General features: G+C 44.2%; 1 protein-coding gene across 1 annotated transcript; it reads right to left on the bottom strand.

Annotated features, from left to right (window-relative positions):
* Positions 1–19879: 19879 nt before the first annotated feature.
* LOC131816153 (conserved oligomeric Golgi complex subunit 2-like) lies at positions 19880–51101 on the bottom strand. Its single transcript, XM_059148590.1, has 7 exons — positions 50915–51101; positions 30863–31024; positions 29652–29714; positions 27350–27430; positions 22255–22434; positions 20477–20604; positions 19880–19922 (listed from the first exon to the last, which is right to left on the bottom strand). Exons 1-7 carry the CDS (start codon positions 50984–50986, stop codon positions 19880–19882), a joined length of 729 nt encoding a protein of 242 aa, XP_059004573.1. The 5' UTR covers positions 50987–51101.
* Between the last annotated feature and the right edge of the window lie 20988 nt (positions 51102–72089).

The following is a 72089-nucleotide window of genomic DNA, read 5'->3' as shown; positions in this document are numbered from 1 at the left end:
GGGTTAGGGTTAGACAGCGTAAGGTCAGGGTTAGGGTTTGGTTTAGGGTCGGGGTTAGTGTTAGGTTCAGGGTCAGCATGAGGTGTAGGTTCAGGGTCCTTATTAGGGTCATGGTTAGAGTTACCATTAGGTTTAGGGTTAGGGTCAAGCACACTGTCACGGTCAGGGGTGGGGTTAGGGTCCGGGTTAGGTTTGAGTCATGGTTACGGTAATGTCAGAGTTAGGTTTAGGTTCAGGGTCCACATCAGGGTCAGTGTCAGGCTTAGGTTTAGGTTTAGGGTTCAGGTCAGGATCACAGTCAGGGTCAGGTTCAGGGTCAGGGTCAGGGCTTGGGTCAGGTTTTGGGGCAGGCTCACAGTCAGTGTCAGGGTCAGGGTCAGGGTTAATGGTTTCTGTTAGGGTTAGCCCCGCTCCTGGGTCATAGACCCATCCGTTCAGGGTCTCAGGATAAACCCTGGGCAGAAGGGTGTAGACCCTACACCCGATCCCACTTAAGCAGCCTTAAACTGGGGTGTGAACATGACTTGCCCACCAGATATCTAAACCCTCATCAGCCTGATCCTGCTTGGGGCATCTCCACCCAAGATGGCATGGCAAGGTCCTCTTTACACACAGTCACACAGACACCCAGAGGCACTCGCACACACACACACACACACACAGAGAGACAGGGAGGAGACCTAGGGCTACACAATTGGAAAAGATGTGTGGGACTCTCTGACTCTGAGCCCCCTGGCGTCACCTTTTAATTTTATTAGCCAAAGGGCCTGCGGCGTTGGGGAAACCTGATATGACCTGCCAGGGAGGGGACGTGTCTGGCGGGCGAGCTCTCTTTTCCCTGCATCCTCTCGGCTTTAGTACAGCAGAGAACATGTCGCTTCCTTTAGGATGTGCCTAGAAATGAGCTGGGCACGGCGGTTTTCTCTGTAATGGGGTGCATGGATACGTGGGTTCCCATTCAGTTGGGCTCTGTCGTCAAGGAAGTGAGGTCACCACTGCGTGGGGGCTCCTTACCAAACTTCCTGCTCCACCGGAGCTCCCTGAGCCGCCGGTCCCCAAGCTGCTCAAGGCTCACACTCCACTCAATGCAGAGCCCATCCAGTGACCCCCATACAGCCTCCCCCCAGGCCCTGTTGTTCCCGCTGGAGGGAACAGAGCTGGGTTTAGACCAGGTTAGTGTTAGGGTTAGGGTTAAGAATGACTTATTGTCAGGGATGCCTGGGTGGCTCAGTTGGTTAAGAATGACTTAGGGTCAGGGTTTGGGTAAGACGTCTTTGGGGTCAGGGTTAGCGTAAGGTTTAGGGTGGGGTCAGGGTTAGGGATAGGTTCATGGTTAGGTTTAGGGTCAGGATCACTGTAGGTTCAGGGTTAGCATTACGGTCAGAGTCAGGCTCAGGGTCAGTGTTAGGCTGATGCTTAGGTTTAGGGTCAGGTTCAGGGTCATGGTCAGTTTTAGGGTCAGGTTCAAGTTTTGGTTTGGGGGCAAGGTCATATCAGGGTCAGGGTTAGGTTTGGGACAGGTTTAGTGTCAGGGTTAGGGTCACGGTCAGTGTTAGGTTCATGGTCATGGTAAGGTCAGCTTTATGTTTAGGTTCTGTTTCATGAGTAGGTTCAGGATCGGGGTTAGCTTTAGGTTTACTAATCTGTTCAGGACCACGGATTGGTTCAGAGTTAGGTTTACAGTCAGGGTTAGGGTCAGTATTAAGGTCAAGGCCAGGGTCAGGTTTAAGGTTAAGTTCTGACATAGGCAAAGTTCAGAGTTAGGGTTATGATCAGGGACAGGGAGTGGGTCAGGATTATTGTTAAAGTGTGGTTAGGTTTAGGGTTAGATTTAGGTTGCGGGTTAGGGTTCGACCGGGGTAGGTTCAGTGTCAGGGATAATGTTAGGGGTTAGTTTTAGGGTTAGGTTCAGCATTAGGTTTCGGGTCAGGGCCCGTGTTAGTGTCAGGGTCAGGGTTACGTTTAGGGTTAGAGATAGGTTCAGGCTCCCATTCAGTGTCAGGGTTAATGTTAGGTTCAGGGTCAGGGTCATTGTTAGGGTCAGGGTTAGGTTTCTGGTCTTTGCCTGGGTCTGGGTCAGGGTGAAGTCTAGGGCCAGTGTCAGGTTTACGGTCAGGATCAGGTATTGGTTTAAAGTCCACATTCGGGTCAGGGACAAGGTTATGTAGTGGTCATTGTTAGGGTCATGGTTAGGTTTAGGGTCAGGGCCAGGGTCAGGTTTAGGGTCCGGTTCTGGTATAGGCAAAGTTCAGGGTTAGGGTTATGATCATAGTCAGGTATAGGGTCAGGGTTATTGTTAATGTTTAGGGTTAGTTCTACGTTTAGTGTTAGGTTGACGGTTAGGGTGAGAACTTGTTAGGGTCAGGGTCCGTGGTAGGGTTAGGGCTTAGCGTTAGGGTTAGGTTCAGAGATAGGATTCGGGGGAGGGCCCATGTTAGTGTCAGGGTCAGGGTTACATTTAGGGTCAGAGTTAGGTTCAGTCTCACAGTCAGGGTCAGGTTTAGTGTTCAGTTGATTGTCGGGGTCACTGTAAGGGTCAGGGTTAGGTTATCGTCATGGTCTGGGTCAGGGTCAGGGTGAAGTTTAGCACCAGTGTCCTTTTTAGGGTCAGGTTCAGGTATTGGTTTAAAGTCCACATTCGGGTCAGGGACAGGGCTCTGTACTGGTCAGAGTTCGTGTCAAGGTTAGGATTAGGTTCAGAGTCAGGGTCAGGTAAAGGTCAGGGCCAGGGTCAGGTTCAGGGTCAGGCTTTGGTATAGGGTCAATGTTCGGTTCAGTGTCACAGTTATGTTTTGGCGGTAGGGTTTGGGATTGGGGTTTGTGTTAGAGTTAGAAGTAGGGTTATGGTGAGGATTAGGGTTAGGGTTAGACAGCGTAAGGTCAGGGTTAGGGTTTGGTTTAGGGTCGGGGTTAGTGTTAGGTTCAGGGTCAGCATGAGGTGTAGGTTCAGGGTCCTTATTAGGGTCATGGTTAGAGTTACCATTAGGTTTAGGGTTAGGGTCAAGCACACTGTCACGGTCAGGGGTGGGGTTAGGGTCCGGGTTAGGTTTGAGTCATGGTTACGGTAATGTCAGAGTTAGGTTTAGGTTCAGGGTCCACATCATTGTCAGTGTCAGGCTTAGGTTTAGGTTTAGGGTTCAGGTCAGGATCACAGTCAGGGTCAGGTTCAGGGTCAGGGTCAGGGCTTGGGTCAGGTTTTGGGGCAGGCTCACAGTCAGTGTCAGGGTCAGGGTCAGGGTTAATGTTTTCTCTTAGGGTTAGCTCCGCTCCTGGGTCATAGACCCATCCGTTCAGGGTCTCAGGATAAACCCTGGGCAGAAGGGTGTAGACCCTACACCCGATCCCACTTAAGCAGCCTTAAACTGGGGTGTGAACATGACTTGCCCACCAGATATCTAAACCCTCATCAGCCTGATCCTGCTTGGGGCATCTCCACCCAAGATGGCATGGCAAGGTCCTCTTTACACACAGTCACACAGACACCCAGAGGCACTCGCACACACACACACACACACACACAGAGACAGGGAGGAGACCTAGGGCTACACAATTGGAAAAGATGTGTGGGACTCTCTGACTCTGAGCCCCCTGGCGTCACCTTTTAATTTTATTAGCCAAAGGGCCTGCGGCGTTGGGGAAACCTGATATGACCTGCCAGGGAGGGGACGTGTCTGGCGGGCGAGCTCTCTTTTCCCTGCATCCTCTCGGCTTTAGTACAGCAGAGAACATGTCGCTTCCTTTAGGATGTGCCTAGAAATGAGCTGGGCACGGCGGTTTTCTCTGTAATGGGGTGCATGGATACGTGGGTTCCCATTCAGTTGGGCTCTGTCGTCAAGGAAGTGAGGTCACCACTGCCTGGGGGCTCCTTACCGAACTTCCTGCTCCACCAGAGCTCCCTGAGCCGCCGGTCCCCAAGCTGCTCAAGGCTCACACTCCACTCAATGCAGAGCCCATCCAGTGACCCCCATACAGCCTCACCCCAGGACCTGGGAGGCCTGGGTGCAGCTGTGTCCCCGCTGGAGGGAACGGAGCTGGGTTTAGACCAGGCTAGTGTTAGGGTTAGGGTTAAGAATGACTTAGGGTCAGGGTTAGGGTTAGACGTCTTTGGGGTAAGGTTAGCGTAAGGTTTAGGGTGGGGTCAGGGTTAGGGTTAGGTTCATGGTTAGGTTTAGGGTCAGGATCACAGTAGGTTCAGGATTAGCGTTACGGTCAGAGTCAGGCTCAGGGTCAGTGTTAGGCTGATGGTTAGGTTTAGGGTCAGGTTCAGGTTCATGGTCATATTTAGGGTCAGGTTCAAGTTTTGGTTTGGGGGCAAGGTCATGTCAGGGTCAGGGTTAGGTTTGGGACAGGTTTAGTGTCAGGGTTAGGGTCAGGGTCATGGTTAGGTTCATGGTTATGTTTAGCTTCTGTTTTATGAGTAGGTTCATGATCAGGGTTAGCTTTGGGTTTACTACTCTGTTCAGGATCACGGATTGGGTCAGAATAAGGTTTACAGTCAGGTTTAGGGTCAGTATTAAGGTCAAGGCCAGGGTCAGGTTTAAGGTTAAGTTCTGACATAGGCAAAGTTCAGAGTTAGGGTTATGATCAGGGTCAGGGAGTGGGTCAGGATTATTGTTAAAGTGGGGTTAGGTTTAGGGTTAGAGGTAGGTTGCGGGTTAGGGTTCGACCGGGGTAGGGTCAGTGTCAGGGATAATGTTAGGGGTTAGTTTTAGGGTTAGGTTCAGCGTTAGGTTTCGGATCAGGGCCCGTGTTAGTGTCAGGGTCAGGGTTACGTTTAGGGTTAGAGTTAGGTTCAGGCTCACATTCAGTGTCAGGGTTAGTTTTAGTGTCAGGGTTAGACCAGCATCAGGGTTAGGATTAGGGCCAGGTTCTGGATCATTGTTAGGTATTAGTCATATTTATGGTAATGTCAGAGTTAGGATTAGGTTCAGGGTCCATATCAGGGTCCTTGTCAGGCTTAGGTTTTGTTTTGGGTTCAGGTAAGGATCACAGTCAGGGTCAGGGTCAGAGTCAGGGTCAGGGCTTGGTTTAGGGTTTGGGGCGCCAATCCTAACAAAGGTGATAGGCTAGGTCAAATATCTACTAAAAGGTAAGTTGTAATTCAGTTGGTCCACTAGCGTCACTGTGCAGCTTTCTCTGTGTGTTTCAATTTCATTGGCCACCTGTGCATGACCACGCCCAACCACATGGCCTATGTCCTTAAAAGCTAGTCCGTAAAGGAGAGAGGGGTTGACTTCTCTGTAAGAAAAGCAGCCCTGGCTGGTCAGTTTGATTCTTGATGCTTGGTGCGAAATAAAGCTTTGTTTGACCTTCGCTTTGTATCAGTCTCGCTCTTTTAATCATCGTCCCATTATTGGGGCATAACAGGTGGGACAGTGGAGCACGTACATAGCGGAGGGGACAGCCCACTGTGGGTATCCACCATTCCTTGCCTCCTCATTTGCATGTACTGCTCGCCCTGCCCAGTGAGCACAGCATGGAAATGGACACCTCATGAGTGGTGGTCAACGAGACTCGCTGACCACGTGACCAAGTCAACCGGAGCTCGCCTTCCCTACAGACCAGAGCTTGCTCTGAGCACCGGCAGGAGGCGGTGGCCTCTTGTGAGCAGCCCAGAACCCTGTCTTGTCCTTTCTCACTCATGTCAACTCCCTGTGTTAGCCAAGCCTTGGAAGTGGTGACTTAGGAGGGAAGGGAAAGAAAGGCAGCCCCCGGCTCCTGATCCTGTCAAGTTCCTTACTCATCAGGAAGCCGAGGGAGGCAGGGTCGGTGGAACATGTGTGAGTCCCCAGGTGAGGTAAAGATGGCAGAGCTGGTCTTGTTCAGGATTTCCACGGTTCTGATGAGAAGAGGGCACGTGGGTGTGCCCCAGCTGTGGAATCCCTGCGTGTATTATTTAACACTGACATTGCACCCTGCGAAGATGAATGGCAAGAATCATGCCCATAATCACATTTTAAAATTTTTATTTGCTTGGAATGACATTAAATGCAAATAGAAAACAGCAGCCATGCCCCTTCAGAAGACAGACCATGGAGGAAATGAGCTTTCTATTTTAGTACCTTTAACAAACACTTCCTCCCTGTTTTTGCCCAAAGGGCCCTATATCTTCATTTTGCATGGGGCTTGTAAATTATGTAGCCAACCCTGGGGACAGCTGTGCAGTGTCTCAATGACCCAGTGCAGGGAATGGCAGGAGCCTCCCTCCTTGATACAGTAGTATTACACAAGCCCCTGAAGCTGAAACAGAACTTCAGGATAAAGTCTGGGGGGGGGAGGTCCTCAAATTTCTGAGTCATGGGCTGTCGTAAACAAAATATCAACAGTCAGGTGGCTTAGGCAACATGCAATTTATTTTCTCATGGTTCTGGGCGCTGGAAGTCCAAGATCAAGGTGGCAGTAGGGTTTGATTCCTCAAACGTCTCTCCTTGGCTTGCAGATAGCTGTGTTCTCCACTCTGTTTTCAAACGATTGTCCTTCAGTCTGTACTGTCTGTGTCCTAATCTCTTCTTCCTGTAAGCACAACAGTCCTGTTGGCTTGATGCCCACCCCCAGTGTGCTCGTTTTCCCTTTATCACCTCTTTAAAAATCCTGTCTCTGAATACTGCCACATTCTGAGATGCTGGGTGTTAGGACGTCAATGTAGGAATCTGGGGGCATCCAACTAAGCCCATAACAATAGTCAAAACTGGATCCGAAACTGAAATTTTGACACATTTTAAAATGCTAAAAGTGTATATATATATATATATATAATTTTTGTGGTAGGCCTGAGATGGTTGGTAGGCTGAGATGTATTTGTAACCTTTGAGGGAAACATCCTTTGGAATGATCAAAGAGAGCTTCTGTGTAATTCCATACACCCACAATTAAACCCCAGAGCTTTCTAATTTGGAATTTGGCTGTTTTGTGCTTGGTGGCAACCAAAACCAGCCTAGGGCTTTTCTTTTGTTCTGACAGAAAAGTAGGAGGCAGAGGACTTGAGCATTTAGACATCTTGCTGCTCTTTGGTTTAATCATACTCTACTGAGTTGCCTGAAACTAATTAAGCTCTTGGCTCTGTAGAGGAGAGATGATGTTCATTACATGTCATTGGCCACATTGTTCCTTTTTTTAATTGTTGTTAACATTTGTGTTATTTTTCAGTATAAGAGGCAAGCTTTATCTTAGTTTGGGCTGATGTAACAAGAGCACCATAAACTAGGTGCTTTAAAGACATAATTTCTCTCAGTTCTGGAAGCTGGGAAGTCTACGATCAAGACCCTGGAAGATTCCGTGTCTGTTCAAGTGCCCACTTCCTGGGTCACAGATGACCATCTTCTCCCTATAACCTCCAAGGTGGAGGAGGCGAGGGATCTCTGTGGGGTCTCTCTTATGGAGACACTAATCTCGCCCATGAGGACTCCACCCTCATGACCTAAACATCTCCCAAGGACCCCATCTCCTAGTTATGTCCCTTTGGACATTGAGTTTTCAACTTATGAATCCTGGAGGGATACACTGTCTACAGTGAGCTTCGTCAAACATCTTTTATGTTCAAGGCACTGTTTTTTGGCAAAATTAATCATTTCCTACACATCCTTTGAAGCAAGAGTATTCCTGCACTTTGCCTTCCTTTAGAACCTTTCTCTAGAGAGGATCCTAAAAAGTTCAGAAAAGACGCAGAAGAAACCTGCTGGTTAGCTAGTTTTTCACAGTAGAGCAGAATTCATTTTGAAGTAGGTTAATCTTAGAAATCCAGGCAAAGACACTTCGCTTGAAAATCATCTCAAATGATCAGTTTTGTTACTATGAGTAATAGTAACTATAAGATCAATAGAACAACTTTTTGTTCTACTATGGGCCTACTGTGTGCTGGGTACCTCGGAGCATCTGAGTCGAACCATCTCGTGATCCTTTCAACAGCCCACTGAGGGTCACACTGTCTTCTCCTCCATGTTATGGATGAGCCTTAAGTCTGGGCCAGAAATGACACAACTTTCCCAAAGCCATATTGCTACTGAGGGGCCAGCTGGGATCTACGCCCACTCTGTTGCCAGAGCCTGTGATTGCAAACGTGGGCTGCACTAGCTGTTCAGAACAAAGGACTGTTCGTGGAGGTGACACAGCTAACCCATGAGACGCACCACCCTTTTCCCTAGGGTCATCCCGGTACAGCCTGCAGTGATGGCCCGCGTTAAGCATTCAAACTTGGTGCTGCAGAGGGCGTGTTTTAGGGACAAGATTGGTGTTAAGGGGGTCCAATGAAGCCCAGAGGGAATGGGAGGAAACAGGACTTGGGGAAATATCTGGGTCCCTGGAGCAGTGATCTCCTTTTATTACTGTGCACCTCTCTTTCACAAAAATAAATACGTAAATACATACATACATACATACAAAAATATTTGTGTACATACCACCAATTTAAGCAAATTTTTGATAAATTATAGACTCTACTAAATTATTATGCACATTATAAATGACATGCAAAAGCTAAACAGTTAAATGGATGACATGAAATATGAATAAAACTTATAATATTTTCTTCCAGCCCCTTACTGGACTATTTCTCAAACTCCCTTTGGAGAAGACTTTTTAAAGATTTGTTTGTTTATTTATTTATTGAGAGAGAGAGAGAGAAGCACGTGTGTGCACATGTGAGTAGGGAGGTGGGGCAAAGGGAAAAGGAGAGAAGCAGACTCCCCATTGAGCACAGAGGCCTCACTAGGGCTCAATCCCATGACCCTGAGATCATGACTTGAGCCAAAATTTTGAGTCAGACATTTAATCAACTGAGACACCCAGGTGCGCTGAAGTAGACTTTTTAAGAAAGGGATAGGACACTTGGAATTATAGCAATAATTCCTAGAATTAATCTTTAAAAGTGGGAAGATAGAAATGGTTTTTTTTAATTTTTTAAAAGATTTTCTTTTTTTATTCATAAGAGATGGGAGGCAGAGGCAGAAGCAGGCTTCCCGCAGAGCAGGAAGTCCAGAGTGGGACTTGATCCCAGGACCTGGGATCATGACCCTAGCTGGAGATAGACGCTGGAGATACTGATAAACCAAACTTTAGGGAAAAATACTGAACTTTACTGGGAAGATGAAGCAGAACAACAGCATATGGCAGCAACATGAGTTTTAGATAGCTGTTGGTCACCCAGAAGGCTTAAGGTGGAGAGAAAAACAAAAGGCTGTAGTGACCCAAAATTGTCCGAGTTGTGTAATTTGACCCAGGAACTTCCGGGTGACATAAAGATTTGTTTATTTATTTCGCGGACAGCGCCATGTGGGGACAGAGCGAGGGGGAATGAGGATTCCATACAAACGTGTGAGTGGCTCTTCTCCCATCTCCAGGGGGGAAGGAAGAGATTGGGTTTACTCCAGTAAGCATGGTGATGAGTTGGTGAGGTAGGTTGACTAGATGTCTGGACACCTGAAAAAGCCAGCTAAGGCTGGCTTCCTGGCCATCTTGTCAGTGTCTTATTGAAAGGTTGTCATGTGCAAGACTTTCTTTTAACAGGTTGCCAGGTGAATCAGACTAGCGGCTGCCATGTGTCATTGCTCAGGTGGTCCATGACACAATGTCCTGCAACTAAGGGGATGCACTTAGCATTACAGACATCGTTCTGTCTTTGATATTTTGAAATTTAGAAAATATCTTATTAATTTGTTCACTCCAAAGAGGCAATTTATTGCTTACTATGACAGTCTTTTGGTAGAAGACACAAAACTGCTTTCTTTGTTATGAAAATCAATGTGTTACACCAATTTTCTGAAAGATGGAAATGAAGTGCCTCCTTCCAGCTGGGTCAGGACATAACTGTACCCTATGTATTGGTTTTTCAATAGAGTCCATTTACAGAATGTACATGTCTCTCAATACAGAAGACATTTGCTCACATTTATGTGTAGAACATTCCCGAACCTGGTCCAGGTTGCGGATGAAACCGTCACTCTGACTGGCAAGGCATAACGAAGTAGAGTTTTCCTGTAAACAATATGTGGTCATGGAAGGAATCAGCACTGCAATTCGTGGCTGATTCCAAAAGCTCTAAGAGGTGGTAGATGCACAGGCAAAGTGGTGACTTTTGCAGAGGAAGCAGGCTGGGGAGAGATAGCAAAACAGAAGTTTGAGAGGGCCCTAAAATCTCCTCCTGTAGGATTATTGGCCATTGAGCTTGAGAAAGGCTATGGGGAAAACTTGAAAGAGCATCAGATCAAACCCTTGGCCACTGGAGGTTGAAACTGACATGAGCAGCACTATCTCTATTCTTGACCCAAGGCCACAGGATGACAAGCTTTGCTTTTTCAATGTGGTCTCATGTCTCTATACTGCCCTATAAAGAAATTAATACAAATAAATGCTGAGAGTGTAAAGTGTAAGCAGAGCTCCCCTTGGCCATTTCCTAAGTTTTGTCCACTCCGAAGTGAGTATCACTTTGGTGAGTGCATTGCCGGAAATGGCCTTAATGATCAATGGCAGACCTCCACTCCAGAGTGACATAAAAAGCAATCTGCACCTCCTTCCTGATTTGTCTGTAATGAAACTTGCTTTCCTCAGGTCCCAGCATTCGAGGCAGATAAATATGTTCCCTTTTGTTGGCTCTTACTCATACTTCAGCAAGATTTCCCATGTGCTTTCCTTGGCTGGCTGGGAAACTGGACCACAATTTATGGCATCTTAGGGGACAGGCGCATAGAATTCCAGTGGGATCCCAGAACAGAACCTAATTGGAGATTAGAGACCATTGCGGTGCGAAGCTTTTCTTTGAGATTGAAAAAGGTGCATGTTATGCAAATATTAGCAAGTGTAAGTTCACACTGTCTATTGAAAATTTATAGACCCATTATGGTCAAGAAGGCTGGAAGATAAGTAGATTTTGGGAAAGATGCAGGTAAATTCAGGGAGGTGGCAAATTACCCCAGGGAAAGTAGAATGGCTAAAGAGTATGGCCCAAGCTTTTTAAAAAGATTTTATTCACTTATTTGACACACAGAGCCAGAAAGCACAAGTGGGGGGAATGGCAGAGGGAGGAGAAGCAGGCTCCCTGCTGAGCAGAGAGGCAAATGTGTGGGACTCCATCCCAGGACCCTGGGATCATGACCTGAGCTGAAGGCAGACACTTAACCGACTGAGCCACCTAGGCGCCCCCTGGCTCCAACTTCCAAAGATGGTGTATGAGATACCTTTGGTGGGAAGGAATGAAGATCAGCAACTGTCCTTGATTCTGCTTCTCAGGAAGGCATTGTGATGTGGTGCCCAGGACTTTGGAGACAGACACACGCTTGGTGCCCTCCGGCTCTGCCGCAAAAGCAACACCTTCCAGAGGGCAGCTGCAGGCACCGGGGGGCGTCACACAGGGTCAGACCCGGGAGGCACTCAGCCACGTACCCATTCCACCATCCTGCTGGGTTTGGAAGAGCGCAATCAAAGTCCCTGCTGCCGAAGGACCATCCAGAGTGACATGTCCCATGGGGCACGCCGGCATTCCTTTACCCCTTCAGGTTATTGGCAGCAAGGCTGGAAATTTTTTTAATTGCCTGGGAAAATGATAGCAAATGGCTCCAAAAAGGAGTTTCAAAACGCAGACTTCATACTATGTTTTGAGTACACTTCATTCATTTGGCAGGTACTGACAGGGTGCTTAAGTGCCAGGTGCTGCTGCATTAGAAACGGACTTGAGGAGTTAACAGGAGGGGGCTCCAGCCCTCAATCAGCACAAAGTCGATCAATGGATGCATGTGACAGACAGAGCACTGTGACGGGGAGTACTAGGTGCTCTCATAAGAAGGGTGTGCTAGAGGGGCGCCTGGGTGGCTCAGTGGGTTAAGCCGCTGCTTTCGGCTCAGGTCATGATCTCGGAGTCCTGGGATCGAGTCCCGCATCGGGCTCTCTGCTCAGCAGGGAGCCTGCTTCCTCCTCTCTGCCTGCCTCTCTGCCTGCTTGTGATCTCTCTCTGTCAAATAAATAAATAAAATCTTAAAAAAAAAAAAAAAAAGAAGGGTGTGCTAGGAGTTAAGGGAACACTCAGGGAGAGCTGTGGGAAATATGATGGATGCAGATGGCTCCAGGGGAAACCAGAGAACTGCTCAGATCCCTGCTTCTTAACAGCTCCAAGTGCCCGCTGCTTCAGAGTGGGGGCTGGGCGAGCAGGGAGCTGGGGTGGGCGCAGCGATGCCTGATTTCCGACCTCCAGCCCCTGCGCTGTTTCACCTGTCCCTTTAGGAGTACAATGACATAGGATTTCACCAACGGAGGATCTACCCCTGCATCATGGTACTGGAAAAGCACGCGAGGGCTGTGGAACTGAAAGAGTTGGTAGTTCCAGTAATGTGTGCAGGGTTTTAAAAAACTATATACGGGAAAATATCCGGTCTTATTTGCATGTGTTTGTATCATGCACAATTTTTAACTGCAATCCTCCTTTTACCTTCTTCCCTGTTGTTAAGACTCTCCTCTCCTCACCGCTGCCTTTGTCCCTATAATACCTGTTGACAGCCTGGTGCTCATCCATGAGCTCATTCGCCTCTATCCACGCACGCATGGGGCTCTGTCACTGTTTGACAAATATGGGCTCATTTTATCTACCTCTTGATCTAGTGCTTCCCGGTTAATAATCCCTCCTGCATAACGTCCTTCTGTTTTTATCTTCATTTTTATAAAGAATGGCTGCTCACCTTTTATCAGGTGCCTTTATTTTTTTATCAAATGCATTTATTGCTATGGTCTTAAGAGTTTTTTCACAGTTAATTTAGTGATGAGGTAAATCTTATTGATTTTCTGGTCTTGAGCTCCCTTTATTTTCCTGGAATGAATCCAAGTTGGTCTCAGGATATAGTCCTTTGATAGATGCCTGACTTCTGTTATTTGCTAACATTAGTTCAGTTTCTGTTAACTAATCTGTCCTAAGCCAGATTTGTTAATAGCTTCCCCGTTCCTCCCTCTCAGGTTTGGGTATTAAAATTGTGCTCAGCGTCATCAAGTGAATTGACTTATTATTGTTTAATTGCCTGTTGCCATTTAACAGTAGAATGACAGTTATCCAGCTGCAAACCTGTCTGATCTTGGAACTCATCTTCTGAATTTTCCATTCTTGAATCATTTGGATGATTTTGTTTTCCTAGGAAATCATCGTTTCTTCTAGGTTATCAAATTGATTAGTATAAAGTGCCTCGCAGTTTAGTGATTCCTTTTTATTATGCATTTGCTTTTATATCTCTGTTCCCAACCCTTATCTGTTTTGCAACTCTCTCTCTCTCTCTGTCCCCTCCTCCCTGAAACCCCCCTTTCCCCATCCCCCTTCCCTCTCTCCCCACCTCCTCCCACACCCCATCTTCCCCCTCTCTTATCCTTAATAGGGCTTGTGAAGTTTTTTTTATTATTATTTCATTAGTCTTTCATAAAAACAACTTTGAGTTTATGTGCCCCTCATATTTTTTATTAGTTAAAATATTTATCTTTATTATAATTACTTCCTTTCTTTTGATTGAGCTGCCCTTTTCTGATGGGTTTAAATGAGTAGTTTCTTTTATTCAAAAAAATGTTTGAAATTGGAGACATTTGACACTAAAGTCTCCTTAGAGTATAACCTCTGGTGTCTTCTGTAAGTTTTGGTATGAAATAGTCTCCTTTCCATTGCTTTCAAGATTTTCTTCAGTCGTCTTATGATTTCTTCTTTGACTGAAGACTGTATTTCTTCACTTGTATGTAGTTTCAATTTTTTGTTACCAGGTTATCTAATTCTGATTCTACTGGATTGTGATCAAAGAACTGTTCTTTAAATCTTTAATTTGGAAGGCTTGTAAAGGTTTCCTTTGTTGCCTAGTATGCAATTCATCTTTACAAATATGGCTTTCCTTAGGTGTAAGAAAGAAATGTTTTCTGAGGGAAATAAGGATGTCTATTTTCTTTTTTTTTTTTAAAGATTTTATTTATTTATTTGACAGACAGAGATCACAAGTAGGCAGAGAGGCAGGCAGAGAGTGAGAGAGAGGAGGAAGCAGGCTCCCCACGGAGCAGAGAGCCTGATGTGGGGCTTGATCCTAGGACCCTGGGATCATGACCTGAGCTGAAGGCAGAGGCTTTAACCCACTGAGCCACCCAGGCGCCCCAGGATGTCTATTTTCTGTGTGTCCTTGTTTTTCCCTCCTTCTAGTAGATACTTCCATTTGAAAAGCTAAAATTTTACCTTGTTATTGCATTTTTAGAGTCTTTAGGTATTATGTTGTTAGATGTATACCTGCTTATACCTATTACATCTTCTTTCCAAACTCTGCCTTTAAAAATGTCCCTCTTCATCTTAGTACCTATAACTTTAGACCCAACTTGTCTGCGATGAATTTTGCCATTCCGGCTTGCTCTTTTGCATGGTATCTCCTCACCTGATACATTCTCAATCCCTTTTGCATTTTAAGTATGTTTCTTGAACAGCGTGGATCTGTAACCCCCTGATAGGTGCTTTAATAGAAAAAGTCAGTCTGTACACATTTAAATTAATGATAAACAGTCATGACTTTATTCCTCCCATCTTATTTTGTTTGTTTTTATTTTCCCCATTTTTGATGTTTTTAATCAAGTTCATTCTTTTTCTACTTGATAAATATAGAAGTTCTTTGCATTTTTCGATGACAGCTTAATTGAGATATAATTCACAGGCCATACCACTCACCATCTAATGTGGACAATTTAATGGCTTTCACTATAGTTAACTATACTATACTGAACTACCTACACATTTTCATCATCCTCAAAAGAAAACTTTAGCCATCACCACCAGTCTTAGGCAACCGCTAATCTACTTTCGGTCTCTGTAGATTTAGCTATTCTGGAAATTCCATATAAATCAAATTATGCAGTATGTGGTCTTCTGTGACTGACTTCTCTCAATCAGCAGAATGTTTTCAAGGCTCCTGTGTGTCGTGGCACATATCAAAATTCTATTCCTTTTCAAGGCTGAATAATATTCCACTGGCTGGGTGGATCACTTTTTATTTATCTCTTCATCAGTTGATGAACATCTGGGTTGTTCTCACCTTTTCGCTATTACGAATAAACCCTAAACCTTCATGCACAAGTTTTTGTGTGGGCATAGTTTTTTTCTTGGCTCTATACACAGGAGTGATATTGGTGTGTCATATGGCAACTCTGTGTTCTGCATTTTGAGGAGCTACTAAACCATTTCTAATGTGGCTGCGCTATTTTCCAAGCCCACCAGCAATTTACAGGTTCCAGCTCTTCACATCGTTCCAACACCTGCTTTTGGGTTTCTTGATAGTAGCCATCCACGAGGGTGGGAGGTGGTATCTCACCATGGTTTTGATTTGCATTTCCCGAATGATTAGTGATGTTGAGCATATTTTCACGTGCTTATTGTCCCATATATTTTATATATACCTTATATGTATCTTTAAATATATATATTTCATATTTTATTTATATTTAAATACATATTTAAGAATGTAAATATATTTACATAAATATGTTTATATAAATATATGATAATGTAAAATATATTTATATATACATTTATATATTAATGTATACATTTGAATATTGGAGAAATGTATATTCAAGTTCTTTGCTCATTTTTTAAAAAGATTTTATTTATTTATTTGAGAGATTTATTGAGAGAGATCACAAGCAGGCAGAGAGGCAGGCAGAGAGAGAGGAAGAAGCAGGCTCCCTGCTGAGCAGAGAGCCTGATACGGGGATCGATCCCAGGACTCCGAGTTCATGACCTGAGCCGAAGGCAGCAGCTTAACCCTCTGAGCCACTCCTTATATATGACCTGCAAATATTTTCTCCCATTTAGTGGCTTGTCTTTTGACTTTGTCAATGGGGTCCTTGGAAGCACAAAACTGGGATATTTTGGTTGAGTCCCATTTATTTGTTTATTATTTTTTTTAAGTTGCTTGACTTTGGTGTTTGGCTGAGGAGCCGTTGTTAGTTTCAAGACCACTAACATTTACCTTTGTGTTTTCTTCTGAAAACTTTATCATTTTACTTTATTTTTTTTTAAAGATTTTATTTATTTGAGAAAGAGACAATGAGAGAGAGCATGAGCGAGGAGAAGGTCAGAGGGAAAGCAGACTCCCTGTGGAGCTTGGAGCCTGATGCAGGACTCAATCTGGGAACTCCAGGATCATGACCTGAGCAGAAGGCAGCCGTCCAACCAACTGAGCTACCCAGGCATCCCGAACTTTATCATTTTAATGCTTACATTTATGTCTTTGATGCATTTTGGGTTATTTTTTCTGTATGGTGTGAGGCCGGACTCCTGTTTCATTATTTGCATGTGGCTGCTTGGGAGTAAAATACTGTTCTTACCCCCATTGAATTGTTTGGCACCCTTGTCAAACATTAGTTGACTGTAATTTATTTTCCTTTTTTTTTCACATGCCATGTATATTATATTTCTAGGAAAAAGGAATCCCAGGATTTTCCCTCCTGCCTGGATTCTTCCTTCTTCATGGTGCATGATGCCAGAAGAATTTTTCCATGCAGTGAAACCAAACTGAGGGGATGGTAATATTCTGCCACTTTTCTAGATCTTTCAGTTATACAAGTCTAGGGCTGGTCATGCCACACTTGTTTAACTTGCCCGTGAGGTTCACAGCAGTTTTCCCAGCACTGTGGTCATCAATAATTTCAAATTTGCCAATGTACTCATGCTTCGTCATCACAGTGAGGAAACGGGACGATGACTTTGGTGCATGGCCTCCTAAGTACCTGGCCTTCACCCCCCCTTTCAGCAGTGTTAATGTTCTTGAGGGCATCTGTGGGACATTTGTTCACACTGTTACTGCGGCACGGAAAGATGGCAGAAAAAGCTTTTTTCCCTTTTATTAATATTTGGTCTTGTTCTCCTTCCCTTTCTCATAACCGAATGCGTATTTCCCCTCCGTCATTTGAAAACTGCATACTGTTCTCCAGCTGTTTTCCCCAGACGAGACCTTGTGTATCAAGAATCCTTATTTCACGGTTATTATACACAATCTTAAAGATTTATGACTGTCCTCTTATTTTACACATGCATACACACAAAGCACTAAATACGGACTTTATCTGAATGGCTAAATGTTGGCCAAGACAGAAGACAGTTGTAGTGGGGACTTCTAGGATAAAGATATAGTCTGAAGTTTTTGTTCTTTAAAAAAAGCCTTCATGGGGCGCCTGGGTGGCTCAGTGTGTTAAGCCGCTGCCTTTGGCTCAGGTCATGATCTCAGGGTCCTGGGATCGAGTCCCACGTCGGGCTCTCTGCTCAGCGGGGAGTCTGTTTCCTCCTCTCTCTCTCTCTGCCTGCCTCTCTGCCTACTTGTGATCTCTCTGTCAAATAAATAGGTAAAATCTTTAAAAAAAAAAAAAAGCCTTCATGGGGCGCGTGTGTGGCTCAGTGGGCTAAAGCCTCTTGCCTTCAGCCCAGGTCATGATCCCAGGGTCCTGGGATCAAGCCCCGCATCGGATTCTCTGATCAGTGGGGAGCCTGCTTCCCCCTCTCTCTGCCTGCCTCTCTGCCTACTTGTGATCTCTGTCTTTCAAATAAATAAAATCTTAAAAAAAAAAACAAACGCCTTCATATTTTATTAAAAATTTTAGGTGTCCGAATTCAAAAGGTTAACAATATAGTACAATAATAATAATATATCATTTAATAATAAAATAATAATAATTTCTCCTGCATAGTCACTGCTGCACACTAGTAAAATGAGATGTTTCTTTTCTTTTCTTTTTTAAAGATTTTATTTATTTTATTTATTTGACAGAGATCACAAGTAGGCAGAGAGGCAGGCAGAGAGAGAAGGAGGGAAGTGGGCTCCCTGCTGAGCAAAGAGCCCGACGTGGGGCTCGATCCCAGCCAAAGGCAGAAGCTTAACCCACCCAGGCGCCCCGAGATGTTTATTTTCATTTGGGATTATGGAGGGGCAAGGTGTTTTTGGCTCTCCTGCTGAAGGAGGGACTCAGTCAGTATTGTCTCCACCTTTTTCCCTAATAGTAGCTCTGGAAGATGAAGACGTCCCTCCATCTCCCAGACATGAGGGTTTGACCAGGACATGGGATGGTATAAGCTCATTGACATAGTCTCATGAACTAAGCCCTGGTTTATTGGTCACAGTCGTTCTCCAAGTATTTTCAGGAATAAACTTCAGGTGTTGCCCTTACTCTAATTTTTCTTTCTGAGATTTCTGACTGCAATCACTACTTCCTGCAGTCAATCGAGGAGAAACGAGGCATGTGGCAGCGCAACAGTGTGTTTTTCTTTCAAGATGACAGAATCACTCTTGATTTCTGTACGCATCTCGGATTTTCATATACGAACATGGATTTTGGTGTCTACCCTGAGGAGATAATACGTATGGTGTGAGCTACACTTGTATTCTCATGACACGTCACCTGGGTTACCCAGAACTTTCTGGGCCCGGCAGAAAGGCAGAAACCCAGGTGAATTCCTCATTGTTCCAGCAGGCTGTCAGCTCTCAAAGGCCTTCTGGATGTGTTTGTGCATCGCAGTGTCTGCTGTGTAAGATATAGAAAGAGCACAGTAGTTCAGGGGGAAAATATTTAGGAACACATTTTCCAGGAGGAACCAGGATTCAGTTTGGGTGACTCTTGACCATTTTTCATCTTCTGACGACTGAAAGTGGTAGTTAATCTACAGTCATGGTTTTAACATGCATTTCGAATGTAATGTTAGTTTCCATCAACATAAAACTATAAGAACTGTCTTCCTAAAGGGCATTCATGTAAGGCCCGTTATTTTCCAGCTTGATTAATGAAAACAAAATTTTTCTGTAATGCTTTCTTCCTACTCTGTATTAGTTTTCAGGACTGGATTGAAAGTGATTTATTGTGGATAGGGTTATACCTGGTCGTGGAATTTTTTTCTGTTCCTGGGTTTTTAAAGGTGGCAGAGTTGACTTTCTGATTTTAATTCATCTTCACTAGATGAAGAATTCACAAATAGGACTTTTTCTTGAAATAACCATAGCCTGGGGGCGCTTGGGTGGCTCAGGTCATGATCTCAGGGTCCTGGGATCGAGTCCCACATTGGGCTCCCTGCTCAGTGGGGAGCCTGCTTCACTCTTTGCCTCCCCCTCTGCTTATGCTTTCTCTAATAAGTAAATAAATAAATAACCTTAAAAAAAAGAAGTTTTATTTGACTGGAGCTTCATGTGGAGTGACAGATCAACAGAAAGACAAAGGGATATGAGACAGGAAGCAATGAAGGAAAACACAGAGGCGCACAGTATAGACAGATGTTCCTTGGCTTATGATGGCCTCGGCTTCTAATAAACCCATTGTTCAGCTGGAAATCTCTTTAGTTGAAAATGCATGGAAAACACCTAAGTGACTGAACATCAGAGCTTAGCCCCACCAAACTTAAATGTCTTGAGAACACTTACAGTATTGCACAGTTGGGCAAAATTCTCTAACACAAAGCCTATTTCACAATAAAGCATCTGGTATCTCATGTAACTTACTGAACACTACACTGAAAGCTAGAATAGGACAGTTAAAGTGTGTTGGTTGCTGACCCTCGTGATCACGTGGTTTGCCTGGGGGCTGTGCTTGCTGCCCCTGCCCAGCATTACAAAAGAGGACCCTACTGTAGATCGCCAGCCTAGGAAAAGATCCAAACTAAATGCATATCACTTCTGCACTATTATAAAAAGTCAAAAAACCATAAACTGAACCAAGGTGAAGTCAGGGATCTTCTGTACCAGGTGTGTTAGGGAAGGTCAAGCACTCCTGTCTGGCCAGGAACCATAGTGGTATGGGGGAAAGTTCCACAGTAAAAAGTTCTACAGAGGAGAACCACTAGGACTCAAGCACCAACGGTCACAGGTTGCGCCAGGAAGACTGGATGCTCTTCTGTGGGTGATTAGAAGCCATGAGAGACTCAGGAAGGCTGCAGAGCTCTGGGCAGGTGGGACAGCTGAGGGCTGCAATGAAGAGGGACAGGTGGAGCTGGGAGACCAGGTGGGGAGAGCCCGCTACCCTCGAACAAAAGGCGACAAAGGTCTGGACTGGGATGACGGAGATGGTGGAAGGTAATGGGATATTCATGAAACAGAACGGGAAAGCCATGGAAATGAGATAAGAGAGGGAGGGAAAACCGAACATGACTTTAATTGCCATCAGTATAAAACGTGTTGAATTAAAATGAATTGGTATTTCTAGACCGATGATGACATCACAATAATGGAAGGAAACCAATTCTGATTTTGAACCTGGTTAAGGAGAAAGTATAGACAAGAGAAAAGCAGAGGCTCTGGAGTCACACAAATGTCACCGTTGAGATTCGTCCCCACTCTTCATTCCCTTCCCTGTAAACCCAGGCAAGCGACACCTGCCTCACAGCACTGGTAACAAATAGGGAAGAGCACACGTTTCCACGTTCCCGGGTCAGACAGGACAGCCAGGGATCAGCGGCACATGAGGAGGTGACAGGTGGTCACTAAACTGAGCTCAGGTGCATACACAGCATTTATGTCACCTTGAGATGGCTCCTCCTGTGACCTCTCGAAGAAGGCGGCAGTGGTGAGGAACGAACTCCAGGAGCTTATTAGCATACATGATCTTCAGGCCGTCCGGATGAGACTCAACAATCTGCTCTACAATCACCTAGCAGAAGGAAGAGCATTTTATTTTTATTTATTTGTTTGTTTGTTTGTGTTTTTGTTTGTTTTTAAAGCACCTAAAAGATAAGTATGAACTATACACTACAGAGAAAAGAATCGAGTAAACCTTACAAATGCACTTCGTCCTTCCTCCTCCCCACTCAGTATGCTTTCTAAACAGGAGGTAAGTAACAACGGCATGAAAATCTAGGTCCCGGGATTTGGGAATACTGCTCCAATCCTGGGGGACACAGAGGCTGAGGGACAGAGACTGGCCTGAAGCTAAAACCTCATACACACTCATCTGCTTCCCTTCTGAGCTTAAAAGCGAAATACTGTATCTGCAGACAACAGCTCTGTACCATCTTCACCCTGGCCTTATCCTCTACCGTCTCCAGAACAGGGAAAGGGCTGAGATGGAAAGTGATGGAAGAAAACACATCTTATTTTGCTTTAGTATTTTATTTTTTTTTTGGTGAGGCTGAGTTGCAGGAGGTGAATGACAAGCATACAAACTTAAAATACAAACGTGGCCACAGTTCATTTAACGACACGGAAACGTAAAGTACTTCCTTAATTTAGCATATTAGATTCAGTTCAATGAAAAGGGCATAAATTAAATAACTAAAATGTTTTCATTTAGTGACAAAGAATAATGTGATCTTTTTCACCCCCACAGGGAGAGCTATGAACTATAATAGGATACATACAAAGAACTGACAGATCATTTACTTTTAGTAGTCTTAATGAAGCTGAGAAGATTACTGAAATTAATCCTTCAATTTCACTTCTATCACTGGGATACTGTCTCGTTTTAAAACTGGAAGCCTTTCATCCTGAAGTCATGGTGGGTAGCTTTATACTTACCGGACAGAAAGAACACTCGCACTGGCAGGTGACTGGAAGAAAGCCCTCAAACGCTGAGACTGGCTTCATGACTTCTGTCAGCCTGAACTAGATGAAACCGACGCTCTCTAAGTTGGAAGCTGCTGATTGCTGGCGGCCTCACATGGTGCAGCCCATACTCCGGCTGCTCAGAGGCAGGATACACTGACTCCCTGTATTTAACTGTATCCTTATAGGTCAAGAACACTGGGTAACCAAGTTCCGGACTTAAGGTACTACCCCGCTAACTCGCCCTTCAAAGCCCTTTATCTTTGAATATTCCCTCCCTCCCACATTCCTAGCCTGGCAAACTCCCCCATGGTCTTCAAGACTTAGGCCACATAAATTCTGCAAAGACGCCTCCCCTCACAGACTTTCCCTGCGCACAGAGCTGTCTTCCAGCTCCTCCAGTGGGCACGGGCGCCTTGGTGGGGTCACGCTTTTCGGCAACTTCATTAACGTATAACTTATGGAAATGGAAATTGACCTGAAAATGTTCTGATCCGTACCTTCTTCCTAGGCAAGTCCCTCACCCCTACTAAATTAAGATGATCCCTGAGTTATGGCATCACTGGAAGAGACTAGAGCGCATGCCTGATTCCTGCCATGCTGATGGGCACCAAGCGGGACCAACCTTTTCTTACAACCAGAAGAGCAGGAACTAGGAGCATCTTCAAGGAAGAGCCCTGAGCTCTCTCGCACCCAGTCAAGAAACGAAGCCAGATTAGATGCTCTGTGTTTGTGGAATGAGGTGCATGGGGGCACAAACCTCATCCATGTACGGTTTCACCAGTACTTGACCAACTAACGCCTCTGCATCCCGTGTCTTGTCAATTGTAGCGTAAGTCTGGAGGCAGTGCCGTATGATATCCACATTGGAAGTCTGAAGCCCTTCTAGCAGCAGGCCTCCCAGGGCCTGCTGCAGCATGGCCGTAATGTGGGCTATACGCTGCAAGAACAGAGAGACCAGGAAAGAAGGTCCAGGCACCACAGTTTCTAAAAGCTCAAATATATGTGTATAATTTATATACATATGTGTTATATATATAAAGCGAGCCTCTAATTCTACCAGAATATATGTAAGATTAAAATCCCAACATTTCCTAGAGAAAAACAATGAATCTCTTCTCCCCATGATTGCTTTCTTTCTTTCTTTTTTTTTTTTAAAGGTTTTTATTTATTTATTTGTCGAGAGAGAGCACAAGCACACAAGTAGGCACAGGCAGAAAGAGAAGCAGGCTTCCTGCCAAGCAAGGAGCCCAAGGTGGGACTCAATCCCAGGACCCTGGGATCATGACCTAAGCCAGAGGCAGTGGCTTAACTGACTGAGCCACTGAGGCGTCCCCTCCCTATGATTTCTTTGAAAGTAAGTCAGCTTCATCAAAGTGAAGTTCAGATAATTACTGAACGACAAAAAGTTATTTGCCTCTTAAGCTACGGAGTAAATCTGACAAACGTGCATTTAAACCCAGTCAAGGGCTTTGGATAAATGAACTCTGACTACATCATATGATGTGTCAAGTTACATGAAATTCAGAATTAATTTTACTTGCATAGTTTGGAGACTATGCTTGTGTCTTTACACAAAATCTATCTAGTGTGACATAATGGAAGCAGGGTCCCAAGCAGGAGACACTGAAAAAAAAAAAATTCAAAGCTAGCTTCAAAATCCTGTAGAGTAGCAACTATCAGGGACAATGCTAGGTCAAACCAAAATCATCCAGGAAATTCGCAAACAGCAAATTGAAAATCGAAACCAACACTTGCTGGTCTTACTTTGTCCCGAAGAGGCATGCCTTTGCTCTGAACAGCATGAAACTGTAACTGGTTAAATTCTATGGCAATTCTCTCCAAAATCTGTCTAGTCCAGAGAGGGCTAGTAGAGACAATTAGAGAAATGTAATTCCCAAAGTTAAAACCTGCCACCCCCACCGCCCCCCATGCCTTACAGAGCTCAGGCACATGCACCTGCACGCCATCAATTTTCAGGACAAACTGTCTGTGCAGCAGGCCCCAGGTGCGAGGGGTGAGGAGCGGGGAGGTCATAGAAGCCACCGACGCAGCCTGGCCCGGGCCACAGGGCCCAGGCAAGGGGATGGAGCTATTTTAGGTCAGTGTGGGTACAACTGCATGTTTCCACCACGTTCCTCGGGCTCTCCCATTCGTGCCCTTCTTCTCCCTTCTTCTCCCATTCTCTAACCCCCTCCTCTCTCTTGCCCTGTCCTACCGTTCATACCCGAAGCCCCCTCTTCTTCTCCGCCTGCCTCATTCTCCCTCCCAAGTACCTCCCCAGTACCAACTACTGCTGTCTCCTCAATCAGCTAAAACTGACCGCCTAGCAGCAACCTGGGAAATCGCTCAGAGCAGCGGACTCCAAGTTTACATTTACCCAACGGTAGAAAGAGCAAGCTCGGTGCTCCGGGAGCTGGTGAGAAATCACTCACAGTGCATCTGCCATCAAGTGGACTGGATACACTTCCCTCTTGCCCCCCACATTAGAAAGCGTCAACCCCATTCAAAAGGAAGCCGAACAGTGAAAGAAAAAAAAAAAAAAGACACAACAAAGGCCCCAAAGCCCCTGCTGGGCTCTATGAGGCATCCCACATCTGAGGATGGGCAGTCAGGTAGTGAGGAAACACACTGTAAGGAAACCCAAAATCTCTGGAGACCTGCCACGGTGTGCCCCGTCCCAGAGAATCAGAACTGGTGTGGAGGGAAGGCAAGCGCTTGGCACTAACAGTGCCGAAGCCTAATCCCAACCTCTACTGACTGATCCTATGCGCATTTCCTATTTATCCTTTTCTTGGCATTTCTGGGCCTGGCAGAGCATGATGGATTTACCGTGCGCTGACGCTACTCTGGCTTTCCTGACTCTAGAGCTCAGAGCTGCTCTTCGGGAGAAAAAAGTCCTCCAAGGTAATTCTGAGCAAGAAAGCGCACAATGTCTGTTTATCAAGGACAGTGCTGCAAAGGGACAGGATTGTAGACACAGAGCTCACTGAGGTGTTTCTATCCGAGGAGAACAGCAGCTACAGCAAAGACGGGAAGAACACTGGAGGGCCAGCTCCCCAGGGGCCGAACGTGGACATGGCTGGAGGGGCTGCAGGCGCTGCCAAGGGCCGCAGCGAAGCAGAGCCGCTGGAGACACACGGGCTGCAGAAGGGCCGCATGCAGACTGTCTGCTAAGTGTGGACGAACGGGGCAGAAGCACGAGTGCAACGGGCTAGAGACACAAGCACAGTGGAGGCTGACCACTTAGTTGAATGCCTTGATGTGAAAGGGGGCAGAGACCTAGGACCAAAGAATCGCTTCCTTTGGGATGTGTCCATTCTTAATCTCCATCATGAGACATGTGGAGCATATGGTCTCTCAAGTTCCTTCCAAATTGAAAACCTTAATTCCTAAAATTTAGAAACCTAACTCCACCTGCAAGGGGAGGGACTGTTAGCATCACACAACAGAGCACTCAGGGCACCAGGCGACCTTGACGCAGGCATCCCAGCTGGTATGTGTAGGACCAGCCCCAGCTACTCCCACTGCACCACTGTGAGTCTCACGGTGCTGACAGGACCTAACTACTCATTTTCTGAGTCACTCATCTACCCTGGCTGATTGAAAATTCACACCAGGAAGGGAACAAGACAATCACAGTGTAACAAAGAGAGCCATCATCTTTTTCCTATTTCATAAGTTTTTTCTTTCCTGTTTGTAAATTTCAACTGGATATATCCTATACTGTTTCATAATAATATAATGCTGGTGCAAAATACATCAATGGTAATACTCTGGGCATGTCTAGGAAAAAAAATGAGATGGAGAAAAACCAAGATGAATGGTAGGTATACCTTAAAGATCAACAGGACTTTGCTAGTCCTCAGGGAAGGTGATTCCAAATATACTTTTCCACTGCAAGCATAATGACGTGTTGGAACTGTGGTCTATAACCAAAGGGTTTATAGGAACGTGATATAGATTTCACCATTTCATGCTCTCCACTCTCCTGGAGCTACATTCTAGCCACAAACCTGGATTTTCTTCTTGTTCAGAAATGAATTCTAACTATGCCGTCCACGCCTAATTAGACTGGATGTGAAGTATTAATTTATGTGCTACTTAGTTAAAAAAAAATGCTTACCTGCTTCCTTCTAGTGCAGAGGTTTCTTTAGAACTTTGTGAATTTAAGATTTTTTCAATCTTTTCAACTGATCAAATAACTTGTATAAGCCTCAACACACACATCTATAAAAATAAAAATTAAGCAAACAAAAAACATCACCATCTTTACTCTTAATCATCTTTATTTCCCATGCTAAATGCAGGAAAATATAAGACCAAAAGTTAACTTCAAATATATAGGGCATGCTATATTTTGAATATTTCTATGAAACACAGAATTCTCAAGAATGCCAATCTTAGTTCTAGAATAAGCATACTTCCATATTCTATTGCAAGTTTATAGAGGAAAAAAAAAAACCTAGACTTTGCTTTCTCATATTCTATACTCTTATTTCTTCTTTTCCCCATCCTGAATCTTTCTATGGGCATTTCTTTCCTATTTTTTTAAAAAGATTTGTTTATTTGAGAGAGAGAGAGAGACTGCATGTGCACGTGCAGGGGAGGGGCAGAGGGAGAGAGAGAATCTCGAGCCGACATCCTGCTGAGCACAATGCGGGGCTCAATCTCATGATCCTGAGATCATGACTTGAGCCAAAATCAAGAGTCAGACGTTTAACCAACTGAGCCACCAGGCGCCCCTCCATTTGTTTTCTTATGGCCCTTTATTCATGTTTTAACTTTGGCTTCCGATCGTACTGGCCCTCTCAGTTTACATGTGCATATACCTATATGCCCAAGCACCAAATCATTAAAGGCCTTTTATACTACAAATATTATCAAAGAGGTTGAGGGACATTATGAAAACTCTCATCCTTAAAGAACAAAAAAATACAAAGTCATCCATGCAATAAATAATAATAATAATGAACACCCCTGGGAGCTCGACATTCATTCCGACAGGGGTGGGGGGCACGAGAAAATAAAGCAAGAAATACACCCTGCTCTCACAAAGCTTACTGTTTTGTCTGGAAGTGCACGACAAGCATTCTTTGGACAAAAGCTGTGAGGAGATCCAGAGGCGAATTAAACAGAAGGTCCCTCAAACAGGCTTCTCCCCACTGAGATTTTAAGAAATATGCTAATAATACACATAGAAAACATTGTACAGAGCAGCAGGCGAGAGTCAGAAGCCCAGACTCCCAATGCCCGCTGTGCCCCTACATCGTTATGACCATGAATGACATCGGGGACACTTGAAACTGGAGATAGCACTAAGGGGCACACTCCCGGGGTGAGCCCTCAGATGTACAGAGCCGTTGCCTGTCTCACACACCTGAAACTAAGCCAACACCGCATGCTAACTACTGGGAATCAAAAAAATTAAAGTGAACACCAGAACATAAAGAACACAGGATCAGAAAATAACAACAAACCTACGGCAGAATCCTGAGTTTGCTTTGGAAAGCCCACTTCTCCCCTAGTCTCTAATATAGGCCTATTTTCTTTACAGGGCCGCTGACAATTTATACAGTCGTTAACTGTCAAGCGCTGCACCGACAACAGTTATCACTGTTTCTTGTTCTGGAAAAAGTAGGTGATCTTGAGATCGTGTTGGTACCTCTGAAATTCTGTCTTCCTATTTCAGGTAGATAACGTGACATAATACATAAAATGCACACGCGTGAGAGCTTTGAAAAAAAGCTAAATTAGAAAAAAAGAAAAAAACCTGAATAGTGCTGACAAGTTCGCGGAGACAAGAGGAGAGGGCTTCAACTGGCATGCAGCATAAGAAATCTACTGGAGGGTACCTTTTTCTTCCTTATGTCCTCTTGTTTACACATTCGTTTATCTACTGCCCGAATTCCTTCACTGACTGGTGACCTGAGACTCTTTAAAAGAATAATAAAGAAAACGTATTACAGACATTGTTTTGTCACATTATCAAGTTCCTACATCTCATTCAATTCCACAGAACTTAATACCTGTGCACCAGTACTATGCAGATATTGACCAAAAAAAAATACCATGATATACCAGACACAGTTACTGTTGAGGGGACTCATGATCTGGGGGCATAATGACATGAAGGCAGGGTCGCATGGCCAGAAGAAGAATGACACATATACAGTGAAAGTTATGGGGATGAGGGGGCTTAGAATGGAGAACAGATAATATGAAGCAAAGTACAGGAGAGTCTGGAAATGCGACGGGGCTCGAATCGGACTCTGAAAGCCATGTGTACACAGCTGCCGAGGTGGGGAGGGGATGGGGAGCAGATGTAAGTGCACACACACTCAGGGGCAGGGTCAGACAGGCACACAGCCATGTGCACTGCAGGCTTCCTTCTGGAGAGAAGCAGAAATAGGAATGGAGGGCCAACTTCACTGAGATGAGGTCTTTAGATTCTGCATATTTTGGAGAAAGAAAGAATGTCAAAGCACTGATGCATGATGATGAAATGTGGGTATGGAAATACCAGGAATCAAGAATGAAGAACAGAAGACCAGAAAAAGGCAGAGCACAGAGGTAGAGAAACATGTCCAGAAGCTAATGAATAAAGAGATAATTAGGAATTAGGGCCAAAACAAAGGTTAACAGAAACAACTAGAATGAAGTAGGCATATCACAAAAATTCCACAGGAAGGTGAATTAATTCACTCCATCAACATTATGAAACACCTCCTGGACGTCAGTATTGTGGCAGCCCACAGGGATGCAATGAAGATAGATATAGTCGTATCCCTCAGTGGTCTTAGAATCTCACAGAACAGCTTCAGAGTTGGGACCAGAAAGGCAGGTCAGGCCTGTGGCTGAGCAGGACCAAAGTGGCCATAAAGACAGGCCATGGAAAAGGGAGGGGATACGGTGATGGCAGGGGGTGAGGCGGGACGGGAGCCTGTGTGAGTAGAGCAAATCTGCCTCCAGGGAGGGGGTTCGAGAGAAGAGTGGGAGGCCAAAGGAAGGCTAGGCTTGGGAAACAACACCACTATGAGGCCCCGGGAGGAAGAGGCACACCAAGGAGACAGTGGGAGAGCCCCACAGCGGCTGGTGTGGAATCCAACAGCGGACCATGAAAATCCCTTCCATTCCAAAGAAAAGTACCTTTAACAAGATTTTGTAAAATTCAAATGAGACATAAACCATGGAAAGTATTGGCTACCTCAAGGCACAACTCAAGATTTTTACCTGTTTCACGAACTCTTTCCTGCCTGCCCCTCCCCTAGGCTTCTCAGCACTGATATTTCCATTACTCCGCATTTTTCTTGGTTCTAACCATGTACTGTGTCTTCCCTTAAATTATGTTCTCCTTATATTCTCTCTAGGATGCAGGGACTGTCTTAGGGGAGGGATGCACGAGGCCACTCAAGCTAGAGGAGACACACAAGGAAGGATGGTGCCGTTTATGACAAGTTTACGACAGGGCATCAGAACGGACAGAGGCCAGAAGTCAGGGCACCAGACACAGACGGGGGGGGGCGGAGGGGGGGAGACAGGGCAGCACAGTTTTCTGTTAGAAGTGATGCCACAACTGCCCCTCCACTGTTCACCCAGGTGGAGTTCCTATTCCCAATGGCTTAGAGGTGGGGAGTCCCATTCCCACAACAGAGATTTTTCTGAGGGAACATGCAAATGTAACATTTATTAAGTATTATATTTTATTTATATTATCCTTCAGTTCCATTAGGGATTACACAGTTTTTGTAGATCAGCCCAGGAACCTAACCACATGTAGATTACGTGGGGTGGGGAGGATATTTACAAGATTACAAACTGTTAAAATACAAGTCATTCGTAAGTTAGAAACCACTTACATATGACCAAAGTGGCATTAATAAGTTGAATTTGGAAATATGCTTCCTCTCCCCTGACATTTTAAGGTTGACTACTCTGAGAATATGTCTTCTTCAAATCGAACATGTTTTTTTAGGTTTTTAGCATATGCAAAAACAAAATCATTTACAAATCTTCTGAAGGTGAATATTATAATCATGAACCGTTAAAATACAACCACCAGTACCACCAAACTAACAGATGAAAAGAGTTCTTAGAGAAAAGCTGACGAGGACAACAGGCGTCACAGCAGACTGTTTTCATTAATTGGGGACTTACCAGAACTTCTCGTAACTGTCCCAAAGGCACAGAAAGTTCATTGAGGGCTTTGTTCATGCCAACCTAAAGGCAAAACCTGGTTGGCACAAACACATCACAATAAGAAGTAATAGTGACGTATCTATTTAACGATCAAAGCAGTACCAGATTTAAGTTATTTTTTTGGCACAACCGTATTTTGCTACATAACTAGCTAAACAACAGAAGTGTTATTTGGCCATTAATGTTCATAGAATATGAAAAAAATCTGTTGAAATACATGGAACTATAAAAATAAGGGAAGTCATGAAAAACGAAAGTTTCCTTAAGAACAATTTGCCTTTAGATGACATTTTAAATGAATGTGAAAAATTTTCACAGAAGGTGAACAGTTCTCTGTCTGTAATTGATGATACTCAGCCAGCTGATGTGAAAGTCTGACGGGCGATGTCTCTCTTAAACATTATTATAAGCCTTGAGAAAAATAGAAATTAAACAGAAGTAAAATTTTCTAGGTTTTTAATCCTATTGGGATATTTATCTTAGTGGTATATTTCCCAAAAGCAAATGTGCATCATTAATTTTAATGCTTCTTGAAATTCCCACGGAGCTGCAACTTTCTGTGCTTCTCTGGACAAACAGATTTAAAACAAAATGAAGCATCAACAAGGAGACTTTTCTGCCAAGTAACAAAATTCAACATTTCTAAATGGCTTTTACAAACAATTGATAAGCTCACTGCAAATCATTCTTATATTTTTATAAAACCAAATTTTTAAATATCAATATTGGCCAATGTTCCCTCAACCTAGCTCTGGCTAACAGATATACCTGGGAGTAAATTAAACATTGTAAGAGTGGTGGACATTTGCTCCTACAAATTAGTCTAAATCAAGGAAGACTTCAGGGTAATCACTTAGCAACTAATAAAACAACCCCTTGGGTATTATTATCCTTTACTTTTCACTGTTGACTAATGAATTTGAAACATAATCAAACTAGAGCAACCTTAAATGAATAAAAACTAAAACAAAAAAATGTATTCCAAAAAGTTTAGTTCTTTTATTAATGAAATTGGTAATTTCTTCAAGTTTCTGGTGGGGTTGGTGGGGTAACCAACTGAAGACTCTGCCCAGACATCTAAAAACTCTGCCCTTTTAATAAATATGAAGGAGAGAGAAAGTGTGTGTGTGTGTGTGTGTGTATGTAGGACTTGTGAATTTCAGGTTTACCAAGTTTGTGGAAAGGTTGACAAAATCTGCATAATCCTTGTTGATGAGCTCGACCATGGCTATTTTAAGAAGTTTATAGTAGAGTTCCAGATATCCTCTTAGTTCCTCCAGCTGGACACGCTTCCTACAGTCAGACACAAAGTGATCGACGTCGAAATCTTCCTGAAAATCAAACCAGAAAGAAAAAAATGATTGCACTGATACCACATTTTACATAGAAAAATAAGATCAGAGAAAGAATAAGAGGCCGTATTACTGCAGGGGAACACACACAGGACATCAGGGGGTCTGCTCACTTCCTAAGATTATGGGAAAGGGGACCCCTCACCAAGACCATTCTCTCCTGTTGCCTAACTCTACAGGCATTTTATTTCTTTTAATTATACATTTCAAAGAGGCTCTTCTCAAAATAGAAATAGCTTTCTCTTCTTAATTTTAAAAGTAACAAATGTTCACTGTCAAACTTTCAACCAACCAAGAAATACTTATGTAAGAGAGAAAAAAAAATCACCCACTCTCGAATGCTCTGCAGTTAAGCATTGTTAATGTTTATTTTTCTTCGCTATTTAACACAGCGATTCACATCCTTCCAGACTTTGTTTTGGTCTTTCTCTTTACTTATTTTTTTTTAAGATTTTATTTATTTGAGAGAGAGAGAGACGGAGAGAACAAGTGGGAGGAGGGGCAGAGGGAGAAGCCGGCTCTCTGCTGAGCTGGGAGCCTGATGCCAGGGTTCATTCCAAGACCGTGAAATCAAGATCTCAACCAAAGGCAGACGCTTAACTGACTGAGCCACCCAGGTGCCATAGTCTTTCTCTTTAAAATATAAATTACTTTTGGGGTGCCTGGCTGGTTCAGTGGGTTAAGGCCTCTGTCATTAGCTCAGGTCATGATCCCAGGGTTATGGGTTGAAGCCCACATTGGGCTTTCTGCTCAGCAGGGAGCCTGCTTCCCTGTCTCTCTCTCTGCCTGCCTCTCTGCCTACTTGTGATCTCTGTCTAATAAATAAATAATTTTTAAAAAAATAAAATATCAATTACTTTTTAAAGAAACTGACATATAATGGACACATGCTAGTTTCAGGCGTACAACATAAAAATTCCATATTTTTATCTGTTGTGAAATGATCACCCTAAGACTAGTTAACATCCATCACCAAACATACACATTTTTTTCTTGTGCTAAGAACTCCTAAGCTTTAGCAACTTTAAATATATAATAATATACGGCACCTGGGTAGGTCAGTGAGTTAAGGCCTCTGCCTTCAGCTCAGGTCATGATTCCAGAGTCCTTGGATCGAGCCCCACATCAGGCTCTTGAAAGACCCGCGATTCCCCTTACCCAAGAATTCAACACTGCCACAGGATGCAAACAGCAAGAGGTTCTTTATTGTAACGCGGGCGCCTGCGGGTGGTCAGCAGCTCCTACTAGCTGAGCACACCAGGCTGGGGTGGTGCAGGATTTTTATAGACAGGTACATACAAGTCCCGGATGGGACAGGGCCAATTGGCTGAGAATTTGAACATTTGAAAAAGGGCATACTTGGTGGTAGTGGATTGGCTTTGGAAGACCCCCTGCGTGCGAAGAAAAAGGCGGGAAGGGGAAAAAAAGAGGGGAAGTTAGACCTTATTACTCAGCAGAAAGACATCCTGTCTATGTGACTATGCAGCCCCCTGCCTACGTAACTAACATGACTATGCAGCCCCCTGCCTACGTGACTAACGTGACTATGCGGCCCCCTGCCTATGTGGTCAGGTATTAGGCCATATTTTATGAGAAGGCTATTTGCAGGGAATGCCATATCTTGCTAAGAAACAGTTATTATGAAACTACCAGCTATCATTGTATTGGGGGAGCCAAGCGGTTACAGAAAGGCAAAAGAGCAGTTAATTAATTATATATCCTAAAAGCCAAGCAGTTACAGAAAAGCAAAAGAGCGGTTAATTCATTGACACTTTGGGGAAAGGGTCTTTCACTCTCTCCTCAGCAGGGAGCCTGTTTCCTCCTCTCTCTCTGCCTGCCTCTCTTCCTACTTGTGATCTCTGTCAAATAAATAAATAAAATCTTAAAATATATATATATATATATATATATATATATATATATATATATATATATATATATAATATGCAGCCATCAAAAGAAATGAAATCTTGCCATGTGCAATGACATGGATGGAACTAGAGGGTATGCTGAGTGAAATAATCAGAGAAAGACAATTATCATACAATCTCCCTGATATGAGGAATTTGAGAGGCAAAGTGGGGGGTGTGGGGGGAGGGAAGGAAAAATGAAACAAGATTGGATTCGGAGGGGGGCACCTGGGTGGCTCAGTGGGTTAAAGCCTCTGCCTTCGGCTCAGGTCATGATCACAGGGCCCTGGAATTGAGCCCCACATCGGGCTCTCTGCTCAACAGGGATCCTGCTTCCTCCTCTCTCTCTGCCTGCCTCTCTGCCTACTTGTGATTTCTGTCTGTCCAATAAATAAATAAAATCTTTAAAAAAAAAAGATTGGATTGGGAGGGAGACAAACCATAAGAGACTCTTAATCTCACAAAACAAACTGAGGGTTGCTGGGGGGAGGGGGGGAGGGAGAGGGTGGTGGGGTTGTGGACATTGGGGAAGGTATGTACTACAGTGAGTGCTGGGAAGTGTGTAAGCCTGACAATTCACAGACCTGTAACCTTGGGGCTAATAATACATATTTCTAATAAAAAATAATAAAATTAATATACAATAATACACAGTATTATTTACTACAGTCACTATGATGTACATTACATCCCCAAGGCTTATCTTATTAACTGGAAGTCTATACCACTGGACCCCTTCATCTATTTCCTCCACAACCTCGCCTCTGGCAACCACCAATCTGTTCTCTATGACTTCATTTTGTTTTGTTTTTTAGATTCCACATGTGAGGGAGATCATACAGTATTTCTCTTTCTCTGTCTGACTTATTTCACTCAGCACAATATCCTCAAGGTCCATCCATGTTGTTGCAAATGGCAAGACTTCCTTCTTTTTATGGTTGAGCAATATTCCATCGTATACACACACATTTTCTTTATCCATTCATCCCGTTGATGGACACTTTAGTTATTTCCAAGTCTTGGTTGTTGTAAATACTGTGATACTCACTACCATGAGTGTGAGTCTTGCTGGCCACTAGAGCCAGGTGATCTAGAGGTATACCCTGGGTAGCAACTGCAAACCTCAGGGCATCATACGAGCATTCAAGCTCCTTTCCAGGAGATACCAGAAAGCAGAAGCGAGGTAGAGGGACAGCGCAAAGATGGTACCCATCAGCTCCATCTTTGGAGAATACCTTACTAGGCTCCCAGATCCATGTTAAATTAGATGCCTGCCCCTCAGGGCTTTAAGATAAGCAAATGAGCCCCTTTCACAGAAATCTGAACCCATTTCAGTCTGCTGCTTCTGTGCTGAGTTCCAGGGTGGGTCAGTCTACTCGCGCGACTGCTTTAAGAACTGTTTCTCAGTTTGCTATAGCCTTGTGGGTCTCATGGGTGCAAGCTCTGATGGCTTTCAAAGATGGATGTTTTGGTGTCTTGTCTCTTAGATGTACGTCTTGGAAGTTGGGGTGCCAGAAGTGGGGCTCAAACCCTTTGCTCCTCAGGGAGAAGCCTGGGGTTTTGAGTACCCTCCCAATCCCAGGTCGCTGTACCAGGGGTGGGGTTTATGGCAAGACTGATTCTTACTTCAACATAGGTTTTTTTCCTTACTCACCTAATGTGTAGAAGTCACTCAGCTAGTTGTAGGGTTTTTTCCATCTTGAATGGAAACCCCAGACCTTCTCTATGTATGTGTGTACACACACACACAAATATTCATGCTCTTCTAAACTATTTCCCATCTAGGGGCACCTGGATGGCTCAGTGGGTTAAGCCTCTGCCTTCAGCTCAGGTCATATCTCAGGGTCCTGAGATCAAGCCTCACATCAGGCTCTCTGCTCAGCTGGGAGCCTACTTTCCCCCCTCTCTCTGCCTGTCTCTCTGCCTCCTTGTGACCTCTCTCTCTCTGTGTCAAATAAATAAATAAAATCTTAAAAAAAGAATAAAAAAAATAAAAAATAAAAACCCATTCTATTAAAAAAAATTTCCCATCTAAAAATATAACTTGAATGTCTTTACATAAACACATACATTTCTATTAATATTTTATGTGCATGCTGAGTGTCCTATTGAACAGATGTTCCAAATCTTTCATAACCTATTTCCAAGTATTGGTCTCACAGGATTAGCTATCCTGTGTTTCCCCTTTACAATACTGTGATACCCCGGTAGGCTTATATGCTTAGAGGCAATAAATTACTATCTAATTCCCCTGTGACTCTGCTACTCCATGACCTGTTTAGTCAGCAAGAATCAAATGTGATGATTCCCAAACTAGTTAAGGACACCTACACTTACTTTTCATTAAACACTATGTAAACCAACAAAATATGACTGCAAAAAAAAAAATCACTGTTCTTTTGAAAACTAACACAGCTACTTTGGAAAGATTTGATACAAAGAAATCAATAAGAAAATTTTTGCTAAGTTAGGTATGGGTGAGATGACCAAGTACCAGGCAGGGAGGGAGTGATCACAGGATTCTCACTCAATTCAGTTAAAGAAACTGAAACTGAATGCAAAAAAAGACAACATAGAAAGCTTTTTTTAAAGATTCTTTCTATTTATTTGAGACACAGACAGACAGTATGAGCAGGGAAAGGGGAAATGGGAGGAGATTCCCTGCTGAACAGGAAGTCCAATGCGGGACTCCATCCCAGGTCCCCGAGGTCATCACCTGAACCGAAGGTAGATGCCTAACCTATTGAGCGACCCAAGTGCTGTGATAACTCAGAAATCTAATCTGCAGGCCAGTTTCCAGAGAAAAGACCTGGCACTGTTTCAATGGAGAATAAATGTACATATATTTTTTCCAATTAAATGCTAATAACTGTATGTACCATTCCCTAAGAGTACTTGTTTAAACTGACTTTTTTAGTTAATCAACCAAAGACTGACCCTGCTAGTGTCAGAGAGAAGGACTTCATACCAAACCGTAATTTCACAGTCATCTACAAAGAGCCACCTTCTGGTGACCAAATTAGCCTGGACCTTTCTCTCCTGAGACCATTTCAGACCTTACATCATAGTTATGTAGTACATCACGGGAGGGGGTCTTGGTTCATAATCCTGGCCATCCTACTCACCAACTGTATACCTTTAGGTCGATCACTTTCCCTGCCTCAGTTACACATTGTTGAAGTTCTTGAACTTTATGATGGCATTCTAAATTGTATAACTGGGGTGCCTATGTGGTTAAGCATCTGCCTTTGGCTCAGGTCATGATCCCAGTCTCTTGGGTTTGAGTTCCACATCAGGCGCTCTGCTGAGCAAGGAGCCTGCTTCTCCCTCTGTCCCTTCCTCCTGCCGCACTCTCTCACTCTCAAATAAAATCGTAAATAAATAAATAAATAAATGAATCATATAACTTAGCCTCAGTGAACAAATGCTATTAGGTAATATTAGTACTCAACTTACCATTTATGCATTTGTTCTCAGATAAACAAAAGTTGCATAACACATGACTAAATAACTCAGAACATCTGTGAATACTGGGTTAGGCAGCGTTTGCTGTGAAAAGCAAACCCAAACTCACAGTGCCATAATAGAGACCCATTTCACTTAACCCAGAATGGTTTTACTACTTTAGGAATGGTTTTACTTTATAGTGTAAATTTCCCAAGTATTCAAAAGAAAGTATTTACAACCCATACATTTATGGTCAACTGATTTTTCACAAGGATGCCAAGACCATTTAATGGGGGGAAAAACAGTCTTTTCGAGTGCCTACTACTGGGACAAGTGAATATCTACATGCAAAAGAATGAACTTGGAACAGCAACATTACACATACACAAAAATATAACTCAAAATGGATCAAAGATTTAAATGTAAGAGTAAAAACTGTAACACTCAGAGAAAACAGGTGAAAATCTGTATGACTTTGGATCGGGAAAAGCTTTCTTAGACATGATACACAAAGCAATAAGAAATATTAGATAAGCTGAACTTGATCAAAATAAAAACTTTCGTGTGTCAAAGGACACTACGGAGAATGTGAAAAGACAACCCACAGAATGGGAGAGAGTATCTGCAAATCATTTGTCTGACAAGGACCTAATAACCAGAATATGCAAATATACTCTTAGAACTCAACAACAAAAAGACAAATAACCTAATTTAAAAACAAGCCAAAGACTTTTGAATAGACATTTCTCCAAAGATGATACACAGACGGTCAAGAGCACATATCGGGATGTTCGACATCCTTAGTCATTGGGGAAATGCGAATCAAAAGCACATGCAGATGCCACGTCACACCCACTAGGACAACTATGGTAAAATAAGAAAAAGAAAAAGAGGAAAAAAAAGAAGAAGAAAAGTGCTGGCAAGAAGGCGGAGAAGCTGGAACCCTCCTGTATTGTCGGTGAGAATGTAAAACAGTGTGGCTAAGGCAGCAAACAGCTCGGTAGCTCCTCAAGAAGTTACACATGTACAATTACACAGCAGTTCTACGTCTAGGGGTATGACACCGACAGAACTGACAACAGATGTTTCTGCCACAACCTGTACATGAATGTGCACAACAGCGCTGCTCGTAACAGCCAAAAGAGTATATACCCAACGTCCATCAACTGATGAATGGATACATAAAATGTGGAAGAGCCTCTTACACAACCATAAAAAGGAATAAACTGTTACATGCCACAACACGAGTGAAGTCTGAAAACATTCTACTCTCAGGTTAAAGGAAGCCAGACACAAAAGGTCATGTGTTATACAATTCCACTGATATGAGATGTTCCAGAAAAGTCAAATCCATAAAAACAGAAAGTAGATTCATGATTGCCAGGGAATAAGGGGAGGGGAGAATTGGAACTAAGAGGTTTATTTTTTGGGTGATGGAAGCATTCTGGAATTAGACAGAAGTGACGTATGTACCATATACACAGTGAATATACTAAAAACCAGAGAAGAGTACACTTTAAAATGGCAACTATTATGCTTTGTGAATTATATTTTGATGAAAAATGAAACAACTTAAATATCAACAAGTTAAATGCTAGGATACATTAAAAAAAAATCCAAAGTAACACTAATCACAGGAACAATGGCATAGCTACATGAATTTCAGACAAAGCAGATTTCAGAGAAGGAAAATTATCAGGCATAAAGAGCAGCATTACATAATGATAAAGAAATCGACTGACCAAGAAGACACAATTATCCTTAACGTATGTGTGCCTGATCAACACAGGTGAGACACAACCTAACAGAACTGCAGGGAGAAATAAACAATTCCATTATCACAGCTGGTGACTTCAACACTTCTCCATCATTAATGGACCGATCCAGCAGCAGGGCAACAAGGATCTGACAAATGCGGACATTCAGTCCAGACATGGCACACTTAACACCACCATCAATTACTGTACAACAGATGTACACAGACAATTTCGCCCAGTAATAGTGCAACACACATTCTTCTTAAGCTCACATGGAACACTCATCAAGACAGAATAATTCTGGGCCACAAAACACAACAAATTTTTAAAAATAAAAATTATACCAAGTATGTTCTCAGACTGCAATGGAATTAAAATCAGTAACAGAAGATAGCTGAAGAAGTCCAAAATACATGGAGATTAAATGACACACTTCTAAATGACAGGAGACCAGTCTCAACAAAATACAATGTAGCAAAATGTGTGGAATGCTGCTTAAAGGGAAAATACAGTACTGAATGCAAATATTAGAAAAAAAAAGATTAAAGTTAATAATCTTAGCTTCCATTTTAGGCAACAACAACAAAATCAAATCTAAAGTAAGGAGGGGCTCCTGGGTGGTTCAGTTGGTTAATCATCTGCCTTTGGCTCAGTACATGGTCCTAGGGTCCTGGGACAGCGCCCTGCATCAGAGCTTCCTGCTCAGGGAGGCTGCTTCTCTGACTCCCATTCCTCCTGCCTGTATTCCCTCTCTCACTGACTCTCTCTGTGTCAAATAGAATCATTAAAAAAAAAAACCCTAAAGGAAGTAGAAAAAAATAAAAATTAGAGCAGAAATTAATGTAATTAAAACCAGGAATTTTTTTTTTAATCAATAAACCCCAAGTCTGTTTCTTTGAAAACATCAATAAAACAGATACACCCTTAGCCAGGCAAACAAAGAAAAAAAGGTAGAAGACATAAATTACTAATATCAGATGAAAGAAGGGAGGGCTACTGCTAACAATCCCAATCACTGTAAATTCAACCAAACATTTATGGAATACTACACAATTCTCTAAAATCTCTTCCAGAAAGTAAAACTAGAAGGAATACTTCCTAAATCATTCTAGGAGATCATTATTACCCTGACACCAAAACCAATACTACAAGAAAAGAAACTACAAACTAGTATCTCTCATGAACACAGACACAAAAATCTTCAACAAAAATTAGCAAATAAAAGCAAACACTATATTTAAAAATTATACACCAGGTTCATGTAGGATTTATTCTAGGTATGCAACATTAGAAGATGTTCAACATTAGAAAATCAATGTGATCCATCATATCAACAGAAAAAAAATCACATGATCATATCAATGAAGGGAGGAAAAAAAACATTTAACAAAATCCACACCTCTTCATTATTAACCCTCAGGAAACTAGGAATAGGAGGACTTCTTCAACTTGATAAAGAATGTCTCCAAAAATCCACAGCTAAAATGATATTAATACTGAGAAAATAGAAGACAGGGAATCAAGGCAAGGATGTCCCTCCTCCTACTACTATTCAATACTATACTGGAAGGCCAAACTAATGAAATAAGGTAAGAAAAGGAAACAAAAGGTATACAACCTGGGAAAGAATAAAACTTTGTTCACAGATGACATGACTGTCTACAGAAAATACAAAGACTTCACACCCCACACCCTCCTGAAACTAGTCAAGTGATTATAGCAAGTCTGCACAATACACAGTTAAAATACAGAAGTCAATTGCTTTCCAATGATGTATCAGACAAGGGCCAGTATTCAAAATTTATAAAGAATTTATCAAACTCAACATCCAAAAAGCAAAAAAAAAAAAAAATCCAGTCAAGAAATGGACAGAAGACTTGAACAGACCAAAGAAGACATCCAAATGGCCAACAGACACATGAAAAAGGGCTCCACATCACTCAGCATCAGGGAAATACAAATCAAAACCACAATGAGACATCACCTTACATCAGTCAAAATGGCTAAAATTAACAAGTCAGGAAACAACAGATGTTGGCGAGGATGTGGAGAAAGGGGAATCCTCCTACACTGTTGGTGGGAATGCAACTCTGGAAAACAGTATGGAGGCTCCTCAAAAAGTTAAAAATGTAACAACCCAACGACTTAGCAATTGCTCTATTAGATGTTTATCCAAAGTACACAAAGTGATTTGAAGGGGCAAAAGCACCCCGATGTTTATAGTCAAACTATTGAAAGAGCCCAGATGTCCATCAACAGATGAATGGATAAAGAAGATGTGGTATACATACACACACACACACACACACACACACACACACACACACACTACTCAGCCATCAAAAAGAACAAAATCTTGCCATTTGCAAGGACATGGATGGAACTAGAGGAAGACAAATACCATATAGTTTCAGTCACATGTGGAACTTAAGAAACAACAGATGAATATAGGAGAAGGGAAGGAAAAATAGAAACAGACAGGGAGGTAAATCACAAGAGACTTAACTACAGGAAACAAACTGAGGGTTACTGGAGAGGGGAAAGTTGGGGTAACTGGGTGAGGGGTATTAAGGAGGGCACTTGTTGGGATGAGCTCTGGGTGTTGTATGCAACCAATGAATCACGAAATTCTAACCATGAAACTAAAAGTACACTATATGTTAACGAGATTGAATTTTAATTAAAAAATTTAAACAGTCAATTGCTTTCGTATATACCAGCAATGTACAAGTGGAATTTGAAGTTAAAAACACAAGACCATTTACATTAGCATACCAAAAAAAATTAATACTTAGGTGCAAATCTAACAAAATATGCACAAGATCTATATGAGAAAAAGTATAAAATTCTGATGAAAGATAACAAGCAAGGTAAGATGTGAAGTGGAAAGAAAGTCCATAATCTTGGGTAAGAACACTCAATACTGTTAAGAGGTCAGTTCTTCCCAAACTGATCGACAGACTCAATGCAATCCCAATCAAAATGCCAGGAAGTTATTCTGTGGATACCAACATGTTGACTCTAAAATTTGGATGGAAAACTGGAAAACCAAGAGTCCCAGAGTAGTCAACAAAATATTAAAGAGCGGGGAAAAAAAGGAAATTGAGGATTGCCAACACCCAATCTCAAGACTTACTATTAAAGCTATAGTGATTAAGACGGAAGGTGCCTGGCAAAAGAGACAGGTGCTTGGAACAGAGTGGAGAGCCCAGAACAACATCCACACACACAGGCAAAGGCAACTCAATGGCAAGGACAGTCTTCAACAAATGGAACCGAACAATGGGACATTGATAAGACAAAACAAACAAATGAAAAGAATAAAAACAAACTTTTCACACCTTTCCCAAAACCTAAACGTAAAATGCAAAACTTCTTAAAGATGACATAAGAAAAAATGTAGGGATCCTTGGATTTGGCAATGACTTTTCAGATATAAAACCAAAAGCATGATCTACGAAAGAAAAAAATGGATGAGAGGGACTTTGTTAAAATTAAACTTCGCTGTAAAAGACACTGTTAAGAGAATGAAAAGACGGGACGCCTGGGTGGCTCAGTTGGTTAAGCAGCTGCCTTCGGCTCAGGTCATGATACCAGCGTCCTGGAATCGAGTCCCACTTCGGGATCCTTGCTCCGCAGGGAGCCAGCTTCACCCGCTGACTCTGCCTTCCACTGTCTGCCTGTGCTCACTCTCGCTCGCTCTCTCTCTGACAAATAAATAAATAAAATCTTAAAAAAAAAAAAGAGAGAGAGAGAGAATGAAAGGACCAGTCACAGAGTAGAGAAAATATTTGCAAAACACACCCATGGTAAAGGACTTAAAATGTGAAAAGAGCGGTGGCTAGGAAACCCAGTCAGTTAAGCATCTGCCTTTAGCTCAGGTCCTGGGACTGAACCCCACACTGGGCCCCCGGCAGAGAGGAGCCTGCTTTTTTCCCTCTCCCGCTGCCTGCTGCTACCTCTCCGTGTGCTTGTGCTGTTAATAAATAAATAGAATCTTTAAAAAAGAAAAAAAAAGGGATCTGAAAAGATGCTCAACTTTGTATGTCATTAAGAAATTGCAAATTTAAACAAGGTACTATTACATATCACGTAGAATATAAAAAATCCAAAGCACTAGTAATACCAAATGCTAGCAAGGATGTGGGACAACCGCACTCTCATTCACTGTTTGGTCAGAATGCAAAATGGGAGGCACTATGTGAGACAGCTTGGCAGTTTCTCACAGAACTAAACACATTCTCACTATAAGATTAGTAATTGTGCTCCTTTGTATTTACCCAAAAGAGCTTAAAACTAGTGTCCACACAAAAACCTGCACATGGATGTTTACAGCAGCTTTATTCTCTGAAGTGCCAAAACTTGGAAGCAATCCAATCTCCTTCAGTAGGTGAACAGGTACACTGTGCCACACCCACACACGATTATTCGACAATTAAAAGATGAATTATTAAGCCACAAGACTTCGAAGAACCTTAAATGCATATTGCTAAGTGAAAGACCAGTCTCAAAGGCTAAATACTATATGATTCCAACTCTATGGCATTCTGGAAAAGGTAAAAATTAACCAACATTTTTATTTTTATTTATTTTTTAGGTCATCTCTATGCCCAATGTGGTGGCTAGAACTCACAACCCCGAGATCAAGAGTCAGATGCCCTAGCAACTAAGCCAGCCAGGTGCCTCTGAAAAGGTAAAACTCTAGACAGTCAAAAGATCCCGGGCTGAGGGGTGAGCGAGGAGGGTGCAGAGAGAGGAGAAGAAACAAATAGATGAGGTACAGGGGTTTTCAAGGCAATTAAACTAGGCTGTAAGATACCAACAGTAGGTAAATAACATTATACATTTGTCAAAACCCACAGAACTATAGAAAGAGGAGTGAACCCTAATGTAAACCATGGATTTTAATTAATACTGTATCAATGCTGGTTCATCAGTTGTAACACATGTACCACAACAATGTAATACATTAATAATAGGAGATAGTGAAGTTAGAAGAAAAATATCTTCTCTTTGTACTCAGGGGTATTTCCTATCTGAACCCAGTTCAAGTACAAATCCCCCAAAAGGCCAGAAGTTGGGAGATCACAAGAGGTGTTGGAACACAGGAAAATAAATGAGCAAACCAGACAAGCTGCAGGTAGTTAAGAACCATTAACCATGAGAGAAGCAGTGACATCACTCAAAATTAAAACCAAGTAGAGTTTAAAAGTTTAGCTACTTTACTAACTAGCTGCAATCAGGGATGGCAAACAAAGACTAATTCAAAGTAACCTGGGAATTAATCATTTAAAACTTACCAATAATCTGAAATTAGTAGCTTTAATGCTATGAAAATTACATGGAATTTGGAAAGATTGAAGTTCTCTAAACTTCCAAGAAGTAAAGCACTCCTTCCCAGATACATGGACTTATAAAATCACTATATACTATCTCCATGAGAAGCAGAATCCCCAGAACCATCACTCTGTAAAGATGAGAAGTACTAAGAGGGCATATGAAATTTATGAGCTCTGACCTGAAACATGTCCCATTTTATCGAGACAAAAAACCAAAATAGTTAAGCACTAATCTGCACACTACAGAGGGGTTGAAAGACATAGAAAGATTGTGTGAGCTCACGTATGTGTGTGTTTCCAACCATTCTTGAAAACAATGGACAACAGAGATGAATAAATGTCCCTGTATATCCCATAAATATTCCTCAAATATTTATCATGCAACTCCAGCTCTGCTCTAAAACCTGGGGACATAGTCATGAAAAGAAAAGACAAGGTCTCTGCTTTTAAGGAGCAGATATTCTAATGCAGAAATGAGAAAATAAATATGTAAACAAACATTATATTAATGAACAGTGATCAAATAGTGATTAATGAATAGTGATCACAGCTAAAAAGAAAACAGGACACAGTAAAGATCTGAGTGACAAATGGGATGTATTTTAACTTGGATGAACCAGGAAATATAGAACAATGAGTTGAGATCCAAATGACACAAAGGAGCTAGCCACAGGAAGTGTGGGAAGAGTGTTCCCGCCCAAGGTATCAGCATGTATACAAAAATGTCCTTGGAGCTCTTCCCTCCAGCCCCTGCTCTCAAATCTCTGACCCAGCTAGGTGGGGACATAATCTAGGACTTGTGTCTCCCAAAACTCATTCTAAATCTTTGTTCGGTGACTAAATTATTCAAGCTTGAGAAATTAAAAACATATGCTAACAAGATCTTCCCACCATATACAGAGAGATCATCTTAAAAGCATCATGAAACAGTAACACTGAAATTCTAAAAAACTTCTGTTCTAACATTTTCATCAATTTTATATCAAACTCCTTTCTTGAATTTATATACCCATTTGACATATTTATGAAGAGACAAAAAAAAAAAAAACCCTACATTCCGTAAATGTATTTATCCATCTAACAAATATTTGAGTACCTAATTACACTCTGTTCCAGCTGATTTCTTCTCTTTATCTCTTTTTTCCCCTCAATTTAACACCAATCATAATCTATGTAGGCTTTTAGTTTGCTTTTCAAAATTAATTTCTTGAGCTATTTAAAGGAATTATCCAGTGCTAGAGTTCTCAACACTGGTCACACATTAGAATCACTTAAGGAACTTTTTTTTTTTAAGATTTTATTTATTTACTTGACACAGAGAGAGAGATCACAAGTAGGCAGAGAGCGAGGGAATCATGCTCCATGCTGAGCAGAGTGTCCCATGCAGGGCTCGATCCCAGGACCCTGAGACCATGACCTGAGCTGAAGGCATAAGCTTAACCCTCTGAGCCACTAAGGCAGCCCCTCACCTGAGGAACTGAAAAACAAAAAGCCCAAAGGGCACCTGGCTCGTTCAGTCACTGGAGCATGCAGGTCTTGATCTCAGGGTTGTGAGTTCAAGTCCCATGTTGGGTATAGAGATTACTTAAAAAAAAAAAAAAAGAAATAAAGAGCCCAAGTCCCAGTTTGTGATTAATTTGTTTAAATGTTTCAAGAAAATTGATGCTAAATGTTGTAAGACTAGTTAAATAACAAAAAGATATATTTACATAATACTTCTTGCTCTCAAATTTTGAACAAAGAGCTTACTAATAATAACTTAGTAGGCCAACATTTTATTTAAATAAGTTTTATGGTTCTACAAAGAGTGAATTAGAAAATCAAAAGCAAGGAGAAATGGGCATGATGTTAACATGGGGAAGCAAGAGAAAGCAAGAAAGTATGTGACTGGGAAGCAAATGCTTAGCTCTGAGATCCTTCTCTGAGAGAAGAACAGATTAAAACCTAAAAAGAAAGAAAAGAAGGATCCCATGCACTCAAGGAAAGAGAAGTCCCCCAACATCCCTCCTGCTTTTTCCAATATAAACACACAGCTGGGCCGACTTACCACATCCTGGTTGGTACCGACTTTATCAACTTTTCTATTTAGGCCAAACTTGACCGGTCAATGATGGACGGGCTGTGTGCCAAGTGTACCAATTGTACAACTGACTGTGTAATGGATGAAACTGAGAAACCGGGGTGAAAGTATCAAGAGGCTCTAAGGATAGCGAAAGAGCCAAGACTCAAACGATTACCACGTACACACAAGACAAACTATGCAGATGACTTCTCAGTACAGAAGTAATTCAGAGTGTTACACTGTGGCATCAGCTGACCCAGACCCAGAAGATTGCTGGAGTTCCCATCATGGACATCTCTAACCATATAGACGACACTGAGCGAATGCCAGATGATGATGGAGCCCCTCACTCCTATGTCTTAATAGAGTTCCTCAGCTCTCCTTTACCAACTTTTCCTGTTGCCAGTTCATACAAGCAATTCTCCTTACCCAGTTCCTCTGTTCTGAGCTATGGCTAAAGACACTCACTTTTTTATGTTTTGAAACTGATTATCTTGTACCATTTTACTTTTTGTTGCATCTTTTTATAAATCAGATGACCGCTCACAAGACAAAAAAAAAAAAAAAAAAAAAAAAGGAATGGAAAAGATCAAAAGGGAGGACAACAACAACAAAAAAACAGTTCTTTTTTGCCGGGAACCCTTCTTACAAGTGCCAATCAGATAAACTATATCTGATGTTACATCGTCACAACTCCTCTATCATCAGGGAAAGTAGTTCACATAAGAAAATATCTCTATAAAATGAGTTCCAGGCTTACATTCCATATTTGGATAATTAGAATTTCATTACGATGTCTGTCTCAAACTGATGCGGAAGAGAATGGAATCTTGTCATCAAGACGTGACATCGAACTAAGAACCCACAGGGTAAGCACTCAGCTCCTGTGATACGAAGACAGCTCCGGGGGATGGGTGACCCTGGGCAACAGTGGCTGACCTGCGGGCCTGCGGCTATCTGCCATCTGTCACTCTTCCCTCTTCCTCCTCTGTCAGCTGCTATCTCCAGCCGCCATCAACAAAGTCCACCTCAAACAGCCATCACTTACCTCTGGTCCCATTTACCGTAGATAAGCTCCAGGCCAGGCATCAAGATCACCAGCCCTGTGGGAACTTCTTCTAAGGTAAGAGGTGGCCCTATTGGTGAAATGCAGGTGCCAAGGCATGCAGACATTGTGCCATCTTCTGGGCTATTCTTAATGTTCTTATTGTCCCACTTCCCTCAGTTCCCACCTGTGGCCTCTGGAAAGGAACATATTACAGTAGGATTTCCAAGGACTGATGCGTGGGGGTCAGGAGATCTGGCCTGTGATTGGCCCCAACTAGCTGTGTGGCTTTAAAGGAAGTCATCACACCTCAGGCCTCAGTTTCCTTATCTGCAAGCCAGGATGGACTGGAGTCTTTTCAGAGGAGCTGGCAAAGATCACATAGATAAGCACCACCTCATTATACTAACAAGCAAACAGAAGGCCGGAGGCGAGTGATTTGCCCCAAGTCAGACATAAGCAGGCAGAGAGCAGAGCCGAGGATGGGACCCACATCTGCAGGTCACAGCTAATCAGCCAGCACAGTACAAACAGATCTGAGCAGCTGCTCATTCTTCCCCTTTTCCGTTTTGTCCATCAGAATGCATGCTCCCTGCAAACAAGGACACACAGGACCTGCTGCCTGTCTCAAAATTCCCAGTTCACCCAATTAGAACAGGGAGGAGCCTCAAGGACTTACCCCCCCACCCCCACACACGGTTCTTTTACCTATGGAACATGAGGGTACATATATTCACCGTCCAGAGGGCTCCTGCCTTCACTTCTCATGGAAAAGGTCATCATGTGCCTACCCGGGGTGCCAACAAAGCCACAAGTTCCAGAGAGGAACTGACACAGAGAAGTTCGAAGGAGGCAGACTGGCTCAGCACAGAAACAAACTGTCTACCAAGGAAAACTACCCCATGGGGGACTGATTCTTTTGAAATACGTTCGAGTGCATGGGAAAATGGTTTTTCAAGAGCTGGTGGACTGACCAGTCACCTGGTACATACAAGATCACATCCGCATTCTGACAAGAGTGGCTTGCCTGCAGTGTAGACCAGGGGCCAGAAAGACAAGAAAGACGCATGGAGACTGGGTGAGAAGCTTCTACGGTGTGATGGCAAGGGCGCACTGCAAAGGTACGAGAAGTGATGGAAAGATGTATATGGACTCAAGAGGTTTAGGAAGCGAAATCCACAGGACTTGGTGTGACAGACTAGATTTTGGAAAGGTGACAGAGTAGGAGTTGACTTCTGGTTTCCCGACTCCAGGCTAAACGGATGAAGTGTTTACTGAGAGAGGCAATAGAATAAGAAAGGTGGTTTTCAGTGGAGGAGGTGCTCATGAATTCCGTCTTGAACCTGATGAGTCTGAGGGGCCACAGACACATCTGAGAAGAAAGGTCAGCAAGTCCGATACACAGAACTGGTGCTCAGGAGGCGTGTGGGCCAGAGACAGGAATCTGCCTGACCTGCTGATAGGTGGTCATGAAGCTGCACAAAAGGTCACCTAGGGAAAGAAAGGAACACGGGGCTGAGCCCATAATTAGCATTCAGTGGCTACCAGGAGCATGACTTTGCACAGGAGACACATCAGAGAGGTAGAAGAAAGACAGGAAGCAATGCAGAGCATTTGGTCTACTGCGATGTCAAGTAAGGAGACAGAGAAAGGTCAGGTGCGCTGACTTAGAAACAGTTTTGGTAAGAACTCTTTAGTGGAACGACAGGGCCTGAAGGGTGGAAGGTGGGAAAGTCAAGTCAACCCCTGAGCACTGGCTGTGATGCGCGACAGTGACAGGGCAATACCTAGAGGTGGGGCAGTCAAGTGGGAGAGAATCAAACAGGAGCGCATGATGGGAAGGAGTGCAGGGGAGAGGATCCTCGCAGGCTCCTGGAAGGGCGGGAGGGCATGGACTCCGAGCCAGAGTGGAGACTGAACCCGAGGAGGAAGGAGAGCCCCTCCCCGTACCAGGCGAGGAGGAGAAGGGGACAAATACAAGAATGGGCTCATGATCAGCAGGATGGAGGAGGTCCCGTGGGATGGCTGCTAATTTTTCTGTAAAACTGGAGATGAAGTCATATGTTGAGATGGAAGAGGAAGGCTACATGTGATGTCAATAGCACACACCCATGTAAATGGTCTAATTTATCTGTTATGCCACTTTCTCCCCTACTACCAATACCTTATGTCCTGCTCATCTATTATTTGGCTGTCAACCCAAAGGATTTTCATATTTCTAAGCCGAAAAAGTATGATGTTGCCAGTGCCTCTGCCCCAGGTGACCCTTCCCATCTGCCATTCCTGCACTTTGATCACCTACCTCTTTTGCATACCTTTCCCCGTCTATTTCTCATTAGATCTCATAAACATGACTTTTTAAGTAGTCTCCTGCCACCAGTCAGCTCGAACTCAACAGATATGACCATGCAACTTCCTGCTGTAAACCTGACTGCAGCTCTACCGTGAAGACTGCATCAACGTGGACCCCTCAATGTATGCAGTGTCCAAGGTGCAACCGCAGCCCCACCCCATCTGCCTTTCTACCATCTCAGTCTCATTCCAAAATGTGCCAAACAAGACACCTATGTAGAAATACAACCCCGACAGCAAGCTCTCCACTCATTTCTGCCTCGGAACTGTAACTTAACAAAACATCTCTCTGACGGAAACACAAATTGCATATAACCTTTATCTCCAGCTCCCACATAGAAGATCAATACCACTTTACACAGAACAGCTGTTCCATGTATTTTCCTTCTATGTATGAAGGGGTCACGTTCATTAACACTACAAATTGTACATTATATTCAGAAATGTCAGAGCCTTGAAAGAATATGGAATTGCTGGCATTCTAGCCACTTTCCCAGTTTGCTCTCTTCCTACCTCTAAGTCCTACTTTAGAACTGCTATTTTGAGATTTCTATTTTCCGAAGCTGCTTTGACCAAAGGCATTCTGTCAGCTCAGAGTGAGAAAGATGGCGGGGCGAGGAAGTGCGAGAAAATGCTAGTGTTAGGCCCAAAGAAAGCCTGACGAAGTCCAAAGACAGACAAGCTAAAGAGACTTCCGTGCTTTGACGTTCTTTAAGTCTGTGTGTGTGCCTTTTCTTCTTCCAATGACCTCTCTCCTCATCAATCACGTGTCCTTCGTTAACAAAAGGTTTCTGGATCTGAGAATTCACGCTGTGCTCTCCTTCAGACACTCCATTCAATTTACACCTTTTATTACAGTGGCTTAACATCACCATACAAAAACAAGAGTACAATATACCTTCGTCTAGGCATCCCTACATATTAAAAATGATATGGCCACACCGCAGAGGATCCAGACATAAGCACTTTTAAAGCCAGAGTTTGGGAGATGTGATCTGAATGCAAGTATCAAAAAGGAACTAGCTGGTTAACCCAAAAAAGAAAAAAACATATTATGACTTGAAGCCATAAAAAAGTAAGAAATTCAAACTCTTTTCAGAATTTTAGGTACCTACAGAGCCAAAACTTTTTAACACTGAAACCAGCTACTAAATCCCAATCCTTAGAAATTAAACATATACGTTTTGATTGTTTAAGTACAGACCCAGAGGGATACAGAAAACAGATAAAGCTCCTCCTGGCTCTGATTCAAACCTTGGGACATTTTCAAGGCTATGTCTGATGAACCTTTCCTGTCAGTAAAGTCTTTTCAGTTTAAATTTCTATTCTGTAAGTTTATGTCCTACAGTTATCTGCTGCCAGCTTCAGGCTGACCTCACCAAGAGAAGTAGGGCAACTTTAGAAAAGGAGCTTGGTATGCTTTGTAGTACTGGACCAGAACCAGTAAGGACAGTGCAGTCTTTCAGATTTCTCATTCCGGGAGCTTAAGACAAAAGTCAGGCATAAACGTTAGGTTAAGTGCCTTTTTGACCCGATTCCTGGTAAGTACTTGTGTTCAGAGATGTGTTCAACGCACAGTCGCTCAGCTTCTAGGCACAAGGCACTGGGAGGCTTCTGGCAGGCCGGGGGAGCGGCGGTCTGACTGTGCCGCACGGTACCAGAGGCGGGTCCTACGGGTCCGGGGCTTTTATGTTTAGCTCAAAACCACTTGCCCTGAACTTTCAGGCCTTTTCATTCAATGTGCACGATTTCACAGGAGTGCTTTCTCCAGGCTGCACCTAGCCCACCCGAGGCCAAGAGACTCACTGTGAAGTGCAGTGAGGTCCCCGCCGAGGACCCGTCCGGGGCGGGGACAGCCCAGGAAGCCCACAGGAGAAGCCCGAGGAGAGGCCCCGGAGGGCCAAGGAGGGCAGGCCACCCACGGCTCGGCTCCGGGGAGCGGAGCCCAGGCGTGCACCTTCATGAACTCGTCCTTGTCGAAGCAGAGCGTGTCCGGCCCCTTGGGCAGGTTCATCCTACTTCTCTCCATCCCGCCGACCGCCGCCTCTCAGCACCAACACTCGAGCGAGGAGGAAAGGTAGGAGGCTGCGCTCCCCGACGCTACCGGTGAAGCCACAGCATTTCCACCGCACAGAAGGCACCGCTTCCTCTAACATGGCAGCGCCCCTGCCCGGCCAATGAAAGAGGATGCCACAGGCCCGCCTCCGCCTGCCTCCGCCTGCCTCCGCCTGCCTCCGCCAAGAGAGGCGCGCGGGCCGCTACCATCGAGCCAGCAGGTGATGCTGCCCCCGTGCAGCGGAGGGCGACACTACAACCTCGCCTACGTTTCTGCAGGGCAGCCCCGAGGCTGTTGATGCCCCGGTGAGCGGGAGAAGGGAGGGCGGGGAGGGTCAGGGGCGCTCCCTCCCCACCTCGCCCTTTCCCTCGGAAAATCGGCCTGCGAACCTCTTCCAGGACCTTCTCCCGAGATTGTCCCGCGGGAAGCATAGCCGTGGCGGGATGCTGGCCCTTTACTTCTGCGGCCGGTTGTCCAGAGAGGGGGGCGCGTCCGGGTGTCAGGCCTCCGGTCCCCAGGCGCCGCCGCTGCAGCCGCCTGGGCGCGGAGGCCTCTCTGGGAACCCGGCTTTCGCCCTTAGCCCCGGCACCCACCTGCGAGCTTGGCTTCTCCCCCGCTGAGCTTGGCTCCAGCGATCTGTAGGGAGGAAGGTGGTCAGCTGGCAGCCTCGGGTCGTCTGGGCCGCTCCCAGCTCCACTTCAGCTCAGCTGCGGGGCGGCCACAAGTTTGGGTTCTCAGAGCTCTTAAAGAATCACCTCGCTACCGGCCGGCCAACAAAACGCAGCCGACAACTAGATGTGCGAGCATGTTTATGTCCAGTCCGCTCTAGAATGGGCGGAATCGTGTGTTTGTGGCTAGCGTTGGTTTGATCGCCACACCTGCCCCCAATTTCCGAGACCCCCTCCTCCTCCTGCCGTCCACCCCACATTTATTTTGAGATTTTTCTTTCCTCTTCCTTTGCTCTTTCTCCCACTGTCCTCCCCTTTAGTGGGAATGTCATGGTCAAATGATGATTCATTTCTCTTTTTTTTCTCCGTGAGACTCTGACAGCTCAAACCACAGATCTCACACGCGCCCTTCAGGCTGCAGCTTTGCTGTAATAGCCCAGGACTGGGCTTCCCCTCCCAATGCTGTGATCTCCCAGAGATAGCATGAGCAGTCCTTAGAAAGGGATGGGACACAGCAAGACAATGGCTTACAGTGAGTCTTACATTCCAGTCACTCCAAACGGGAAACTGGTCACTTTTTAAAAAAAAAAAAACTTGAGTACAGGGACGCCTAGGTGGCTCACTTGGTTAAGCAGCTGCCTTCGGCTCAGGTCATGATACCAGCATCCTCAGATCGAGTCCCACATGGGGCTCCTTGCTCAGCAGGGAGCCTGTTTCTCCCTCTGCCTCTGCCTGCCATTCTGTCTGCCTATGCTCGCTCTCTCCCCCTCTCTCTCTGATAAATAAATAAAAAAAAATCTTTAAAACCTGAGTACATAATCTGAAACAATACATTCCCTAGCAGTGGGCCTGGCAAGGCTTTGTTGAGGAAAACGTGCCCAGTCAATATCCAGAGACTATGACAGGTAGGATGAGAGCTGGAATCTTATTTGGAGAATCAGAATAAATTGCCAGGGGAGCAACTATGCAAGTGCATTCTATGCCCTGTTGTGGTCATTTGGATATAGGGAATGAAATCCTCATTATTTGGTCTTTGTTTGTTTACTCTTATTATGAAAATTCTCAAGCATACACCAAAGTGTGTAGAGCAGAAGGATCCCGGCCCTTCCGAGTACTTATCACTCTGCTTCCCCAACTGTTTCATAGGCCCTCCTCCTTCTACTGCCCCCAAAGTGCCTGTATTTTTGTTTTTGGGAGAGAGGGGAGGTCTGAATATATTTTAAAGTAAATCCCAAACATCACATCATTCCCTGCTCCCCAAATACCTTGGTTTACACATCAAAGAAGGAGGAGGAAGAGGTGGAGGAGGGGAAGACTGAGAAGGAGGAGGGATGAAGAAGAGAGATTGCCGCACAGGCCTACTATGCCAGAGTCAATACGTCTAATAAGCTATTCTGATTGGCTCTGAGAGGCATGACTTTTAGCCTCTCAGACTTGTAGGGCCACAGTGCTAATAAGCGACAAGGGCAAATTCAGGCAGCGTAAACAGCAAGGCCCACACTCATCACCAAGGCACCGAGAGGGGGGGCAAGGGTGCCAGACTGACGGAACAAAGTTTTCTGGGAACCTCCCTGCCCTAGAAGTCCAGATGAGCGAGTAGTTGAACTGTTTTTTGCCTTCATTGTCATTCCTTTCTGAAATTATTGCCGGCCTTTGGTAAAGACATGAACCTGAGCTTGTGCAGCCTGGGGTACTGATCTTGGGGTTGCTGAAGAGAGTAGGTTCCAACAAAGAATGAAAATCCCTGCTGCCTGTTCTCCTTCCGAGAGTCAGGAGGGAACAGTCAAGAGCCCATACAGTTCACTGCCACTTGGAGCCCTGGCTGTGGCAGTGGCGTGGCCCACCAAAGCCAGGAGCAACAGGCAAGACCCCAGACCCCAAATGCTAATGGAACACCCTGGGGAGGATGAAGGAAAGGCAGAGAGTCAGCGGAAACCTTCCCAAAGGACATTTCCCTCAGTTTCATCTGGGAGCTGACACTCAGCTGGTACACACCCCTTCAGCCACACAAAGTTTGGTAACTAGCCTCTGGCCAGAACCTGCTGTGTGTCTCCCTACCCTGAACCCTTCCCAAGATCCCTACCATGGCCTCGCGATCCAGGCACTGGGCGTGTAACACTTGACTCTGCAGGGGTCCCCGGGCCAGCTTTTGGTTAGTTAGTTGTCCACGCTGTTAAAGATTTGACTACTGTTACATGTTTGACTCTCGTCTTTGGTGATGGTACCTATTTCATAGGAAATAGAAGCTGGAATCCAGGAAACAGGCTGGAAGATGAAATTAAAAAGTGGATACAAAGCTTCTAATCAGAGCCAGACACAATCAGCGATCAGCTATATCCCAGTCTCTCCCCTCTTCTCTGATCTGTACTTTCCTTAATGAGGAATGAGACTTTAAGTTGACTTTTTTTATCTTCAAGTCTCTCTCTCTCTCTCGATTCCCTAACTTCCCTCTCTTGCCTTCATTTCATCCTAGAACTTGTGCCCACGACTTCTTTTCTAAGTAAATATTAACCCCCTTTGACTCTGAATCTCTGGAAGATTCTCAGTTCCCTATTTTTGCTGGCACTGTGACAGGTCCTCATTTCTCCTTCCCACTCCTCTCTATTTATAGTTTTCACATTTTTTTTGGCAGGTTGGCTACAGAACACTCAAAAATTGCAAAGAGAAATATTGTGTTCTGGACATTCGCCCGAGCATTTTTTTCCAATATCGTCCTTATGCTCTTCTGATCCTCTCTTGAACTGTTGGACTAAAGCAGCTGACGCTTCCACCAGCAACCAGAGTCATCCTGTCCACTACTGTGGGAACAGAGGGTTTCCATTTGGAACTGCAGACTGAGCCTAAAGTCTGGTGGCCCTTTGGTGACAGGATAGCAGGTATGGGACGGGTGGGACATGGAGGACAAGCATCATGGTAGAGGTCTCAATTCGACCAGGAAAGCTCACAATGAGCCAACAGGTCCATTTCAACATCTTCTGTATTTTCCTTATAACCTGTTTAATTCCAGAGTGGATTTGAGATCATTTAGTTTGATTCTTAAATGTTTCCCATTCAAACCGGAAACAGACTCATCCTACGGGCTCCCAAATTCTGCCTCATCTTCCTAATCAGTTAGTACCCCAAATTGGGTATGATAGTGCCAGAACATTCTTCCATGTGTATTTTATAACAGACTAGTATTTTATTAGTTTTTTTTTCAAACTAATAAGAATGATAAGGGTAACTTTTTTTTCTCTTTTAAAGCATAGGCAAAATCATGAAAGACATTGAAATGAACCTAAAAGATTATAGTGTCTTCCAAGGGAAAACAGGTGTTGTCTCATGTACCCTTCTGGGCTGACCAATTCTATGGGATATTCTGTGCCTTTCTTGTCTTTGAGCTATTTTGCAACTCTATAGATTGTACATAATTGATGTGGATGCAGATGATCTTGTCTAGCTATATGTAAATGAATTTTGTCCACTGGAAGTACAGTTGACCCCCTTTCCTTTGGTAGAAGGCAGTTTTGCATCCATTTGCATTCTATTTGCATATCTATTTGCATCTATCAAAGCAAATTCGTTTAAGTATTACTGATTGTATATGTGTCTGCCTTGAGATTCTTGCTTGAAGTGGTGGTAACATCTTAGTGGTTCCCGAGCTAATGAATGAATTAAACAAAATCCCTTCAGGCATTCATCTCATATTTGTAAAATGGTCCTTATTTAATCTTTTCGAGAAAATGATACACTATCAAACCATGACAAGATTCTGGTAAATGAAAAGTGCAATGAAATCAAATCGGAATGAATTTTAGAATTACCTTCAATGTGGCCCACGCTATGCCAGAGGCAGAGAATGAATGAATCTCAAAGACATGGCTTCTGGCCCCCAGGAGTTACAGTAATCTGTGTCAACATTGGCATGCCTGAGAAATGCATGTGACATTCCCATCAGGGTTTCCCCGGGGGTTCAGTTAACCTTTCTCTTCCAAGCTACCCTCTCTTGTAGTGATATCAACTGTGCCCTTGGTTTCAGCTCCCATTCCCTAGCCAACATCTCTCCCACTGATACATAACCATCTGTTTCTTTCCTACCCACCAGGCCCGTGTAACTGACTACCTACTCATGCTATTTCACTGATGCCCCACCTGTGCCTCAAAACCCAGCATGTTCAAAACTTGATTCATCATCGTTTGTGAAAGAATGGCTTATCCTCTTTTGCTTTGTTTCTTTAGAAATGATTCTACCAATGCCAGCGGCATGCACCAGAAACCAGGAAGGAATCATACAGCTGAGCCAACCTGCTGTACTTTAAAACACTTGACCACAATTATCCAGTGGATACTCAACCCTGGCTTCAAACTCCCTTGTCTCTCCGGTGAGTTTGCTTTCCCTCCTTCAAGACTTGCCTCAACAATCCCTACCCCCACCTCTTCTGAACTATGTCACCTCACTCCCAGCTCCTGTCCTAGGGATGAGGGAGCAGAAGGCAAGCTTAGGACAAAGCAGAAGCTGGCGCCCTACACCCTCTCCCCAAGCCATATGTGTAACATTCCTCATGCACTCCTGGCTGCCCTAAAGGAAAAACGATGCTTAACTGATAGAGATCCCAGTCCTGCAGGACAAGAGTATCCCTCCATCTACGAATGTCCTAGTGACTTACAAGGAAGGAAGAAGATTTCTCATCAATAGCCTGACTTCCAGAGACCCATACCTCAGTTTCCGGAAGCCCTAACATCACCCTCCCCTCCATAAAATTGAGGGAGGCTAAGGGGGAGGGAAGTGTAATAAAACTGAATTTCTGCTAAGCCCAAAGGTCACTGACAAGGATGTGTGATAGGAGGAAAGTAACATATCTCCAGGAAACTTCCGACTGTCTTCATGCTTTCCCACATTAGAGGCAAAAACAGCCTTGACTTGACAATAACCAGGTCTCCCTTATCCTGAAATTCTTCTTTATCATATGACAGTCCTTCTGGACACCCCCTTTGTCCTCACCTTCCTCAGCTCCCAGTCAACCATGCCTCTGTCTGAGCAGCTCTTTCTGCCCTTGGGTCCTGTCCCTGTGTTTTAATAAAACCACCATTTGCACCTAAGACGTCTCAAGAATCCTTTCTTGGTCATCGGCTCTGGACCTCACCCCACCAAACCTCACCTGTGTTCCAAAACTTCATCACTAGTGTGACACTTCAAGAAAATAAAAGCCCTTTGTGCAGGAATTCCCTTATCTTACCACCACCCAATCAAATCTATACCTACATTTGTATCCATTTTTAATTTGTTTTTAGACATTTACTCAACAAATATTTAGTCAGTACCTACTGTGTGCTACAGAGTGCCATGAGTGTTTGTAAATCTGTGGTGAACGACACAGAAAAGTCCCTGGCATAATGGAATTTACATGGTAATTGGAGAAATGTACAAGAAACACAGAAAGATTTGAAGACAGAGCAGGTTTATTGAGAAGAGCAGACATCTCCAGCTAGGGTTTGTTCTTCCTTGTGCCTGGGATTTGTTCCTTCCAGCCCTCTCCAGGACTCCACTCCCAGGGTCAATATCAAGTTCTTGTTCCAATGGATCCTTCCAGTCAGAAGACAAATGACCTTTTTCTTAAAAACAAAAGGAAAAAACCCAAAACAAAGACTTCCTTTAACCTTCTACCTTCCTATAACAACCTCCATATTTCTCTCCCCACCTCATTCCCAGCATAGCTTGTAAAATATTTGTCTACACCTGTGGGTGTAGGGTACCATGTCCCCAAGGGTAGTTGAAAAATCTCTATAACGAATCCTTATGTGCAGATCATTTTAAGGGAGTCCATTTCCAGATCCAAACTCCATGTGTACTCTGTAGGATAGGTGATATGCCCATTCTTGGGTCTGATATCAGGATACTCCTCTCCTTCCTGGAAGATCAAGACACTCCTCTCAGATCTTATTAGAGTGTAGGACTTGGGCTGATACCAAAGTTGAAATACCAGTTTTGTTTCAAATAATGCCCTTCTGAGGGCAGTCCTGGGGCTCCACCTTTAGAGCTTACTCTCCTTATTAAGGGTAAAGGTTAACATCGGAAAGGGGATTAGGGCAGATGTTGGAAGTGCTCAGAATATCAATCAGTTTTGGTTAGTGACACTCATTCCTTCATATTTAAATTAAACTACATATTTTTAGGGACATAATAGGGAAAAGCACAAGTAAGGATTTTAATGGTTTCATTCCATTCTAGTATGGTTTGGGAAATAAAATAACAGAAAATGAGACTGTTCTGCTTTAAAAAAAAATCAACTTGTAGCAGGCAAATGTTATTCCAATGAACTCGATCCTTTTCTTTCTCATTTTCTTTTTAAATATTTATTTATTTATTTAGTAGACACACACACACACACACACACACACACACACACACAGAACACAAGTAGGGAGAGCGGGGGAGGGAGAAGCAGGCTTCCTGCTGATCAGGAATGTGGGCCTTCATCCCAGGCCCCTGGGATCATGACCTGAGCCAAAGGCAGCTGCTTAGTGACTGAGCCACCCAGGTGCCCTCTATCTCATTTTTTAAATGTTTAATATTTTCAACACCTAGTTAATAAAATATACATATATTATGATGAGAAGTTTATGATTAAAAAGTTCCAGATGTCCACTTAAAAATGTGCAAGGTGTGTGAATTCTCATAGGCGGTCCATGCACCATACACGCCTATCACTAGCAAACGTGAATGTACTCGGTGTCTCTAGGTTCCCGCTTCCTTAGTGCCCTCTTAATCACATGGTTTCTCTTCCTACCATCCTGGACCTGTATTCTCAATTTGCTTCTCTATTTCATCTCTGCCCCTTTGAAGAGCTTGATTCTGGGTCTTCTGTAGCTATGCGTTCGCTCTCTCTCGCTCTCTCTCTCTCCCTCGATCAGGCTTTCACAACCTAGCACTATTGATACCTGGTGGGTGATTCTCTGCTGTGGGGCTGTCCTGTGCCCTGCAGGACAGTTAGCAGCATCTCTGGTCTCTAGCCACTAGATGCCAGCAGCACCCTCCCCCCCAAGTGGTGACCACCAAAAATGTCGCCAGATATTGTTCAATCGGCCCTGGGAGCAAAACTACTTGCCTCCCAGCCCCAGTTTTAAAACCACTGCTTTGGCCGATTCCATTCAGCATCATTGATTTAAGTTCTTTGTAGAAGCTGAAGGCTCTGAAGTTAACGTCTTTAATCCTAACCCTCCCTTGGAGCTGATAATCACATGGCCAGCTGCCTGCAGCATATTTCTCCATGAATATGTAACAGGAGTCTTATTTTCACCATGATTTATATCCTGCTCCCTCCTCACCTGCTCCTGTCCCAGTCTCCCCATCTTAGTAAACAGCATCCCCACCTCCTACTGACTAAAGCCTCAGCCCCTGGGATAAATTCCCCCTTTCCCTTTTCTCGTATCTAATCCATCAGCAAAACCAACTGATTTGACCTCCAAAACAGAAGTCAGACTTGCTCACTGCTCTTTATATCCATTGCTCCCATTTGAATCCAAACCCTGAAATTTTTTTTGCACTTCAGACACTGTTAACAGTCACTGGTCCCACGACTACACCTACACAGATATTTTACAAGATCGCTAATCACCACCAAGTTGCCAAATCCAATGATTAACTTTCAGATCCAAATGAATCAACCTGTCAGTCCTATAGACATAGAACTCCCTCCACTTCTCTGGAAATATTCTATCTTTTTCATCGTGATGTTGGCTCTCCCTTCCTCTTCCACACTGGACAGTGATGATGGCTCCTTTCCTGGCTGGGTTTTTTTGAGCTTCCTGACCTTTAAACATCAGTCCTGTTTGCTTTGTGTGGGATGCTCTTCTCCAAACAGCACAACTGCTTGTTCCTTAATTTCCTCCAGGTCTTTCCTCAAATGAGGGAGACTTCCCTGACACAGTCCCATAGAAAATACCAACCTGCTCCCCTAAACCCCACACCCCATGTCCACTCACTCAGCTTAGTTTCCTTCCTACCCCACATCAACCCCTGATATGTATGTGTATTTATTTGCTTCATTTCTCACTCAACAACTAAAATGAAAACTCCAAGAGGACATCAAATTTATTTTGTCTCTTGTTAACTATTCTGTCTTTAGGGTTTAGAACAGTACCTGACACATAGTAGATGTTCCGTAAATATTGGAGAATGATTTGTTACTATCTTTGCCTTTTCTCTATCCATTCTTTACACAGCAGCCAAAAATGACATTTTAAAAATGCAAAAGGAATCCCATGACCACCCTCCACCCACCAGTGTAAAACCCTTCAACGGCTTTTTGTTGTGCTCAAGCCGCAGCTGACATTCTACAGCCCAGGCCAGATTAAGATTTCAGAGTTCTTAATCACTGGAAAGACGATGGTGTTGTCACCACCAGAGATATTTAAATATTTTTGAAGATTAGATCCCAAAGTAAGTGTGCTAAAAGCCTAGCAATATCCGATTTCACAAACTCAGATTTCATAAAATCTCATTAGTCTTCTCACCTTGTGTAAGTTTAATCTTTCCTCGGCCCCCTTTTCTCTTCTGTTTCAGGCACTCACCATACTTTGCCAGAATGACCATAACGGCCTTCCAACCTGTCATCTCATCTTCAGGAATATGCCCCTTTCCCTCCCCTCCTCACACCAATTCATCCTCTAAACTTATTCTAAGATGATCACTCTAAAATGTGCATCTCACTGTGTCCTTCCCCTACAGGAACTTACTCAATAGCTCCTAAGGACGTGTGAATTTCCTTGGTGTGGTATTTTTACAAGACCCTTTGCTTGCAAGTGGCAGCAATCCAAAGAAAACTGGAGGAACCAAAAGGGAAAAGGAAGCAAACAAACAAAAAACAAAGGAATGTCCAGGTTCCTGTAGGGGTGGATACCACAGAAGTTCATAAAAATCCAAAAGAAGATGGGGTACCTGGGTGGCTCAGTGGGTTAAGCCTCTGCCATCGGCTCAGGTCATGATCCCAGGGTCCTGAGATCGAGCCCCACACCAGGCTCTCTGCTCTGCAGGGAGCCTGCTTCCTCCTCTCTCTCCCTACTTGTGATCTCTGTCAGATAAATAAAAAAATCTTTTTAAAAAATCAAAAGAAGAGCTGCAGAACTAAAATTTCAGAATCATGAACTAGGGACTGGAAAACGGCAAAACACTTTTCTCTTTGTCCATGTCTCATGTTTACTCGTCTCCATATGGCTGCTTTCTTTTCTGGTCAGACTCTTCAAGTGTCCAGGAAGATGGTCATGGCCAGCTCCTGAATCCCATCCAGCAAGACCAGTCACTCGCGTAAAGAGAGAAATTTGTCTTCCTGTCATTTACATATCAATCCCAGGGAGACTCTGATTGGTCCTATTGGTCTCAGGTGGATCAATCACTATTTGGGTTTATATGTGTGCCCATCCTCCCCCAGACTGCATAAAGCACAGGTAAAATTTTTTTTAATTAACATATAATGTTCTATTTGCCCCAAGGGTGCAGGTCTGTGATTTTCTGTGTTACACATTTCACAGAACTCACCATATCACATACCCTCCCCAATGTTCATAACCCGGCCACCCGCTCCATCCCTGCAAACCTAGGTTTGTTTTGTGAGATTAAGTGTTATGGTTTGTATCTCTCCCCAACCCATCTTGTTTCATTTTTTCCCTTCCTACCTCCCATGACCCGTTACCCTGCATTTCAAATTCCTCATATCAGACAGATCATATGATAATTGCCTTTCTCTGATTGACTTACTTCACTTAGCATAATACCCTCTAGTTCCATCCAAGTCATAGCAAATGGAAAGATTTCATTTTTGATGGCTGCATAGTATACCTGTGTGTGTGTGTGTGTGTGTGTGTGTGTGTGTGCCTCTGGGTGTCTGTGTTTCTGTGTGTAAAGAGGACCTGGCCATGCCATCGTGGGTGGAGATGCCCCAAGCAGGATCAGGCTGATGAGGGGTAAGATGTCTGGTGGGCAAGTCATGTTCACACCCCAGTTTAAGGCTGCTTAAGTGGGATCGGGTGTAGGGTCTACACCCTTCTGCCCAGGGTTTATCCTGAGACCCTGAACGGATGGGTCCATGACCCAGGAGCGGGGCTAACCCTAACAGTAAGCACTAACCCTGACCCAGACACTGATGTGAGCCTGCCCCAAATGCTAACCCAAGCACAGACCCGACCCTGACCCTGACCCTGACTGTGATCCTAACCTGAACCCTAAACCTAAACCTAAGGCTGACACTGACACTGATGTGGACCGTGAACATAAACCTAACGCTGACGTTACCATAACCATGATTCATACCTAACCATGACCCTGACCCTGACCCAAATCCTAACCCTGACCCTAACCCTAACCATGACCGTGACTGTGAGCCTGAACCTAACTCTAACCCTAAATGTAGCCCTGACCCTGACACTAACACGGGCCCTCCCCCGAATCCTATCGCTGAAGCTAACCCTAACACTAACCCATAACCCTGCCAGGGACCCTGATCATAACAAGTTCTAACCCTAACCATCAATCAAACACTAACCCTAACACTAACCCTAAATTTTAACAATAACCCTGAGCCTATACCTGACTATGATAATAACCCTAACCCTGAACTTTGCCTATACCAGACGCTGACCCTAAACCTGACCCTGGCCCTGACCCTAAACCTAACCATGACCCTAACAATGACCACTATATAAGCCTGTCCCTGACCCGAATGTGGACTTTAAATCAATACCTGATCCTGACCATAAACCTGACACTGGCCCTAGACTTCACCCTGACCCTGACCCAGGAAAAGACCATAAACCTAACCCTGACTCTAAGAGTGACCCTGACCCTGACCCTAACACTAAACCTGATACTGAATGTGAGCCTGACCCTAACTCTAACCCTAAATGTAACCCTGACCCTGAAACTAACACGGTCCCTGACCCGAAACCTAATCCTGAACATAACCCTAAAACTAACCCTTAACATTGTCCCTGACACTAATCGAACCCGGTCTAACCCTAACCCTCAACCTACCTCTAACCCTAACCCTAATCCCAATTTAGCAATAATCCTGACACTCTCCCTGACCCTGTTCATAACCCTAACTATGAACGTTGCCTATGTCAGACCTTAACCTTAAACCTGACCCTAGCCTTGACGCTAACCCTGACTGTAAACCTAACTCTGACCCAATACGTGAGCCTGAACAGAATCGTAACCCTAAAGCTAACCCTGATCCTGAACCTACTCATAAAACAGAACCTAAACATAAAGCTGACCTTACCATAACCATAAAGCTAACCCTGACCCTGACCCTAACCCTGACACTAAACCTTTCCCAAACCTAACCCTGACCCTGACATGAACCTTGCCCTCAAACCAAAACTTGAACCTGACCCTAAATCAAACCATGACCCTGAACCTGACCCTAAATCTAACTGTCAGCCTAACACTGACCCTGACCATGACTCTGACCGTAACGCTAACCGTGACCCTACTGTGAGCCTGACCCTAAACCTAACCATGAACCTAACCCTAACACTGACCCCTACCCTAAGCCTTGCGCTAACCCTGAACCCAATGACGTCTAACACTAACCTTGACCCTACGTCTTTCTTAACCCTAACCCTAACACTAACCTAGTATAAACCGATCTCTGTTCCCTCCAGCGGGGACAACAGCTGAACCCAGGCTTCCCACGGGCTGGATGGAGGCTGTATGCGGGTCACTGGATGGGCCCTGCATGGAGTGGAGTGTGAGCCTTGAACAGCTTGGGGACCGGTGGCTCAGGGAGCTATGGTGCAGCAGGAAGTTCGATAAGGAGCCCCCAGGCAGTGGTGACCTCAGTACCGTGATGACAGAGCCCAACGGAATTGGAACCCACGTATCCAGGCACCCCATTACAGAGAAAACCCCCCTACCTAGATCATTTCAAGGCACATCCTAAAGGAAGCGACATGTTCTTCTGCTGTACTGAAGCCCAGAGGATGCAGGGAGTAGAGAGCTCGCCCTCCAGACACGTCCCCTCCCTGGCAGGTCATATCAGGTTTCCCCAACACCTCAGGCCCTTTGGCTACTAAAATCAAAAGGTGACACGAGGGGGCTAGGAGTCAGAGAATCCCACACCTTCTGATCCACCGGTGTAGCCCTTGGTCTCCTCACCGTCTGTGTGTGTGTGTGTGTGTGTGTGTGTGTGTGTGTGTGTGTGCCTCTGGGTGTCTGAGTGTCTGTGTGTAAAGAAGACCTGGCCATGCCATCGTGGGTGGAGATGCTCCAAGCAGGATCAGGATCAGGCTGATGAGGGGTTAGATGTCTGGTGGGCAAGTCATTTTCACACCCCAGTTTAAGGCTGGTTAACTCGGATCGGGTGTAGGGTCTACACCCTTCTGCCCAGGGTTTATCCTGAGACCCTGAAGGGATGGGTCCATGACCCAGGAGCGGAGCTAACCCTAACAGTAACCACTAACCCTGACCCTGACACTGACTGTGAGCCTGCCCCAAACCCTAACCCAAGCCATGACCCTGACCCTGACTGTGATCCTGACCTGAACCCTAAACCTAAACCTAAGCCTGACACTGACCCTGATGTGGACCCAGAACCTAAACCTAACTCTGACATTACCGTAACCATGACTCATACCTAACCATGACCCTGACCCTGACCCTAATCCTAACCCTGACGCTGACCTAATACTGACCCTAAACCTGACCGTGACTGTGAACCTGACCCTAACCCTAAACCTAAAGGTAACTCTAACCATGACCCTAATTCAGACCTTGAACCTAAACCTAACGCTGACCCTGACCCTAACAATAACCCCTACCCTAAACCAAACCTTTACCCTGACCTTACGCTGTCTAACCCTAACCCTAACCATATCCCTACTTCTAACTCTAACCCTAACCCCAATCCCACACCCTATCGCCAAAGCCTAACAGTGACACTGAACCGAACATTGACCCTAAGCCAAAGCCAGACCCTAAGCCTGACCTTGGCCATGACCTTCACCTAATCCTGACCCTGAGCCTAATCCTAACCATGACACTAAACTGATCACTACATAAACCTGTCCTTGACCCGAATGTGGACTTTAAACCAATACCTGAACCTGACCATAAACCTGATACTGGCGCTAAACTTAACGCTGACCCTGACCCAGACCATGACCATAAACCTAAGCCTGAGCCTAACAGTTATCCCGACCCTGACCTGAACACTAAACCTGAGCCTGACTGTTAGCCTGACCCTAACTCTAAACCTAAATGTAACCCAGACACTGACACTAACACGGGCCCTACACCGAATCCTATTGTTGAAACTAACTCTAACACTAACCCCTAACCTACCACGGACCCTGACCCTAACACATTCTAACCCTAACCATTAAACTAACGCTAACTCTAACACTAACCCTAAACTTTAACAATAACCCTGACCTTATATCTGATTGTGATCATAACCCTAACTCTGAATTTTGCTTCTACCAACCCTGACCCTAAACCTGACCCTGGCCTTGACCCTAAACCTAACCATGACCCTAACAATGACAACTACGTAACCCTGTCCCTGACCCGAATGTGGACTTTAACCCAATACCTGAACCTGACCGTATCCTGACACTGGCCCTAGATTTCACCCTGACCCTGACCCAGGCAAAGACCATAAACCTAACCCTGACCCTAACAGTGACACTGACCCTGACTCTGACACTAACGCTGGCACTAAATGGGAGCCTGACGCTAACTCTAACCCTAAACGTAACCCTGACCCTGACACTAACACAGGCCCTGACCCGAAACATAAACTGAACCTAACAGTAAAACTAACGCAAAACATTATCCCTGACACTGACCCTAACCCGGTCTAACCCTAACCTTCAAACTACCTCTAATCCTAACTCTAACCCCACTTTAACAATAATATTGACCCTCTCCCTGACCCTGATCATAACCCTAACTCTGAACTTTGCCTATGTCAGACCTTAACCTTAAACCTGACCCTGGCCTTGACCTTAAGACTGACCCTAACCATGACTGTAAACCTAACTCTGACCCAATCCGCGAGCCTGAACAGAATCGTAACCCTAAAGCTAACCCTGATTCCGAACCTACTCATAAAACAGAACCTAAACATAAAGCTGACCTTACCATAACCATAAACCTAATCATGACTTTGACCCTAACCCTGACACTAAACCTGCCCCAAACCTAACCCTGACGCTGACATGAACCTTGCCCCCACACCAAAACTTGAAACTGACCCTAAATCTGACCATGACCGTGAACCTGACCCTTAACCTAACCGTCACGCTAACACTGACCCTGACCCTGACTCTGACCGTAACGGTAACCCTGACCCTATTGTGAGCCTGACCCTAAACTTAACCATGAACCTAACCCTAGCCCTGACCCCTACCCTAACCCTAACGCTAACCCTGACCCCAACGATGTCTCACCTATCCCTGACCCTAAATCTCTCGCTAACACCAACCCTGAACCTAACCCTAACCCTAACCCTAACTCGGTCTGAACCTATCTCTGTTCCCAGAAGCGGGGACAACAGTTGCATCCAGGACTCCCAGGGGCTGGGATTGGCTGTGTGGAGGTCACTGGATGAACAGGGCATGGGGTGGTGGGTGAGCCTTGAGCAGCTTGGGGATGGGCATGCTCAGGGTGCTCTGGTGGGAGCAGGAAGTTCAGTAAGTAGCACCGAGGCAGTGGTGACCTCAGTCCCTGATGACATAGCCCAACGGAATTGGAACCCACGTATCATGGCACCCCATAACAGAGAAAAAACCCTGTGCAGCTCATTTCTAGGCACATCCTAAAGGAAGCGACATGTTGTGCTGTACTGAAGCCGAGAGGATGCAGGGAGAAGTGAGCTTGTCCGCCAGAAACGTCCCCAACCTGGCAGGTCATATCATGTTTCCCCAACGCCTCAGGCCCTTTGGCTAATAAAATCAAAAGTGACACCAGTGGGCTCAGAGTCAGAGAGTCCCACACCTTCTGATCTATGGGTGTAGCCCTAGGTCTCCTCCCTGTCTGTGTGTGTGAGTGTGTGTGTGTGTGTGTGTGCCTCTGGTTGACTGTGTGTCTGTGTGAAAAGAGGACCTGGCCACGGCATTGTGGGTGGAGATGCCCCAAGCAGGATGAGGCTGATGAGGGTTTAGATGTTTGGTGGGTAAGTCATGTTCACACCCAGTTTCAGGCTGCTTAAGTGGGATCGGTTGTAGGGTCTACACCCTTCTGCCCAGGGTTTATCCTGAGACCCTGAATGGATGGGTCCATGATACAGGAGCGGTGCTAACCCTAAGAGTAACCACTAGCCCTGTCCCTGACACTGACTCTGAGCCTGCCCCAAACCCTCACCCAAGCCCTGACCCTGACCCCGTACCTGACCCTGACTGTGATCCTGACCTGAACCCTAAACCTAAACCTAAGCCTGACACTGACCCTGATGTGGACCCTGAACCTAAACCTAACTCTGACATTACCGTAACCATGACTCAAACCTAACCAGGACCCTGACCCTGACCCTGACCCTAATGCTAACCCTGACACTGACCTAACCCGGACATTAACCCTACCCCTGACCGTGACAATGTGCTTGACCCTAACCCTAAACCTAATGGTAACTCTAACCATGACCCTAATAAGGACCCTGAACCTACACATCATGCTGACCCTGAACTTAACACTAATCCCTACACTAACCATGACCCTCTTCGGACCCTAAACCTAAACCTAAAGCTGACTGTGACCCTAACACTACTCCTACCCTAAACCAAACCCTAACCCTGACCTTACGCTGTCAATCCAAACCCTAACCATAACCCTATTTCTAACTCTAACCCTAACCCCATTCCCCAACCCTACCGCCAAAACCTAACTGTGACACTGAACCGAACATTGACCCTAAACCAAAGCCTAACCCTAAACCTGACCCTGGCCCTGACCTTCACCTGACCCTGACCTGTCCCTAATCCTAACCATGACACTAACACTGACCACTACATACACTGTCCCTGACCCGAATGTGGACTTTAAACCAATACCTGAACCTGACCCTAAACCTGAAACTGGTGCTAAACTTCAGCCTGATCCTGACCCAGACCATGACCATAAACCTAACCCTGACCCTAACAGTGACCCCGACCCTGACCTGAACACTACACCTGTCCCTGACTGTGAGCCTGACCCTAACTCTAACCCTAAATGTAACCCAGACCCTGACACTAACACAGGCCATACCCCAAATCCTATCGCTGAACCTAACCCTAACACTAACCCCTAAACCTACCACGGACCCTGACCCTAACAAGTTCTCACCCTAACCGTCAACCTAATGCTAACCCTAACACTAACTCTAAACTTTAACAATAACCCTGACCCTATACCTGACTATGATCATAACCCTACCCCTGAACTTTGCCTATACCAGACTGTGACCCTAAACCTGACCCTGGCCCTGACCCTAAACCTAACCATGACCCTGACAATGACCACTATATAACCCTGTCCCTGACCCGAATGTGGACTTTAAACCAATACCTGATCTTGACTGTAAACCTGATACTGGCCCTAGACTTCACCCTGACCCTGACCCAGGCAAAGACCAAACCTATGCCTGACCCTAACAGTGACGCTGATCCTGACCCTAACACTAACCCTGACACTGAATGGCAGCCTGACCCTAACTCTAACCCTAAATGTAACCCTGACCCTGACACTAACACGGGCCCTGACCCGAAACCTAATGCTGAACATAACCCTAAATCTAACCCCTAACATTATCCCTGACTCTGACCCTAACCCGGTCTAACCCTAACCCTCAACCTACCTCTTACCCTAACCCTAACCCCACTTAAACAATAATCCTGATCCTCTCCCTGACCCTGATCATAACTCTAACTCTGAACTTTGCCTATGTCAGACTTTAACCTTAAACCTCACCCTGACCTTGAACTTAAGACTGACCCTAACACTCTCTGTAAACCAACTCTGACCCAATCCGTGATTCTGAACAGAATCGTAACCCTAAATCTAACCCTGATCCTCAACCTACTCACAAAACAGAACCTAAACATAAAGCGGACCTAACCCTAACCCTGACACTAAACCTGTCCCAAACCTAACCCTGACCCTGACATGAACCTTGCCCCTAACCAAAACTTGAACCTGACCCTAAATCTGACCATGACCCTGAACCTGACCCTAAACCTAACCGTCACCCTAACAGTGACCCTGTCCCTGACTCTGAGCATAATGCTAACCCTGACCCTACTGTGAGCCTGACCCTAAACCTAACCATGAACCTAACCCTAACCCTGACCCCTACCCTAAGCCTTATGCTAACCCTGACCCCAATGACGTCTAACCCTAACCCTCTGCCTGTCCTCCATCCACTTGTGATCTCTCTCTGTCAAATAAATAATAAATAAAATCTTAAAAAAAAAGAATGACTCTACTTTTAAATAATAGCTTAAAAGGGGCACATGGGTGGCTCAGTGGGTTAAGAAGACATGTATACCAGTGGATTAGAGTAGAGTGCCCAGATATGGACCATCAACTCTATGTTCAAAAATCTTTGACAAAGCAGAACAAATTACACAGTGGAAAAAAGACAGCCTCTTCAATCAATGGTGCTGGAAAAATTGGACAGCTATGTATGGAAGAATGACACTCAACCATTCTCTTATATCATACATAAAGATAAATTCGAAATGGACAAACGACCTCAACGTGAGGCAGGAATCTATCAAAATCCTAGAGGAGAACATAGGCAGTAACCTCTTGGACACTGGCAACAGCAAATTCTTTCAAGACATGTCCCCAAAGACAAAGGAAACAAAAGCAAAAATGAACTTTTGGGACTTCATCAAGATCAAAAGTTTCTGCACAGCAAAGGAAACCGTCAACAAAATGAAGAGACAACACACTGAATGGGAGAAGATTTTCACAAAGGACATTACAGATAAAGGGCTGATATCCAAGATCTATAAAGAACTCCTCAATCTCAACACACAAAAAAACAGATAATCATGTCAAAAAATGGGCAGAAGACATGAACAGACACTTCAACAAAGAAGACATACAAATGGCAAACAGATGCATGAGAAAATGTTCATCATCATTAGCCACCAGGGAGATTCAAATCAAAAGCACATTGGGATACCACCTTACACAGTTAGAAGGGCCAAAATTAACAAGGCAATAAACAACAAGAGTTGGAGAGCATGTGGAGAATGGGGGACCCTCTTACACTATTGGTGAGAATGCCAGTTGGTGCAGCTACTTTGGGATACAGTGTGGAGACTCCTTAAGAAATTAAAATTAGAGCTACCCTATGACCCTGCAATTGCACTACTGAGTATTTACCCCTAAGATACAGATGCAGTGAAAAGAAGGGACATCTGTACCCTAATGTTTATAGCAGCAATGGCCACAGTCATTTAACTTTGGAAAGAACCAAGATGACCTTCAATGGATGAACGGATAAAGAAGATATGATCCATTTTTACAATGGAGTATTATGCTTCCTTCTGAAAGGAAGGATACCCAACTTTTGTATCAACATGGGTGGGACTGGAGGAGATAATCCTGAGTGGAATAATTCAAGCAGAGATTGTCAATTTTCATATGGTTTCACTTAATTGTGGAGCATAAAGAATAACACAGAAGACACTGGGTGATCAAGAGGAGAAGTGAGTGGGGGGAATTTGGAGGGGGGGACAAACCATGAGAGACTCTGAGAAACAAACTGAGAGCTTTGAGGGGAGGGGGCAGAGGGTTGGGTAAGCCTGTTAATGGGAGTTATGGAGGGCACATATTGCATGGAGCACTGGGTGTGGTGCATAAACAGTGAATTTTGGAACCCTGAAAAAAATAAAATAAAAATGACAACAACTCCTTTTCCCAACATGTGGTAGGAGTCCCCCAAATGATTGGAAGCAGCCTCCATTAGAGATCAATCCACTGCATGTTGAAGGTCCTCCCACTTCAAAAAGACCAAGAAATATCCAATCCCAAAACAAAGTAAGGGCCAGCTCCACCTCATGGAATACCACCTGCTCTCCCTTAGATAGTGTGCTGTTGCTTTAATAAACCCGCCTTCTGCTTTCACTTGGGCATTGATCTCTAATTCTCACGGGCCAACAATAAAAATAATGATGGTTTACCATTACAATTCATAGAAAAGGAGGTACAGGGAAATTGAATGAAAGGGAATAACAAAGTAGGTTCATAAGTCAATCTTCCTTGTAAAAAAATTAACCTGAAAGTGCGTTTCTGACACCTCTCTCCTGTTTGATATGATAAAGAATGACCACGATACATGAATTATAGTTCGGGATTTTGAAAAGCATAATAGCTTTATACCAACACTTGAGCTTTTATTTATTTATTTATTTATTTATTTATTTATTGCTAACAAGATAGCTCGATTTGATATGCGGTTCCTGACAACCAACCTCAGAAGTAATTCCATCTTCATGAGAAGTCAGAAAGAACCACAAACCAAACCTCTAAATAGATGCAAAGAGAAAATACTCTTAAAAAAATTTCCCTTCCTGGGGCACCCGAGTAGCTCAGTGAGTTTGGCTCACTGGGCCTTTGCGTTTGGCTCAGGTCATGATCCTAGGGTCCTGGGATTGAGCCCCATGTCTGGCTCTCTGCTCAGCAGGGAGCCTGCTTCCACTTCTCTCTCTGCCTGCTCTATGCCTACTTGTGATCTCTGTCTGTCAAATAAATAAATAAAATCTTTAAAAAAAAATTTCCCTTGGGCACCTGGGTGGCAGAGTGAGTTAAAGCCTCTGCCTTCGGCACAGGTCATGATTCCAGGGTCCTGGGATCGAGCCCCACATCAGGCTCACTCCTCAGCAGGGAGCCTGTTTCTTCCTCTCTCTCTGCCTGCCTCTCTTCCTACTTGTGATCTCTATCAAATAAATAAATAAAATCTTTAAAAATAAAATTTCCCTTCCTATCAGAAGCAGACCAAACCGCTAACAAATTCCCCAGAAAGCTTCATCTAAAACGTTGTACTTTCTTCAGACACCCAGCAGGACCTTCTTCTCTGGGCCTGATATTTCTTCAATGGCCTATTCCAGAGAATAAGACACTTAACTACTGAGCGCCAAGGGCCTCAGAACCACGAAAGAGATGATGAGGGGCCCAAAGCACGCCTCTGGTCACCAAGAGGGTATGTAAACGTTTGCTGCTTTTCTGCATTTTTCAAAGCTGAGTTTTTAGCTGGAGGCCGCTCCTTTAGGATAAATTGCTGATACCGTATAGTAAAAGCTATTATATGATCTTTTACAAACCATTTCCTATCTTTGCATTCTCATGTGCCAAGATAGACACGGATTATTTAAAACCCTGAAGAGACTGCTATTGCATTTAAATTGCCTGTAACCTTCCTGCAATAGATTTATGATTGATG

Source organism: Mustela lutreola, chromosome 15 (assembly GCF_030435805.1).
Source record: "Mustela lutreola isolate mMusLut2 chromosome 15, mMusLut2.pri, whole genome shotgun sequence".
Taxonomy (NCBI): Eukaryota; Metazoa; Chordata; class Mammalia; order Carnivora; family Mustelidae; genus Mustela; species Mustela lutreola.
This window is presented reverse-complemented; position numbering and strand designations above follow the sequence as displayed.

Coding starts and splice junctions, on each gene's coding strand:
- LOC131816153 (XM_059148590.1), bottom strand. CDS start 50,986: ATGGAGAGAAGTAGGATGAACCTGCCCAAGGGGCCGGACACGCTCTGC. Junction 29,715..30,862: donor TCAACCTTTCCACAAACTTG/GTAAACCTGAAA, acceptor TTTTGCCTTTAG/GTTGGCATGAACAAAGCCCT. Junction 20,605..22,254: donor TGAAACCGTACATGGATGAG/GTTTGTGCCCCC, acceptor TCCTTCTGCTAG/GTGATTGTAGAGCAGATTGT.